Source organism: Rattus norvegicus, chromosome 19 (genome assembly GCF_036323735.1).
Source record: "Rattus norvegicus strain BN/NHsdMcwi chromosome 19, GRCr8, whole genome shotgun sequence".
Classification (NCBI taxonomy): domain Eukaryota; kingdom Metazoa; phylum Chordata; class Mammalia; order Rodentia; family Muridae; genus Rattus; species Rattus norvegicus.
Window position 1 is genome coordinate 66,393,678 of NC_086037.1, and position 72,089 is coordinate 66,465,766.

General features: G+C 49.9%; 2 long non-coding RNA genes across 3 annotated transcripts; one reads left to right on the top strand and one right to left on the bottom strand.

Moving 5' to 3' along the window:
• Positions 1 to 7,014: 7,014 nt before the first annotated feature.
• On the top strand, positions 7,015 to 15,555 carry LOC120098556 (uncharacterized). Of its 2 annotated transcripts, XR_005496872.2 has the most exons (3): positions 7,015 to 7,336; positions 10,880 to 14,307; positions 15,038 to 15,555. It is a non-coding gene; the product is annotated as an uncharacterized LOC120098556 (long non-coding RNA). The 2 variants fall into 2 exon arrangements; XR_010060502.1 differs by having other exon boundaries at positions 10,880 to 15,555.
• A 4,873-nt stretch (positions 15,556 to 20,428) lies between these two features.
• LOC108348955 (uncharacterized) lies at positions 20,429 to 56,390 on the bottom strand. The gene is made up of 8 exons (XR_005496890.2): positions 56,270 to 56,390; positions 45,105 to 45,186; positions 43,706 to 44,105; positions 35,391 to 37,414; positions 29,500 to 29,660; positions 25,904 to 26,055; positions 22,547 to 22,810; positions 20,429 to 22,056 (listed from the first exon to the last, which is right to left on the bottom strand). It is a non-coding gene; the product is annotated as an uncharacterized LOC108348955 (long non-coding RNA).
• Positions 56,391 to 72,089: the final 15,699 nt, after the last annotated feature.

A 72,089-nucleotide genomic window follows, 5' to 3' on the forward strand; every position in this document is an offset into this window, starting at 1 on the left:
TGGGGCCGCCAGTGGCTGGGAACTCAGAATAGATGGAAAACCACATCCGCAGTCAGGGTGCAGAAGCACCTCAGCAAACAGTGCCCGGGTATAGCTGGGCCCTTCCTAAAGCTGCACTGTCTGTCTGTCCGTCTCTCACCCCTCACCAGTCCCCACAGCAGCATAGCTCTACACACTTCAGGAAGATTTTCATCAGGAAAGGCCTTACCAATTTCAAAGCACAGTGGGGGAATGAAGAACTGAGGACAGACAGATCCCACCCTGTGAGATGCAAGCACACAACTGAACAAAGCCCACTAGGGGCCAGCAATGGCTCAGTGCCTAAAGGCCTTTGCTGTCAAGCCTGAGGACCTGAGTTCAATCCCTGGAACTCACTTACACGAGGAAGGACAGAAGTGATGCTGGTAAGCTTCCCTCTGACCTTCATAAGTGTATTTCATAAGTGTGTGTGGCACACACGCACACACACACGCATACACACATACACACATTCACACACATACATACACACGTACATGCACACACACATTCACACACGTACATGCACACGCATATACACACACATTCACACACATACATACACACACTTACACACACATTCACACACATACATACACACACTTACACACATGCATACACACATACATGTATGCATACACACACATACACACACATACACACGTACACACACACGCACACACACCCTAAATAAACAACATAAACCAATTGAACAATGGTTAGGAACAACAAGGCACATTAAAAATAAAAGCCAACAGGAGAAGCAGGCAGACAAATGAAATAAAAGTGCAAAAGACCAGCGGAGAAAGTGAGCCCACTCACCCACCAAACGACACAGTCATCCCGAATACATAGATAGCGTGCTCAGATCTGAAGAAAGTGCAGCGAATAACTTTCAAAGCACATCCGTCTGGGCAATCGAAGGGCGAGGTGCCACAGGGGCCTGCTGCTTCCCCCTCCAGCCTGGAGCAGACAGAGCTTGGCTTCCGCGTGTCGTGCAGCGTCTTCCGCTCACACAGCGGCTCCACAACATGTCTGCCTGCCTCCCGGCATGTCTCACAGGTGTCTGCCGGCTCTGTTTCCCTCTCCCAGCTGCCCTGTGGAAAGAACAACCAACCAGTGTCGCTCGTGAGCAGTTTTTACAACATTGAAACCCAGAAGCAGCTTACGGGGAGAGGGAGAGGGAAAGTGAAGGTTCCACGATAAATCTACACGGCCACATTCAAGCAGCTGCCCGGAATCCACATCCAAGCAGGACGGGGAAGCAGCCAGCGTTCATGCTGATGGGTGAAAATGCAGAAAAGCCCACAGGCTGAAGCCCTGGCCTTACACAGTGCTCAGGGCACAGAAACAGGGACCAGAAAAGCCGTGACCAAAACTGGGTCAGGACATGTGGTTCTAGTCCAGTTCCGTCCCCCGACCCTCCAAGCTTTCTCATTTTCCCATACTACCTGACTGCACTAATTTTATAATGTAAATTTTATCTTTGAGATACACAGGTATCTTGGGTTAGAGATTCTTTTAGGATAGAGGACAATAAACATGTATTGAATTATATCAGAAATGTATTTAAAAATAGCGTGTATGAAAACTACTGATAAATATTAACCAATCCTAGCCAAAATTATACATATAAACACTCCCTAACAGGGGCTCTTTTAAGAATTAACATACAAAAAGTATATTTTTTGCCTGCTATAAATACGATAATATGTATTTAAATTATGTCATAAATGCACTGGAGATGTGCTTTATAAATATTCCAACTAACAATACTTTTAGCATTAATTTTAACATTACTTGTGCCATATTTATTTGAAAATACTGACATTAATCAATGCTAACCACGATTGTATTAGTAAATATTCCACAATGGGAATTCTTCTGCAAATTAATTTTAAAAGTGATAAACTTATTTAAATATATTAAATTAGCTTATTAATTGTATTACAAGTACATATGTGTTTATGCATAAATCTTAATCACGACGGGAAAAAAAGCAAAGTACATAGAAATATCTGTTCTTTATTTATAGTAAGAATCTAAATGGGTAGTTCCTGAGCAGCCTGAGAGCGAGGAGAGGGAGGAAGAGGGGAAGGGAGTGGGAGGGGAGGGGGTCCCAGGATTGACTGAGTAAAGAACGGACTGTCTTCAGCAGGGCAGATCGCCTGTGCCCATGAAGGCAGCTTGTGCACTGTGGCAGACCCCGGCAGGACAATGCTAACGGAACAGAGTTGAGCATAATTCCATGAGCTAACGCAGAGCTTCGACAAAGGCAGACAACCAGCCCACTCTGGACCTAAGAGGGCCCTGTGCTTGATGAGGCCCCTTTAAGTCTTCTTCAGTCCACGATGTTTAACGACTTTGGCCATAGAGGAATTTAGGGAAGACAAATATAAACCAGAAGATGACTGCCGCGTCTCGGCTTCTCCATGTTGTTGATTTCCCACCATGGAGGAGACACGCGCGTAGCTTCCAGGGCTCTCCAGCATCCAGAAGGCCCCACACTCCTCTGTCCTCCATAGCGCCAGAAACCAGATGCCCCAAAGCCTGTGATTGGTTTAGCCTCAGCCAATCATTCATGACAGGGGTGTGGCTGTTGCATCTTGACACAGAGAACCAGGGATGCATCAGGCCCCTTGTGTATCATCCCCAGCGCTAAAGAACGATGTGGTTCTAGTGAACACCGGAAGCTAGAGTGGGGCCGGTGCCGGGCGGAAAACACAGGACTGTTCTTGTTACCGCTCTCCTCGAGTTGCTTGCACTATAATGAAAGACAGCAGCCAGCTCCAAGATGGAGGGGCTCACGCAGGTCAAGTCTTTCTGTCCTCGGTCAGGATCCCTAGTAGAGGCACAGCACAAAACTAACCACGACAAAGAAAAGCAACCCCACGCATAAAATCAATCAATCAATCATCAATGACGGCGTAAAAGGTAATTTTGTTTTGGGACGTGGTCTCACTCTCTAGATAGCACAGCCTGGCCTGGTACTCTCAGAAATCCTCCTGTCTCTGCCTCCTGAGTGATAGTACCACAGGAGAGAGCTGCTATATTCCACAGAAAGTTTACAAATGCAAGCTGTGGTTCAGGAAGTGACTCTGTCGCTGATGCAGATACCAATCCTAATTGCTGTGAACTAGAAACTTCTCACTCCGCCCAGGTGTGGATTTGACTTCTGAGATAACTAAGCCAAAAACCGCCAACCCTTTTGCCACCCTGTGCAAGAAAGGTCCAGGAGAAGCATTATGACCCCAGAAGGCTCTAAGTGGCCAGGAACACAATGCCAGGGCCAGCAGTGTTCGAAGAGCAAGGGGCCAACCGATGTGGCATTTACCTGAGCAGCCCTTTCTCCCCAACACTGCCATTCAGATTCATGTGATTGGCAGTTAGGGACCTTTCCAGGCTGTGCCCGGGGACCGTCTCTCCATAGGAGTGTGTCCTCCACCCTCTCTAGGATCTGGTCAGGTTGTTTGTTGCTGCCTCAGATTCTCTTGCTTGCTGAGCTCTGCTGGTCTGGCTTCCCCGTCTCCCACCTTCCGGAGCATGTCAACACAGCTGTAGACAATGCCTCGTCTTCAAGGCCATTTAACAGCAAGCCGCTCTGTGGCTTCAGCCAAGCCCCAGTGTGAGCTATGCCAGCACAAGATGTGGCAGAGTGTCTTGCAGACAGTAGTGACCACCCGTGCAATGTATGTGCCCAACTCGACGCTCCCCAGTGATGGGGAACAGAGTCCTTCTGGGTCACTGGAGCCTAGTAAACACCTCCTGCGACTGTATTCTGCCAGTACTTGCTGTTCTCGCATTACCTTCCTCTGAGTTGGATGTTGGAGTCAAATTTGCACTTTTTCAAAATGACTGGGGGGGATTCTATTCCTCATGAGCCTGTCACAAGGCATTGGGACCAGGAGCTTATCACTAGCAACATCCACACATACCAGCCGCTCTGAGCCTTATGTGTCACCCAACAGAGCCACCCAACTTCCTGCCAGTTTCAGTAGGAAACACCAGACCCCATCCTAAAGTGGCTTTAGCCCTGTTCTCCTGATGGCTGACACTGGGCTCCTGGCTGCCCTATGAGGCCTCCAACAAAGACTGGTTTGTCTGTGTACCCTTCATCTTGTTCCACAGGTCTCTGAGGCAGCCACACGGGTTTCCCTGAGCCTTCTATCTGCCACCAAATGAAGGAGCAAGTTGAACCTCAGGACACAGGTCACAGGGGGAAAGGGCCTATTGGTTAGGAAAGTGTGTTAGTTACAGCAGCTGACACCCTATAGTGGGGTCACATGGTGTCTTGGCATCAATGCTCTCAGGGTGCCTACTCTGGGACCTGTAATCTCAATCTCTCTCTCTCTCTCTCTCTCTCGCTCTCGCTCTCGCTCTCGCTCTCGCTCTCCCTCTCTTTTTCTTTTTTTTTTTTTTTTCGGAGCTGGGGACCGAACCCAGGGCCTTGCGCTTGCTAGGCAAGAGCTCTATCACTGAGCTAAATCCCCAACCCCCCTCGCTCTCTCTCTCTCTTAGCTGTAACTGTGAACAGCTGCTGGTATTGTCAACTGTGTCCCAGTTTACAGATGAGACCACTGAGTCACCGATGTCCACCGTGGCTTGGGGTCACAAGCAGACAAGTCGACAAGTTTACCCATCAGGTCCCAACCTCAGGTGTCATGACCCAGCATGGCTCAGAGCCTACAGTCTCACAAGACCTAGACTTCTGTGGCTGGCCGAGTGGCACTGCAGCCTCCTGGCCACCACAATGTGGCTGCGACATAAGAATGTACACACACATGCACGAGCAAGTGCACATACATACACATACATGCATATGTGTACATGCTGACACGTGCATGCATGCACACATACTCACATACACACAAACACTTATGTACATGCACACAGAACTAGATATGAAAGCCAAGTATACATTTGCAGAAGAAAAAATAAGCCACGTAATCAGCAATTCCAAAGCCAAATTTTCTCTCCCCAAGGCAAACGATCTAAAAAACATTGCATCTCACCCGACCTTCACAAAAAGTTCTGTGGGGCTCCAGAGATGGCTTAGTGGTTAAGAATACTCACTGCTCTCACCAAGGACCTCAGTCCATAACCACCTGTAATTCCACCGCCAGGAGACGCAGCGTCCCCTGCTGGCCCATCCAGGTACTGCGCTCACATACATAGACGCACATATATGCATTTTAAAAATAAAATTAGAAAATGTAAAAGTCCTGTGACCAGGTAGATTTGGGGAGTACGGCTTCTCTCAGCTGTCTCCTGGTGCCTCACAAGAGACACAGCTCCTATAGGATGCCTAAAGTCACTACAGCTGAGCTCATGGGGGCTGAGGATTCAGTTAGGAGAGCCACGGCGTTGGAATGACAGCTACAGGCCACGGCAAAGGCCCTGAAAGTATGCAGTTGAGCCCAAGATGTGTCCAGATTTATATGGATACCCAGTTTCTGGTGACAAACACTGTCACCAAGTGACAGATGTGGGTAAAGGATCGGGGGGAGGAGGATAGCAAAGGTGGATGCCAACGCCTCTGAGAGATCCCACTTCATAGGCGGCAGGCGCTGTCAGGTGACGCCTGGGCATCTGGACATGTGTTTGGTTCCTCTTAATGTGGGAGAAATGGTTGTGTTTACATGTCCTTCACAAAGCCAGTGGTTCCGCCGCGGGTGGCAGTCCACATCTTGATTTGATCGTGGTCTGGGTTTGAGTGTCGTGACAGAGTTACAGAGCAGGCTGTATTCTCACACTCATTCCCAATTCATCCCTGGAGGGACCCTGGCTCTCGTTGTGCTGTATATTTTACTCTTACACGTGGTGTAAACACCGCGCACATTGTAAACAGCTTTGCTTTAGGCTGTCACGTATTTTTCGAGAAGTTAAACATTAGAAAAACAAACCCTGGTTATCTCCATTTTTACCACGTTCAACACTTTCCTTTCCATTCTGTTCCGTGAGCCCAGGAGTCTGCCTCTCATTCCCTTCTCCCTTAAGAAGCACAATTTGTCTAGCAGGGCAAGCCCAGATGGCAGCAAATTTGAGAGGTTTCGCTTGCCAGGGGAAGTACATTTGTCTTTCTTTTTTGAAAGGTGTTTTTCACTGGGGATGGAGTTCTCGGCTGAAAGGATTTAATTCTCTCTGTCAACACCATGAAAAGAGCACTGCGGTGTGTCAGGGCTCAGATAGTTCCTGGAGAGAAGTCCTCTGCACTTCTGTCCTTGCCCCTTCAGGTACCGAATTCTTACCTGGCAGCCTTGAAGAATTTTATCTATTACTTTATTTTCTGTTTTCACATTAACTAGTTTGTATGCAGTATGCAATCTGTTTATTCTCCTTAGGATTAACTCATCTTAGAGGCTCTACTTCTTAGAGTTTTAATTTAATATCTTAGGGTGGTGTGGGGGGTGTATATGTATATATGTGTGTGTGTATGTCTGTATGTGTGTATATATGCGTGTGCATGTGTATGTATATATATGTGTGTGTGTATGTGGTGTGTGTGGGTGTGTGTGCTTATGTGTATGTGTGTGCATGTATATGTGTATGTACATGTATGTGTACATGTGGTGTGTGTGCTTGTATGTTTGTGTGTATATATGTGTGTGCATGTGTATGTATATATATGTGTGTGTATGTGGTGTGTGTATATGTATGTGGGTGTGTGTGCTTATGTGTATGTGTGTGCATGTATATGTGTGTGTGCATGTATGTGTACATGTGGTGTGTGTGCTTGTATGTTTGTGTGTATATATGTGTGTGCATGTGCATGCATGAGTATGTGATATGTGTGTGCTTATGTGTATATGTGTGTCTGTGCATATGTGTGTATGTGGTGTGTGTATGTATGTGGTGTGTATATGCATGTAAGCACGTGTATGTGAGGTGTGTATGTGTCTGTATGTGGTATGTGTAGATATGTGTGTAAATTTGTGTATATATGTGGTGTGCATTTGCATGTGTGTATGTGTATGTGGTGTTGCGTATTTGTGTGTATGTGTGTGTATGTGTGTGCATGTATATGTGTATGTGTGTATGTATGTGTGTTGTATATGTACGTGTATTCACACTGTGTGCATGTGCATATGTGCTTTCACACAGTGTGCATGTGCATGTGTGTGTTCACACTGTGTGCATGGTCATGTATGTGTGTTCACACTGTATGCATGTGCATATGTAGATGTCTTCTTTAGTCACTCTCCACTTCATATTTTGAAACAGGATCTGTCCCTGAACCCCTAATTTGACAACTTCAGTTGTCTGGCTTTTCTGCTTGTCCTGGGGAATCCGGTCTCTACCTCCCACACTGAGGCTACAGGTGAGCTGCCATGCCCATCCCACCCTTTGGTGGATTCCTGAGCTATGATCCTCACATTTACACACACGCATTTTAGCCATGAGCTGGAGTTTTCCCAGCTGCTCTCTCATCATATTTTTATGTCTTGGTCATTAGCTCATTAACTATTTTTCTGCCTCATCTATCTATCTATCTATCTATCTATCTATCTATCATCTATCTATCTGTCTGTCTGTCTGTCTATTTGTCTATCATCTATCATTCTATCAATCAATCTATCTTCTATCTATCCATATATTTATTTATCATGTATCTGTCTGTCTCTCTGTCATCTATCTATCATCTATCTATCCATCTTTCTCTGCTTCCTCCCTCTCTTCTGGGATCCCAGTGTCTCCAATGTTAGACTGTACTATCACCCCTTGGCGCGCTCTCTCTCTCTCTCTCTCTCTCTCTCTCTCTCTCTCCCTCTCCCTCTCTCTCTCTCTCTCTCTCTCTCTCTCTCTCTCTCTCTCTCTCTCTCTCATCCATTTGCTGTTGCCCTGATTGTTCCCTCCCTGGGGATTGGGGCGGGTGGATCTGTTCTCAACACGGATCTTGAAGGCAATCCTCATCCCTACTAACACTTGAGCATTCTCTCACATCTTCATTCGCCCTATGGTGGATGCTTCCCAGCATTTCTAACTGAGCCTTAACACCGGACTCCTTTAAACTCCCGTTCTGGTAATAGCAACACCTGGAAAGCCTGGCTCTGTGACTTTTCTTGTCCTCCACCCCCACCGCCAGTGACCTGTCATGTCTTTGACTGAAAGCAATGAACAACCATGTTCAGAAGATAAAGTAGGGCCCTCTGACCATGTCTGGGTGTAGGATGCTCTACTCTATGCAAAGTGTTCTTTGCTTCTTTTCCTCTCCATACCACAGTGGGTTTACAAGTCTGGTGTCCCTTCCCCTGAGCTTTTACTCCTTAGGAGAGAACATCCAAGCGGGGCCCTGTACTTTCTCTCGGCAGTGACTTCCCTTCGCCAGGACACCCTGCCGTGGTCCCCCTTCTGTGCTCCATTCTCATGAGTGCCCAACATAGGAAGGAGTTTGCATGAGTGTGAGAACCTTGAGCCCAGTCTCTAAGGAGTTCGTGGCAGCTGACTGCCATAGCAATGCCTGCGCCACACTCAGCTGTCCATGAATGTCCGCTAATGTGCCCTGCACACCCGTGGGGACCTTGCTTCTTCCCCGGGTGGTAGAAGTGACCCAGGGCTTTAAGGAATCCTCGAATCTTCATTGGAGGTGTTCTCTTTTTGGTTCTTTTTTTTTTTTTTTTTTTCGGAGCTGGGGACCGAACCCAGGGCCTTGTGCTTCCTAGGCAAGCGCTCTACCACTGAGCTAAATCCCCAGCCCCATTCTCTTTTTATAAAGTGGAGAAAGGTTGTCTGCCCTGTGGCCTCTGCTCAGATTCGGGAAGGTCATGTGACCTTTTGTCATTAGGATGCATCCGGATGCATCTGGATGCATTCGACTCTTTCCTACTGTCTTTGTCCTGAGTGGAGCCAATGGGGTTCCATGTCTAACAGGACAAGAGAGCTGTTGTCATGAGGGTGTGGAAAACAGGAGACACCATGGTTCCCAACAGCCACCAGGAGGTCACCGAAGGAGCTCTGGCACCGGGAGGTCGTGTCCCTGTTTCCATTTGCCCCTTTGCGGGGATGATCAGAATAATAAACCCTGTAGGTGAAACCTGTGGCACCAACAGACATTTATTTCTCGGTGAAGGGTCTGTGGCATGGCTCGGCATGGCTTGGCATGGCTTGGCGTGGCTCGGCAGGGTTGTTTTGGAATCTAGTCCTGTTGTCCTGGATGTCAGCTCTTCTCAATGTTGGGATGTTGGGGAGGCACAGTGACTCTGAGCCTCTTCCTGAAACTCTGCTGTCCCTTCTGCCTCTGTCCTTTACTCAGAGCAGAGCGGGAGACCGAGACCAGAGTTAATGGATGGTATGCAGGTGCCAGTTAAGGGACAGGGAGGTAGAGTATGAGCATATGTGGGACAATGATGCAGCCAGCTAGGATGTCATCAGGAACACAGGCTGAGGATATCAATCTGATGGCATCAATTCAGGAGCACAGGCTGGGGACATCCAATCTGATGGTATCAGCTCAGGAGTACAGGGTAGAAACATCCAATCTGATGGCATTAACTCAGGAGCACAGGCTAGAAACATCCAATCTGATGGCATTACCTCAGGAGCACAGGCTAGAAACATCCAATCTGAGGTATCAATTCAGGAGCACAGGTTGGGAACATCCAATCTGATGGCATCAAATCAGCTCTTATTTCAAAGGCGGGGAGGAAGCAGTCAGGTGTGTGTGTGTGTGTGTGTGTGTGTGTGTACATGGGTGTGTACATGGGTGTGTACATGGGTGTGTACATGGGTGTGTGTGTACATGTGTGTACATGTGTGGGTACATGGGTGTGTGTGTACATGGCTCTGTGCGTGGGTGTGAGTGTACATGGGTGTGTGTGTACATGGGTGTGTGTGTGTACATGGGTGTGTGCCATTAAAACACCATGACCAAAGAGCAGGCTGTGGAGGACAGGATTTATTTGGCTCACTTGTCCACACTGCTATTCATTGTTAAAGGAAGTCAGGACAGGAACTCAGACCCTGGAGGGTAAGACCCTGGAGGGTGCTGTTTACTGGCTTGCCTAGTCTGCTATCTTATGGAACCAAGGACTACCAGCCTAGGGAGGCACTGCCCACCATGGGCACCCCCCCACACTGACCACTAATTAAGGAACTGTCCTACAGCTGGATGCATTTCCTCATCTACGGCTCCTTCCTCTCTGATGGCCTAGCTTGTGTCAGGTTGACCCACAAACCAAGCCAGTTCAGTGTCTCACTGGGACCTGGTACTCGTCTGTTTGTCTATACTTGGTGACCCAGGCTCCTTACTCCCTTCCCCCAGCATAACAGGCTGGCACAACCACCCCTAACTCTTAACATGGGTGCTGGGGATTGAACTCAGGTCCCTAAGGCTTCACAGCAAGCCCTTTACTGACTGAGCCCTGTAGTCGGGCTTTAGGAATAGAGAGTGTGGAAACAGATTCCCCAGGGCTGGGCCGAGGCATGAGGGATCCTCCAGAGCTCCAGGAAGACACGGGGCTCCTGGCTCCAACCTGGATGCAAGTTGTGTGCTCTGTCCTTTCTGTGCACCTCACGCAGTCTCACTCTCTCTCTCCTTGGGTTTATTTCCATTAGCTCCCCTGGCCTCAGAAAGACAGCGAGGGTGAAATCATGTTTTCATAATTACCCACTGGCAACAGATGCCCTGCCAGTCACCAAAGGTGGCTTTTTTCCTGTGTTACAATGGGAGGTACTTGGCCACGGCACCGGGAGGGAGTGACAGCTAGAAATCCAGGTGGTAGGGACTTTGTCCAGAGCTGTGCCTGACAAGTCTATGTTCTGGTTTTGCTGGAACACTCCTTAAGGACATTTCAGGTTCCTTTCATTGTAGTCAAATGCACCCCAGTGTTTACTCTGTTTGACTCAGTTCTTGGGTCCATTGCAGCCAAAAGAAATCAAGGCTTGGTCCAAGCTCTCCTGCTTCTGGTGCCCACACACTGGCTTCTGGGCACTTGAAGATCTCACCCAGTCCTTCTCTGGACCCGGAGACAACACCAAGAGGATTCCAGATCCAAGCCACACTCCAACCAGCCGACTTGGCTAGAGCCCTAGAGCCCAGCTGGACCCTGCCAACAAGATTATGGCCCACTTTCAGAGCTGCCCCATACCATCAGTTCCAATTGCCCCAGGGCCAGTCCTGATCTAGGACGGAATCGAGGCCATTTCAGGGGTAGCGGAGGTCTGCGTAGTTCATCAATGGCCAATCTCACAGGCCCACCATGGCTATGCCAAGCCAGCCAGAAGCAGCCAAGTCCTGGCTCTGAAGTAAGAGTACATGTGCAAGGACCACTTCCCCACAGGCATCTGACCTTGGGCGTGGCCTTGCTCTGACCCTTATCGGCTGGCAGAACTCAGCTACAAGGAAGTCAGCACAGACCAGACACAGGATCCCCTGTCCATCACTGAATCCACAGACTCCCCTGGCCCTCTTTCCTGGGGTTGGGAAGGAAAAGAGTGGAGAGCTGGCCAGTCTCTCCACCCAACACCCCAGGCATTGTTAGAACCAGAAGTCAGCCAAGGCATCATCTCAAAATTCCCATCTCCACACATTTGTGAACAGATCATTGCTCATACTGCCCTGCTAGGGTGCTGAAGCCCCACCTAAGTAAAACTACAGGGGGGAGTCAGTTACAATGTATCACAACCTTAGGCCCGTGGATAACCCTGTTCTTAAGTATTTGTCAGGGTCTACACAGGCTACGGCACACTGAAGACCTTTGAGCTCCTATAAGGACAGGTAATTTGTAGCAGAACCATCAGAGGGTTGTTTGAGGGAAGAACCAAGAGCCTGTCAGCCAGTGGCCAGGAGGGGATGAGAGATAAGCTAAGGAAAGGCCCCTGAGGTCCCAGAGCAGGGACAGGAGGGCAGGCTGGGAGCTGGGGAGAGAGAGGGAGAAGGCACACCAGGGCCTGCTAAAAGAGACCATGGCTTGTGGGTAGGGATGAGATTCTATAGGGTATCTGGATTTCAGAGGGTCGGAGGCCTGGGTTCTAACCCCAGTTCCTACGGTCCACTTCCGATGACCAGGAGGAAATGGCCCAGTGTGTACTCTGGTCTGTGAGTGACCAGGATAACTACAAAGATGCTAGGGGGCTGGAATCCAAGGCCGTGTGGCTAGAAAACCAACCCATTAAGCAGACTTCAGACTACAGGAGTCTGGGGAAGGCCCCTCCACCCCACATAATATCAGCATTTAAAAATGAAAGAAATCCCAGAGACCCATCCCCTCTTTGTGACCTCCACACAGAGTCTGGGGAGAACATTATGATGATGCTGGTGGGGACTTGGCCCCAAATACACCCAAAGGAAGCAGCCTGGCAGCTCGCAAGCACCCCAGTGCAAAGCCATGGTGTGAGTCCCTCCCTCGTCCCATGCTGCAGGGTTACCCCACCAGTGAGGGCCTGGACAGTGGCTCCAGACATTTCCTTCCTCCCAGGCAGAGCCTGCCAGGCTGCTAGGTCCAACCTAAAGTCCCCTCCCCTTCACAGAGCTGCTTGTAGCCTCTGCTGGCCTGGCCACACCCACCCAAACAGCTGCATGTCTGGGTGACATGAAATCAGTCTCTCCCCTACAGGCTTCGGGGAAGCAAGAGCAGAAGGTATAATAGCATGTTTACCAAACATACATGAGACTCAGGTTCCATCCCCAGTACACACATACCACCACCACCACCATTATCACCATCATCACCACCACCACCACCACCACCATTATCACCACCACCACCACCACCACCATCATCACCACCACCACCATTATCACCACCACCACCACCACCTCCATTATCATCATCACCATCACCACCACCATCACCACCACCATTATCACCACCACCACCACCATTATCACCATCATCATCACCACCATCACCACCACCACCACTATCACTATCACCACCACCACCACCATCACCACCACCACCACTATCACTATCACCACCACCATCACCACCATCACCACCACCACCACCACACAACCACCACCACCATCATCACCATCATCATCATCACCACCACCACCACCATAACCACCATCACCATCACATCTTAAATAAAAACCCAAGCCTATCTGTACACCTGTAATTCCAGGGTTGGGGAGACAGAAGCAGGAGGATGCCTGGAGCTCACTGACCAGTCCATCTAGCAGACTCTATGAGCTCCAGGTTCAGGGAGAGATGCTGTCTCAAAGAGTAAGTTGGAGAGTGATGGAGGAAGAAGCATAACACACAGGTGTACAACCGCGCCCATAGGAACACACACATACTCATATACACTCATATATTCACATTCACACACATTCCCACACTCACACACACCCACACACTCACACACTCACGCATTCACACTTACACATATTCACACTCACACACATTTACACACTCACACTCTACATTCATATATACACACTCACACATATACACACTCAAACATACACACTCTATGCACACACAACATATTCACACTCACAAACACACTCATACACGCATTTACACACATATACATGCTTACACATACTCATACACACACTCACACATACACCTTCATATATACACAAACACACATTCAAACTCACACATACTCAGCACACATTCACACTCTCATATATACACTCACACATACACACATTTACACACTCACTCACACATTCATATATACACACACACAAACACACATATTCACACACTCATACACATTCACACATACACACACTTACACATATATTCACACACTACACACACACTGTTGGGAAGGAAAAAAAAGATAACCACAAGAAAAGAGCTTTCAAGAATAACTAACACGCAGTAAGACCTCGGGGAGTGACAACCAAGACAAACAGTGTCATAACTGGGGGCGGGGCCTCTGCTGTACAAGAACAGCTCTGCACTGTATAAACACAGTACATACAATTGCACAATTATGTCCGAAGTCTTACACAGTGTTTGCTGTGTTCAGATGAGCATTGGGTTACCGCAGCTCTGGCTGCCTCCAGACTCTCCCCTCAGCCAAGAACTGCATCTCACCCCCATTTCGTGGCTGAGGAAGTGGAGTGTCCCTGGCCGCCTTGCCAAGGCTGGTCTGTGTGCCCCTGGGGCCCTTTAGGCCAGAACGTTTCGATTCCATTCCTCCTAAAAGAACTAGCAAAAAAAAATCTCCTGGATTGAAGTCTCAAATGATTCATTCAACAAACTGTGACAGAAACAATTTGCTTCAAAGAAGCCATGCTCTCTGGAGAATCTGTGGCTCTGTGTCACCCTCGTGGACAAGTGGATTCAAGAACAAACCATCGTGAACGTGGGCAAAGAGGAGACATCAGTAAGTGTGGGGACTCTGGTCGATGTCAAGTCCTCCAATTGGGATAAGGACTAATTTGAAGAGGAATTACAATTTAGGTAAAATTATGGGGAAAAAAATCTTTAAAAACAAAGTCTTTGCTGACAGAGTAGAGTGTGACAGGCCAACTTGTGATTCCTGCAACCAAGGAAGGTGGGGGGTGGGGGACGTGGCCCAGTGGTGCACACCTCCAGGGCCCAACCCAGAATGAAAAAAAAGTCATTTCAAGTAAAGCATGCACATTGGGTAATTATGCCTTTCACTTCTTCTGCTTTGCTTTTAGCTTTGAACAAAACATAAATGGATAAAATCAAATCTTTGTCCCCTTCCTGAAACCTGGAGGAGGCCTTTGGTTGTGGTGCTAGGAGCTACTAGTGCCTAGGCATGCTAGGAGAATGCCCTCTGGTGCCTTTAGAAAGGTTTGTTTTCAGAACACACCCCTTTGTGCCCCCTAAAAGAGGGTCATACTCTGTAACCCAGGCTGGCACAGAACTCACCATAAAGTTCAAACTTGCCTCCAATTCACTGCAACCCTCCTGCCTCAGCCTCCAGAGTACTGGGATCTTGGGGATAGGGAAGGGCACACTGGCCCCTGAATCTCTAATTGTTCTTCTAAGGGATTTACACTTTGGGGGTGTTATTGTGGAATTTCCTTCTTAGTTTTGCGTATTAAACTGCAATTGATTTATTTCTTTATGTCCCTCGTGGTTAGTGTCGTCAACTGAACAGACTCTAGAATCACAGGGAGGCTGGAGAGATGATTTGGTGTTTCAGAATACCAGCTGTTCTTCCAGAGGACCAGGGTTCAATTCCCAGCACCCACTTGTGGCTCACAACCACTATACCTCCAGTTCCGGGGATCCAGCGCCCTCTTCTGACTTCCCTGGGAACTGCATGCACGCGGCACACAGACACGCAGACACAGCACCCGTACGCATTAAATAATTAACTCTAGATTCATCTGGGAGGCAAGCCTCTGAGCACACCTGGGAGGGAGTCTCCTGATTGCTTTAATTGACTAGGAAGATCCATTTTGATTGTGGACTTGGCACCCTGGGCTGTATACAACGGAGGAAGGGTAGCTGAACATTATTTACTCATTGTCCTCTGCTTGCTGACTGGGGACACCATGTGACCATCTGCCTCAAGCCCCTGCTGCCTTGGCCACCCCTCCTGACAAATCTTACACTTGAACTATAAACCAAATAAACTCTTTTCTCCCTTAGGCTAGTGGCTGTTGTTGTTACTGTTGCTTTGTTTTCAGAATATCTTATCAAGGCAGTGGGGGGGGGGAGGTGGGGGAGGGAGACTAAGACAAACCCTGTAACATTATATCTGAGCTCATGAGGAGGAGGGAGCCATGTTCCTGGGCCACCTGGGAAATGCCTGCCAATCATCCACTTTCTCATACCCGTGTGTGAACAGGCAATCAACTGGAGCACATCTAGTGCCATGCCTGCACCACGGTTCCTCCACCCAAAGCCCTCCTCTGTCTTCCTGGTGGCTTTCTTCTTAGGCCATTACACATCACGCCTTGGACTCCCATCTCTGCATTTCCATGATCACTAGGTCTTGCCTGACTTTCTCATCATCACTGTCCTATCGGAAGTGCACCCTCTGAGTTACTCATGGGACCTCTCTCTTCCCCAGCAGTGATGTCATCATCAGCCAATGGCCTGTTAGGAAATGGGGCAGGGGGTCAGTACATGTTGAAGGCGTGTGTAGATTCCATGGTCTGGAGTTCTCCATTTAGGTTATGCTGCCTGGCTAGTCCCCTGTGTCCCTGTCTGTCCCCCATTTCCCTCCATCCCCCTTCCACCCACCTACCCCTCCACCTCCTGCCCCCCTACTCCCACACCCCATCTCTGGTTCTTACACTTGTAAGCTTAGCACTTTACCCACTGAGCCATCTTGTCTCCCATGCCTATATAAAGTAGCAAAACAGACTCATACTCATACTCAGAGGGTGCCCCACCTTTGCTGGCTGTCAGTCAAGACTATGTCACCTGTAAATGCATTTTGAAGATGCACAAGGACATAAAAAGTAAAGTGTCTCCTTGAGTCTCTCCCCCTCTCTCCACTCCTGCCTCCTGTGCCACGTTTCCCAGGTTTATGGAAGTATTTCCTTGCAACAAGATATGCCTGAAAACTTGGGCCTGGATCAAGGGAAAACAGGGCATGCTAATTTCAAGGCAAATTAATTAAAATGCAACCCCAGCTCCCTGGAAATCACCGAGCAACAGGCATTCAATGCTTGGTAGCCAGCCAGCAGGAACTGTCCCCACCCTGCCCAGTCACCAATGACTTGTTTTTCTCTCCAACTTGTGATTTTTTTTGTCCCTCAAGAAGCTCAGCTCTGGGTGCCTCCAATACTGTCAATCCCAGCCTTCAGTGCAGAAGCTGCTGAATCAGAGTGTTTTCACTTAAAAAAAAAGCGAGAAGCAGACGATGCACATTCTAAAAGGGAACAAAAGCTGTGCGCAGCACTGAGCTGTGGTCCCAGCCCTCATCAAGAGTTTGAGGTTAGCCTGAGCTACATAGAGTACTGGGCCAGACAGGGCAACAGAGCAACATCCTCTTCCATGAAGAAAGAAAGCAGCAAACCATGCTGGAGGGAGAAGTGGCATGACAGGCTAAGAAACAGATCTATTCTGCCATTCACTGTCATGCCTGTTTTTCAGACCAGGTTGCTTGTTAAAATGGCGAGTGTCCTAATTTCATCTCTGTTGCAATTAAATGCCCTGAAAGAAATGCTACTTGGGAGAGGAGGGTTTGTTTTAATTCCCACTCAACATGCGGTTCGCCATTGTCATCCCATCCTGATGCGAAAAGTCCTCACAGGCTCACAATAAGAAATGCTTCGTCACCAGCAGGGGGCACTGTCTTGGAGGTGCGGAACCTTTAAGAGGCAGAGCTTTGCTAGAGCTAGAGGAACTGGGTTGCTGGGGGCAGGCCTTGAGGCATAGCCACGCCCACTTCCTGTCCTATTCTCGCTGGGGGGGTCTTTGAAGGTGGGAGGGGTCTCAGCCACCCACTGCCACCCCAGGACCAACTGGTCCTCTTAAAACTGTGAGCTATAGCGGGTACTTCCTTCCCTGGAGTATCTACCAAGGCCTTGAGTCATAGAGTCATAGAGAAGAAAACAGATTTTCAAGAAGAGGAAACTGAGGCTCAGGGTCCCAAGAAGGTACCCGAAAACGGGATAGGACAAGAACAAAAGGACAGCAAGAGAGATGAGGAGAGAGGGAGGAGGAGTGGAGCTTCCCTCTAGGGTTTGATCCGGATGTGCCTTTTTTTTGTTATTCTTTTCCTTTTTTCTCTTTCAAGATGAGGACAAGGTCACTGAAGAGCAAGTCTGTAGTCCCGAAAGGACCGCGTTGCCCCTCTGAGCTGCCTTCCTCTGTATTACAGAAATCACATCCTCCTGCTACAACCTAAAAAAGCAGTGGCCATGAAGCTAGGCACACCGGCCACCACCCCAGCACTCAGGAGGCCGAGGCAAGAGGATCATCAGTCTGAGGTCAGCTTGGGCTACAGACGAGACCCTGTCTCCAAAGGAAGAAATGAATGTTTTTCAAAGCTGCTGCGGGATCATCTTGGGAGGGCGGCCACCTAGGAACCGCCCCTGTTTTCCCAAGATAGTGGCTTTAAGTTTCCTCTTTCTACATAGTAATGAGACCCAAAGGGCGCTGCTTGCCCGTCCAGCCAGCGATCTATTAAAATTCATTCTCCCCTTCATCTTGGTACTGTTTATTTTATAAACAGAGACACTGTGTCTGAGAGTCCAGTAGCTCAAAGCCACGCTTCTCCGATGAAATCTAACCACTTTCCACTTCTATATCTAAAAAACGAAGCAAAGCTTTCAAAAGGTATTTCCACCCAAAAAGGTCCCATTTTCCAGGGGGCGGGGTGGGGGCAGGAGCAGGGGCGGGGGGCGGAGGGGGGAGGTGGAAACCTCACCCAGCCATCGGAGGCCCATAAACCCAGGCCTCTTCAAAAGACCCCCACAACGCAGGTTATCCTTTACGGAAGTCACAGTACTGAGGACCCGCGACTCAGTGACATATTTCAGCTATTTTACTCCTCCTATGTGCAATGGAGCGCCCCTCCACAAGACATGAAAATATTCATACCAGTACCTCAAGTTCATGTGTGCGTGAGAGCCTGGCCTCGATCCCCCCAAAAACTGCTGGGCATGGCGACACATGGTCTGGTCCCTGCACTGGGGAGTAAAGACAAGAGGGGTATCTGGAGCTCACTGCTCCAACTTGGTACAGTGACGGATGGGTCCAACCCAGAGAACTCACCACAGGCATGTTACAAGACAAAAGAAACATCTTTGCTGGCCAAAGACAGAGGCTCCAACAGTTACCCAGAGTCCACTGAGATAAACAGCCGAGACACTGAAGATCACAGGGTCGCACACAGCGTTGGAAGGCATGCGCTAGGGCTGGGAGAGCTAGGTTTACACAGCCTGCATCACGGGCACACCCCATGCCTCCTTGCCTAGGAGTCAAAGTGAAGACGGGTCCGTGGGTTCTGCACTATACCATCTTGTCCTCCACAGCAAGTTAACCCCTAACGTTCAGTGACCATTGCCGGTGCCTCCCTCAAACCCGACCAACTTCCCCTGAAGAACCCACCTTCAGCTCTTCCCAGTCCACCACGACACTCTCCCACCTTGAATGTGAACGACACCGTGTCAGAGGCTGGGGTTCTGAACTCATAAGAGTGCAAGCTAAACACCAGCTCTCGTCTTTCTCTCTCCTTCCTAGCTGTGGTGCAGTGGGGCCAGCTTGCCTCCAGCTCCCGCCACCATGGTGGACTTCACCCTCCAACTGTGAGCCAAAACAAAGCCTTCCTTCCTAAGCCGCCCTTTTCCATATTCTGTCACAGCAACGAGAGACATGAATATATAGTCAGTCCCCAGTGAAGAGCAGGGTGGGGCGGAGGACCATAGGAGCATCCAAAGCCCTGGATAGCACACAATTGTGCTACATGGTGGGCTGCTACTCATGGACCACCTGCTCACCCACACTCCATGAGGTCCTGGTCCCCTCTTCGATTTCCTTTCCTGCTCCTTCTTGACTTTCTCTGATGGCCCTGAAGACGACATCCTGTATCCATGCCCTTGGCTCAGCAGCTACCCCCATAGGACCCTTAAGAACCCACTGCGTACAGGATGGACTTTGCAGCAGGGACGCAGACTGAAATGTTACAGCGTGAGCCACGGGGCACCATCCAGGGCATTCTGTGCTCAGGAGGCACTCACTGGCGTTCCATCATTGATGCCAGGAAACCACACTGGCCATGGACACCCACAGGAGACCCCCTCTCAGAACACCGGGCATGATAACTCCCTCCTAGATGGGTGTTGGGGAGGTCCTCAGACGCTGAGGTGAGTAGACTCAGACGCCCCAGAAAAATCTCCCTAACATATGCCATCCCTTCCAACATGGGGGTTCAGTTCACTATCAGGCAGATGAGTCTGATCTGACTGTCTATACTGTCTTATAGGTTTGGTCCTTAATTTTCTTCTCTAATTCATCAATGTTTCTGCCTAAAAGTGTGGATTTCGGGTCATCACCCGTGGGCTGTTCTTGCTGAAACCAGTTCCGAGACGGAGGCCTTCCCCACTGTTGTGCTTCCAAACTTCTTTAGAAGAGGTAAGCTAACGACCACTGAAATGTTAGTTTTATGATTAGTATTGGATGTTCTATATAGAAACGAACACACGGGACTGGAAAGATGACCAAAAGTGTTTGCTGCCAAGCAGGAGGACCTGAGTTCAAATCCTGCACCCACATATTAGGGGAGGGGTGGGAATTCCTGGGGTCTGCTGACAGCCACCCTAACCCCTGGTTCAATGAGAGAGCCTGTCTCAAGGGAATAATGTAGAAAATGACAAAGTGGGGCAGTGGTGTCTTCCTCTGGCCTGTGCACAGGCACGGGTGCACACATACACACACACACACACACACACACACACACACACACATACACACACACACACACATTTCCATATACAGCACACGATTAAAAAATGTTAACTAAAAAGACATTGTAAATGGTTTATTTTATTTATATTTATGTTAGTGTGTGTGTGTGTATGTGTGTGCAAAAGCAATATATGCCCTTAAACCCCCAGCCGTCTTACCAGCCTCTCCCTCCCCCTTTCTTTTAAATATAAATTAATTTTTGAGACAGAATCTTAACTGTCTCCAAGGCCTAAACTGCCTCAAACTCACAGTGATCCCCCTGCCTCAGCTTCCTGGGTGCTGAGATGACAGGTGTCAGACACCATGCCCAAGCAACACATCATGCTATGATAAATGTAATGGTTACATTAAGTGGATTGTCACATAGAATACGTCAAAGTGTCTACTGGTAACAAAATGCATGTTTTGTACAAATACAATAAATGGGTAGAGATATTATTGATAAGGAGATTTGCTCTGAATGGAGAGTGAAGTTGTTCGGAGTAACTTTCTAATTACATATTGTTGCACATCCTCTGTAGTGTCTGGCAGAAGTGGCTCAGCCCCGGGGCACTTTAACAGTACACAGCGTAAGCTGTTTCTACCCAGATTTACTGCTCTCACGTCTGACAGGTTCCAAATTGTGAAACAGATCCGGCCCCAGGGCCTCAGATAAGGGACCTCAGTTGGACACCAGGAAACACCAAAGCTGACTGATACCCCTGGGACTCGGCTAGGGCTCTGCCTAGTCATCTCCGTCCTCCCGGGAGCTTGAGGGCCCTCAGACCTCTGGGTGGGTGGAGACGCTGTCTTGCCCTGGCCTGTGCTCGACTGTCAGTTGGCTCTGGTCAGCAGGCTGGCTGCCCCACAGCCCCGTGGACCTCCTGGCTTGGCATAGTGGGGTTCCTGATGTTCGCACACCCCACTCATGGCAGCAGTGAGCACCGTGTTAAACACTTAGAGCTGTCTCTTGTAGGTTTACAGATTTCTTGACAACCCCCAGAGACACCCTGCGTATCCATGGGGCACTGGCACGGCTGTCAGAGCTCCCAGTGGCCACGAGTGCACAACTGGAGCAGGAGACAGAGCAGGTGGCAAGTGTGGAAACCCTTCGCAAACAAGATGGATGCTGTCTGCCAAGAAAGAGAAGAAGAGAGACCCCTTTGCAGACAAACCTCTCATGTCTTACTACCCAGGGGCTTCTACATCTGCAGCTCCTGCCAGGACGGGCCACTTCCTGTTAGGCACCAAGCTCTTGGATCTGAGTCAGTAGCTTTGGTTTGAGCCCCAACCCTACTCCTAGCTCTGGGACTTAAGATGAGGTTTCTTAGCAGAACAGTTTGCGGGCCTCTAATTCCTCATGAAGTGGGAATGTTACAGCTATGGCCACCTTGGGGGGCCCATTCGCATACTGTGCAAAGAGCAAGGCAGCTGCACGCCGTGATCTAAGCAAGCTGCAGACGCTTCACGCCAAATTCAAATCATAAAACAATCCGGACATGCCTCAACAAGGGGGCAATGCATGCTGGCTGAGCTGTGTCCCCAGAAGGGAACTCACACAGCAACAAGAAAGAGCAGAATCCAATCTGTAAGTTCAGACACTGTGACAAGCAGAAGGCCCCCACAGCAGCCACGGCACTGGAGGATCAATGGGCACATCTTGCTGGTAGCACATCCATAAATAATGGTAGCTTGTAGGGTTCACAGCTGGATGAAACCGGTTTTATCCTCTAGTGACCTGCATCTTCTGGCACTGTGAAAACCAGCCATAGGAAAGAAGTTTCCAGATCAGTTCTGGCTTGATTTCTCTATGTCCATCAAAGTGTATGGCGTTTCTAGCAGTCAGATCTTAATGCTCCGTTCTGGTAGACAACCAAGGTCAGAGACGACACACGTTGTTTGGGGCTCTCTAATCAGCATGAGCTATGGCTTCTAGGAGCAACACTATCTACCTGTGTGGAATGCCTCCTTTCAAACTCTTAAATCATATTTTTTTAATTAGCTTACAGAATGATAAGTTTCCATAGAGCCTTTTCATACCTCTTTACCTTTGTGAACCCTTTTCCCACTCCCACCTGGACCTTTCAGGTCCTCTACTTGGACTTGAGGTCACTCTACAGGAGGATACAAGTACTTGGTCAGAAGCCCCAGGCTGGGACAGTCAGTGGGCCAAAGCTGAGATCTTTCTTAGTAGTGTTGTTACGCTAAATGGATCCATCATCAAACCGCCTGCAAACACTTACATTTCTACCCAGAGGTCAATGCTGCTCTCGGTCTTGGCCACGGGGACTTCTGTCTGTCCAGAGTAGACAAACCTGTCCACAGAACTGGTGAGAACATTGGCTATTCAGTGCTTGGCCCCCAATGGGACTCTCTGTTGACCCCTTCAAGACTTAGGGACTGTCACTGGAGAAGATGCAGAAAGAATGTAAGAGGGAGGGACATGAATGCTGTCTTCCGGATGTGACATGGCCTTGACCTTCACACGCTCAGGAGTTGGGCTTAACCTGTGTTGTGGTAAAAATAGAAAGACCTTTTAGCCTGCGCTAGTGCCAGCACCACAGGGCCATACGGCATCTGCGAGACATTTTCATCTCAGTCAGCAAAGCGTCTCACCTGATAAGCTCCGTCCCATCTCACACTGCCAATGGCTACTCTCTGAGCCTGGCAGCAATCTCTCTACTCATCTAGTTCCCAAGGCGGGTCGCTGCCATGCCAGTTTTCTACAGAGACCGCCTATCTTGCTGCTCTCTTACTGTGGACTCAGTTAAGTCGCCACATGAGAACACGCCGCACAATAACCTCTGATCCAACTGATAAGATATAATTTGCCCATCTAGACAGCACCAAATCCTGTACACACCCATCCCTTAAAAATACTCTTAACAACCTGTACCTATGTGCAGAGAATCTTAACATCTGCTGCCATGTTCTAGCTCCTCTCCTGGCTCCTGCTTCTCCCTCCCTACTAAAACCTCCGTTCCTGCCTCCCTTCTTTCTCGTCCAATGACAGGCCTCGTTTTATCTTGTCTGCCTTCATCTGCATAATGACATCAACCTGCATACCTGCATAAGACTGGACCTGCCAATCAACATTCCATCATAGATGAAGGAAGAACTTGTGAGGCCCCGCCCCTTCCTGGGAATCTCTAGGCAGTCAGTGGCTGCTGAAGGAGGGGGTGTGGCCACTGATAAGTTTCTCTTGCTCAAGTAAGCTCCACCCATTCATGCAGCACCCCCACACACACACACACACACACAAACCCCCTCAAATTAAATATGATGGCTATGAAAGAGAAAAAGAGACATGAAAGTGGGGGAGACCCTCCCAAGAGGAGGGGATAAGCAGATCATGGGATGATGTCATCCAAGTACCTTTTATAGACAGAAAGTTCTGAAAGGCTAAATAATTTTGCATTTTAAAATTAAACGAGGAAAGATGACTCAAAGAGACAGACAACAGGGGTGCTGGCTAATTCCGTCGACTTGACACAAGCTAGAGTCATCGGAGAGGAGGGAGCCTCAATTGGGAAAATGCCCCCATAACATCCGGCTGTGCACAAGCCTGTAGGGCATTTTCCTAATTAGTGATGGATGGGAGAAGGCCCCGCCCACTGTGGGTGGAGCCATCCCTGGGCTGGAGTTCTATAAGAAAGCAGGCTGAGCAAGCCATGGGGAGCAAGTCAGTAAGCAGCACCCCTCCATGGCCTCTGCATCAGCTCCTGCCTCCAGGTTCCAGCCCTGTGTGAGTTCCAATCCTGGCTCCCTTTGATGATAAACAGCAATGTTGGAAGCATAAGTCAAACAAACCCCTTTCTTCCCAACTTGCTTTTTGGTCATCGTGTTTTGTCACAATAGTCACCCTAACTAGGACAACAAGAGAGGACCACACGGTGACCCAAGGCACAGCTGCCTACTGTGGGAAAGGTCACTGAACAAGAGAGAGGTGAACGGAAGTCCCTGGGAGGCAGAGATCTCCAGCTTGACCTGGGTCACCACACAAGGAACCATATGTAAAAAAAATCAGTCAGCTTTACCTCCAATTAACCTGTAAGGGAAAAGGAAGATGATGCTGGTACCAGCTGTGTACTCGAGACACCGGAGGCAGGGACCCTAGGCTCAGACGGAGCCTGTTAGAACCGGCAAACAGAGCCACGTCCTCAGCCTCAATCAGCCATGACTTAGGCCTCTCTCTGATTAGGGATTTTTTTTTTTTTTGATTCCAAAAGAGAGAGGAAAGTTGGGAGTAGAGGGCAATGCGGAGAGTCAGAACTGGGCGCAGGCCAAAGTAACCAGCTGCCTTCCAAAACCAGGCTGACAGGAGAGCGCACTGGAATTCCCTCTGCATGCCCAGGGCCTCAGCTTCTCCACCAAGCCCCACATTCCTGCAGGGGACCAGGCCGCCTCCACTAGAGTGCAGCTCATGGTCAAGGTTAGGTCCCGGTGAGAGGCAGGGATGAGGCTAGGGGCCCGAGAGCTGTGGAACATCCCTCCCTCCCAGCCAGAACACCTCCCTGCCATACTCCAAACACTTCTGTGTTTGTCTAAGAACCCGAGCTATGGCTGTGCTGGGGCCATGAATTCAGTAAATCCACGTCTCCCCAACCCCAAAGGAGAGGCCGGAGCCCAGCGCTCTGGACTGACCACCTGAGCCAGTCAGTCTTCCATCAAGAGCCTAAGGCAGGCTCTCTCTCTCTCTCATCGCATCCCGCCTCTGTGTCCTGTGTGTGGCTTTTTCTAGACCATGCAAGGCCCTTCCTTTCAGGGATTCAGGAATTCATGGATTCCCAGTTGTAAGTGGCTTCTGACTGGCCCCAGAGTCTTTAGATTTGGAAGGGGTTCTTCGTGCTGTTTTGTACACGCATACTCCAAGGTGTGTGTGCGCACAGAGTGTGCACAGGACTTACTGAAGGATAATATCTTCCCAGAAAAGTGCAGGGTTCCTCATTGTCACAGCCTGAACCCAGCCAGGAAGCCAGCGTTGGGTGTGGGTGGAAGGAACTAGATCCTGGTAGCTGCCTTCAGCCCCGGTGCCAGATTCCAAGCCCAAGATAGTGACTTAGTTTCTTTTCTGTTATTGTGATTAAAATGTTCTAATCAAAGTGACTGAAAGAGAAGAGGGTGCTTTTTTTTTTTCCACTCAAGTCGTTCATGGTGAGGAGTCACGGTAGCAGGAGCCTGGGCCAGCTCAGTTAGTTGAGGTCATCAGAGTCCTCAATCCACACCAACCTTGCCCTGGCCATCTGTGCCCTACCAATATCCACCCCACAGAGGCCCTGCCCTCCTCAGGACTTGCTCCACCTGCTGGCCTAAGGTGTGAGGATCTGGGCACCAGGGACTCTGCACACAGACCTTGAAGTTTAGGAACAGAGAGCCCAGTTCACAGATGAAAAAACTAAGTCCAGTAAGGACCAGTACGATGTAGCAAGGTACAGGCTCTGTAGGAGGCTGTGCTCACCGGAACCACACAAAGCTGCCAGAGAAGGAAGCTGGATGACGATTCAGGCAGCACAGTGTCCGTTGACTGACTCTGGAAGAAAGACCCCACACCTCCAACTCCCTCTGCAACTGAATAGCCCGGGGGACTAGGTAGCAGGTACCTGCACATGGTACATGGACAATAGAAGATCCAGCCAGCCCAGGCTGAGGGAGCCTGGGAATCTAGTCTTTGCCTCCGATGTGATCTGGTGAGCAGTCAGGACTGGGAACTTCGTCATTAAAAGTCCTCTAGCTGGGCAAGAGTGATCCACCCCTGTAATACAGACAAGAGGATCCCAAGTTCAAGGCCATCCTGGGCTACGATGTAGCAAGATCTTAAAACAAACCAAAAGAGTGGGCATGGGTATAACCACCTGCAATGGCGATGCTCCGGAGGCTGAGGCAGGAGGACTACCACAAGTTTAATATGGCCTACATAGTGAGTTTCAGGCCAGCCAGAACTGCATAGCTAGACTTGTCTAAATAAATAGACAAATAAATAAACAAATAAATAAATAAAATATAGGAACAAGGAAGCTGACTCAAAGGATCTATCAGTCTTCACACACATGTGAGCTCAGTATTTTGGCTCCTCAGACCTACAGATAGGCCGGGCGGGCACCACAGCTCCCCATACTCAGAGGCAGTCACACTACACCAGCCAAACCACCACGCTCCAGGTTCAACAAGAGAACCTGCCTCAAACAAGTGGAGCATAATGGAGGAAGACGACTAACATCATGATGCCCAGGCCTCTACATATATGAAAACGCACAAACACACACACACACTCACACACACACTCACACACACACTCACACACACACTAACACACACACTCACACACACTCACACACATACTCACACACTCACACACACACTCACACACACACTCACACACACATACTCTCACACACACTCACACACTCACACACACTCACACACACATACTCACACTCACACACACTCACACACTCACATACTCACACACACACTCACACACACATACTCACACACACATACTCACACTCACACACACTCACACACACTCACTCACACACACTCACACATACACACTCACACTCACACACACATACACTCACACATACATATATACACTCAAACACACACTCACACACATACATACATACATACACTCACACACTCACATCCATACACACATACATATACTCAAACACACACACACTCACACACGTACATACACTCACTTACATACTCTCACATGCACAGATTCACACTCACACGCTCACACACACATACATACACTCAAACACACACAGTCACTCAAGCATACATTCACACACACACTCAACATATACATAAACTCACACACACATACATTCCCTGAAACACTCACACACACGAATATACACTCAAACACACACTCAGTCATGCAGACTTGCAGACATTCACACACACACATAAACATACATACACTCAGACACACACTCACACATGCATATATTCACACATAATTACATACTCACACAGACAGACATACACACACATACCACAAAGTCACCCACACGCACTCTAATGCATGTACACATACAAACATACACATTCTCACACACTTATTCACAGTCATAACACACACTCACATACGCACACTCTTATACGTGCTCGCACACAATTAAAAGACCTCTAAACATCCCAGTGCCAGCATTCTGACCCTTCCATCTCTCTAAGGGGATGGCTTCTCCCTCCCTCCCTTGCTTAAGACACACCTGATGTTTGCCTCCCAAGCATGTGAAGCTGAGACCAACGGGTGTCACAGTCACTGTCCCTTGGTGGGATCCTGACACAGCCCTTGCCTTCTCTTCACTGGCTTCACTGGGGTCTGACTACTGGGAGACCACACCCCTGCCCTGGTGGGTAGCAGCTTCTAGAAAGGAGTTGTCATGTTGGTGAGCTCCACAGCCCACCTTTGTGAGTCTAGCTTAACAAATCATCCTATTTTTGAGCCTCTCCCCTCTGTTCATACAGCTGGGGCCACCAGGTACCTTCTGAGTCACCCTTGGTGAAGGACTGACTCGTATATGGTACAGGCCAGAGAGGGCCCACCCTGGATATTCTGTCCCATTTAGCAATCTGTTTCTAATTCCCTGACCCGGGGAGCGACTAACCCACCTCCCTGGCCGCCCGCAGGCTCTGCATGCCTCGAAGATTACACGCTGAGCTGAGCGCTGAGCGAGTTCTGTCCACCCAGCAGAGAGCAAGGACAACGAGTTCTATTGTTCCGCCTTCCCAACGCCCCGGCTGGCAAGAGACTGTCTCAGAGAGATGGATGGAAGGAAAACAGTCCCAGCCAGATCTCCCATGGACCTGCCCACCACACCCACCCTTCAGGCTCCATGTGCCTGTGGCTAGCAGCTCTTCTCTTACCGAACAAAATGTCCTTCGCCCTCCTGAGTCTCTGTACCCAAGAAAATCAGCCTCAAATGTGGGGTGAACTCAACCAGACATCAAAGATAGAACTCACTGAGAGCACCACTTAATAAATACTATAAAGGTGTGTGGTGATATGTAGTGCATTGCCCTAAATATTCATGTGACTACCTCGACAAAGGAGATCACGATGTAAGATGTACCCACCACATGCCTTCTTCCCGCCACAGACCCTAACCACGGGACTTCTGGTCCCATTTTACAGAAGGGAAGCCTGAGACTGGGAGCCCAGAGCCCAGAGTTTGAACCTGGGTCCGTCGAACCCGAGCTCCCGAGCTATCAGCTACACTCAGAGCCTCTGAGAAAATAAAAGCTGGCCCATTCTCCAACCCAGAAGCCCGTGCAGTCCCACTGCCTCTGCCCGCTTTTCAGAATGAAGCTGACAGGAAATGAAGCCACCAAAGGGAGGCGAAGCAAACTTACTCAGTCAGGGAAAGGAGGAATTTGGTCCCGGCTAAGAGGAAGTGGTATCACTTAGTGATGTTGGCACCAAGATCTCCTGGGGGGGCTACTGTAAGCTGGGATCAGGGTGCCAAAAGTTATTCTCTTGAAGCCAGGGTTAAAGGCCCAAAACTCAGAAGCCCAGAGATCCAGAGACTCCTTCCTGTTTCTCCCAGCTCCACATCAATCAGGCCCTGGGCTGTAGCTTTTTGTCCCACCTCATCTCTGCTCAGGGCCGGTGAGGAACCTACCGGTTTAGACCTACCGCGGCCAGCATGAGTTCACCTTGTCACATCTGCAATGACTGTGTTTCCAAATAAAGGCCATATTCTCAGGTTTGAAGGGGGACTCTGTTGATAGCACACATCTGTCCCCCCATCCATCCCCCATACCCCATCCCTGCTCCACCTAGGCAGCCATCCCTGTGGCTCATGGTGCAGGGCCTCTCTGGATATCAGGCCACCGTAAGGTGCAAAGGGTGGCTAAAGTCCAAAGGGAAAAAAGTGTCCCCTGTGTCGAGACAGTCAGAGGTAGGCAGTTGCTTGTGACAGTGACCCCCCAAACAGCCTAGAGAAAGGGTGTGTTAACGAGAAAGGCAGGGGGGTCACCTCAAGTTGGGGCAGCCCGAGGGCTCTGTCAGCTTTGAGTCAGAGCTGCAACTGACAGTTTTAAAAGATCTGGGGGCTGGGGATTTAGCTCAGTGGTAGAGCGCTTACCTAGGAAGCGCAAGGCCCTGGGTTCGGTCCCCAGCTCCGAAAAAAAGAACCAAAATAAATAAATAAATAAAATAAAAGATCTGCCTCCTAACCTGAGAGTGTAGTGCCTTTGATCCCAGTACTCAAGAGGCTGAGGCAGGAGGATCGCCATGAGTTTGAGGCAAGCCTGGATTCCAAGATGAGACCGTTCTTGGGATCAGTTGTAGTTGATGACTCTTGTAACAGGCCAACCTGGGTGGTAGCAAGACCCTGTCTGGAAAGAGAAGAGAAAGTCCTCAGTCAGCGGAGTGACCTTGGCTGAAGGTGACCTGGGCCCCTCCTCAATGACCGAACACATTGCACTTGTCTGTGGATCATGAGGAATCCTTCCATCCAGGTCTAGAGTGAAGGACCCTTGACGAGGGCTGTGTGTGCCCCCAAGTCACTCACCAGCTTTAAGCTACCAGCCCCAGTCCATACTGGTCCCATCAACACACTACAAACAAGGGAGAGCTTCCTGACCCCTACCATGCTGTCCCAGACCTTGATGTCCGTCAGTCATTTGGTTTCCCATGATGAGGAAAAAACAGAACAAAACAACAGCAAAATCCTTGACACCTCAGTTCTGCCAGCCTGCTGTCCTCAGAGCCACCAAGTGTGAACTCCCCGGCCACTGAAGGGACCCAGAACACTCGGAGAGGGGGAGGAAGATTCTGGCAAACAAGGCCTCTATGCAAACAACATCCCTGGTTTTTCTAGAACTGAAGAGGGACTTGGTTTTGAGGATATGGGGGTGGGGAGAGCAGTTTGAGGCACAGGGAAGAAGACACCGCCCAGAAGCAAAAACGGCAGTTCTCACTGGACCTGCTGTCCTTGGAGTGGGGTACTTGATACTTAGTACCTTTTGAAGCAATTAATTGAGCGTCTACTTTGAGATCTTTACATGAGCACCTACTATGCTCACAGTCGTCCATAAGAAGGCTTGTACAGTTTATAGGCAAAGACAAACAATAACAGAGGCATCGAACTACTGATCCATGGTCGCACAGCCTTGTGGGTAAAGTACAGGGGCGGGCTTCAGAAGCAGGGCTCAGAGTCATCATTTCGCACGTGCACCTTCCCCATGTCTGCCGACCGCCGTGATAGAGGAAAATCAGCTGTCGATTCCTTTACCCCTGGAGGCACAGAGTCTACGTCTAGAACATTCCACCACGTTTAGGGATCCACACCCTCACAGACCACAAGTCCTAATGTTGCCCTACTTAGTGCTCTGGTCAAATTCACTCCAATACCGCAGGACAGAGGAAGGCGCTGATCTTAAAAACCTCCTGAAGGAAACCTTACCCGCCCTGCAGCTTGCTTCCTCCCGGAGCCTCTGACGCTGTCTGGAAGAAGACACCCAGTTCAGAATGAGAAGGGCAGGACCATAGTTTGGTCACTCTTGGGCTCTTCTAGAACATTCTGTGATGCGTGCGGCCACCAGGAACCAATGGGGGGCTGCTGTGGAGCTCACACGGGGCTGAGTCTGGACCTGATCTGAAACACAGTGCCCAAGGCTCAGGGCAGAGTGAGGAGCCATCCCCAGGAGAGCTGGGGTCAGGACAGGATTGAGGGGAGAGAAAAGATCTGAAATTTGCTCCCGTCAGACATTACTAATCGATCACAGAAAGCCTACTAGTTTAAAACACCAAAGCAAGATATAAAATTACTCTTTTCTCCCATTCCCAGCATCCAAAGTGCTGGTGAGCTGACTCCAACTGCTACTCCAGGAGATCCACTAGTCCTAGGGTAGAACCTCCTCTCAGGAATTTGAGTCCTTGCCTTTCACCCTTCCTTTTCTTTGCTCCCCTCAGACATTACTAATCGATCACAGAAAAACCTGCTATTAATGATATTTTCGAACCTTGTGTTGTTTTCCAGCACTAAGGTAATGTCAAACATGCTGTGACAACCATAATAAACAAACCACAAGTGTTTCCTGTGAGCATGACCTAGACAACTCATCTGCTTCTCATTATGGCCCTGTGTAATACTGTACTGTCCCCACTTTACAGATGGTAAAACTGAGTCACAGGCAGGTGACACGGATGCCCAGGTTCCACAGCTAGTGAGTGATGGAGCAAGAATCAGGAGACCAAGCTGATGCCCCCAGAGTAGCCACAGGCATCAGCTGAGGCGACAGGTGCGCATGCTCAGCTCAAGGTATAGAAGCCAAGGATGGTTTGATCCTGCCTAGAGATCAGCTACTTCCCTCTTCGGGAACGGACCCATCCTGGTGCTTGACCCTGGGCTGGGTATCCATGGGCAGTTTGAGAGGACTGACTGGCTTTGCCGTGCGTGGATAGTCAAGTTGACACAGAAAAGTCATAGTCGCAGAAGCCCTGGTTAGAACCTCCCAGCACACACCAGACCATGGCCTGAACATCATGAGGCCCTCCTGGGAAGACACAGCCTCCCTTCTCAGCCCACCAAAGGCACCATCAAGAACACTCCTGCTCGGGGCTGGGGATTTAGCTCAGTGGTAGAGCGCTTACCTAGGAAGCACAAGGCCCTGGGTTCGGTCCCCAGCTCCGAAAAAAAAACACTCCTGCTCAGCTAAGCCTGGGGACTCTCCTACCATCCCCCTAGTGGCTACAAAGAGGCAGCCATCTCTCCTCATTCCCTTCCCTGTCCCCACATTCAAGGGCAGGGCAGCATGTGGATCTCCTGACCCAGTCACCCCAGGAGGGCAGGCACAGGGCCATGAAACCCAGCTGTGGAGTCGGCTAACAAGAGGCAGATAGCCATGGAAAACAACCCCACCCGGCTCCCCCATGAATCCGGACAGCTCAGGGTCCTCCACCCACATCCTTGCACCCCGGGACCCTGGCACTGGGAACCAGAAAGAGCTTTGGGAAGAAGGTGGTAAGTGGGCTCTGCTGAGGACTCAGGAGTTCTCAAAACAAAAGACAAGTCATCGGTGACTGGGGGAACAAAAGCTCTCTCTCTCTCTCTCTCTCTCTCTCTCTCTCTCTCTCTCTGTGTGTGTGTGTGTGTGTGTGTGTGTGTGTGTGTGTGTGTGTGTGTGTTTAACTCTCTCTGGGACCTTGGCTCCTTTGGAAGCTGTGAGAAGCCCAAGGATCCTCCCTCGAATGTCTTGACATGCATAAAACTCGTGGGGTGTAGGAGAGATGGCTCAGAAGAGCCATCAAAATGACCTGAAGTGGGACAACAGACACACTGCTGGGAACAGGATCTGACAGCTTCCTGACCTCGGACACCCAGATCTCAGACATAGTCTCAAAAGGCTGACACTTCTGTGCTGGGAGGAGAAAACAGCTACAACCAGCTGGTGACAAAGTGACAGACTTTGTTGACAGCACTGGCTCTCGGCCTATGTCTGTAATGGGGGGAAAGGCTAGGCTCCAGTTTGAGCTGAGGAAGAGCAGAGAAGTGGAGTTCCCATCTGGCGTCACTGACTCCTGAGTTCCACCCACAGATACTGACGTCACGGCCACCAGGGTCAGTCCTAGGACCCCAATCCCCTCTTCAGACCTCATCGGAGGTCTGCACATCGTGCCCTCGGGTCCTTTCAGGGCAGTGCACAAAGTAAAGAATACTAAATGCTTGTTTCAGGGCTGGGGAGAGTGCACCTCGCACCTACTCTGTGTGTGTGTGTGTGTGTATGTGTGTGTGTGTGTGTGTGTGTGTGTGTGTGTTGTGCCTTAACCATGTGACCTAGGAGACAGACAGGAGGATCTTGGAGATGACTGGCCTCCAGCTGAGCTCGGGGCTCAGTGAGAGACCCTGTCTTAAAAGAACAAGGTGGAGAGTGAGAGAGTAGAGTGACTGATGTCCTCTCATGACCTGCACGTGTAAGCGCAAGAGTATGCATACACACATACACACACAGCATACACATACATAAACAACTCTCACACTCACACATACACATATATACAATACACACAGACACATACCATACACATACATAGACAGCACACACACTCACACATACACACACATACATGCACATACACACAGACACAGAGACATACACACATACACACACATACATGCACATAAACACAGACACAGAGACATACACACATACACACACATACGTGCACATACACACAGACACATACCATACACATACATAGACAGCACACACACCCACACATACACACACATACACACACACATACATATACATGCACACTCACACATATACACACACATACATACACAGCACACATACACACACACACACACACACATGCGCGCGCGCACACACACACACATTTTTAGTACACTCCATGACAGAGGAAGTGTTTACTTGGGCTCTAAGGAAGAGCCTGAGCCCACAGTCCACTGTCGATCAAGCAGGCTCCATCATACCCCAGGGAGGCCAGAGTCTACAGCGTCCAAAAACAAGGCCTTTCCATGCCTGCTGTGGCCCAGCATGAAGGTTGGGCTGAGTCTCCACGCATATGTTCCCCTCGGCTTGCCAAGGGCTGGGCCCAGGGTGTGCACAGGAGCCCCATAGGCCAGGTCAGGGCGTGTGTGTGTGTGTGTGTGTGTGTGTGTGTGTGTGTGTGTGTGTGCACTCGTGCATGTGCACATGAGAAGCAGCTCCCTCTGGCTGGCCCCTGGATGTTCCCCACAGCCTTTGGGCCTTACCCTGCCCCCTACCATTATATGCTTGTTCTGCCAACAGTTCTCAGGGTGTGACCTGGAAAACTGCACAGTCATGAACCCTGGTGCAAGCCAGAAAGGACAAATGCTCCAGGGTGGTCACTGGCAGGTGACCAGGCATGGTGCAGACCATCCTGTGTAGAATGGAGATTAAACCATGCACTGGTTTGCAGCCCTGTTCCCAACCAGTCGGCAGAGCTATTGCCGTGTGGCAGTTAAGACTGCCTCCATTCCTACGCCTGGGTCTCTCCTTCGGCATGGAAGGAACAGGGGTGCTGGGTACTCAGTTCCACTCCCCGCAGTGTACACTGATCCCCAGAAATAAGGTGCTGTTAGGAATGACCACAGCCAAGTCAGCAGTCACCAGAGTGGCATGAGGCTGGGGGATGACTTCTGGGTCTACCGTAATGTAACACTCCAAATACCACCACACATGTAAGAGGGCTTCTCTTTGTTCTAAATCAACACCTTCCAGAAGCCTACTGCCCCTGCTCTCTAGCCAGCTCCCCTCATCCCTGAAGCTGGCTGGCTGCTCTCTGAACTCCATTTTGCTAAAGAAGCTGGGAGGACCACATGCCCCTCACCTCTGGTGGGGAGGGAGGAGAGACAGCTGGAAGCAAACCGGTCTGACCCCTGAAAGACTTCCCAAAGGTCCTCCAGTGGAGGATGGGCCTTTTTGGAGAGAGCCGCAGGCTCAGCCTTCTCAGACACACTGTCTTGGGGACAGACCCCAGTGATGGCCACTGGCCCAACCTGCAATTTAGGCTCAGACCAGAGACGAGGGTGGCTCCAACTGAGGGTCATACTTCAGGGCAGCCTCAGTAATGAGAGGACAGGAAGTCAACGTGTCACCATGAGAGCTCTTCTGTTTGGAAATCTCCAGGCAGCATTAAGTCTCTGTAGCTCTTTGGGGAAAACTGAGGCACCAGACCTCTGTGACAGGACTGAAGGTAGGAGTTCAGCTTCTGAGCTCTGCCGTGGAAGGCCCCACGGAAGCTGGGTGGAGCAGACTAAGGGGACAATACCCACACAGCCTTTGTGCCTGTGGGCAGCTCAGCCTGGAGCAAAAGGTCCAAACTGCTTCGCCACATCCCTTGGGAACTGAGGTTCCTAGAAGTTAGCCACCAATGTCCCCTGGGTAGCTTTGGGCTCCACCCAAAATTTTGTTCCAGAAGCCTGTGGTAAGCTAGAATTAATGATCTGTGTCATCTTGGTGGTCCCACGTTGCTGGATCTTGCAATGTGTGTTCAACAGCAGGGGCAACCAGGCAACAATTTCTAGAAGATTCTATCCCACTCATGGAAGCATTTTGAGAAAGTTTCTTTACCTTCATGAAGGTGCTGTTCCCAGCAACTGGCCAGAGGCAGGTCCATGATGCTCTGCGATGTTCGCCACCTGTGAAGAGGAAGGGTGTCCTGCCAGGCACTGCTACAGAAGAAGCCTCCAACGCGGCCCTTGGTACCTGACCAGGCACAAAAGCCACACATGTTATTCCCTTTCTGAGAAGTGTCCAGGACGGGCAAACCCATGGAGTCTTGGACATCACATTTGCCTAGGAGAGATGGATGAGAACTCTTTAGTTCAAGTTTTCCAGAAACACTCTAGGGCTGTGAAGGCTTCGCAATTTTGAGGACAGAGAACCCAGAATCCCACATGTCAAGCGAGAGACTGCCACAGTATGTGAATGTATATGTATGTGTATGTTTATGTGAATGTATATGATGTATATGTATGTGTGTATGTGTATGTGATGATGCATATGTATAATGTGTATGTAATGTATATGTAATATATATGTAATGTAGATGTATGTGTGTGTATGTATATGATGTATATGTGTGTATGTGTATGTGATGATGCATATGTATAATGTGTATGTATATGTAATGTAAATGTAATATACATGAATGTATATGTATATATGTATATGATGTATATGTATACGTATGTGTATGTGATAAAGCATATGTATAATGTGTATGTATATGTATATGTAATGTATGTGTAATATATGTGTAATATATATGTATATATGTATATGATGTATATATGTGTGTATGGATGATGCATATGTATAATGTGTGTTATGTATATGAAATGTATATGTAATGTATATATATGATGTATTTATATTGTATGTGATGATGCATATGTATAATGTGTATGTATATGTATTGTAATGCATATGTAATGTATATGTATATGATGTGTGTATGTGTATGTGATGATGCATATGTATAATGTGTATGTATATGTAATGTATATGTAATATATGTAATGTAGATGTATATGATGTATATGTATGTATATGTGTATGTGTATGTGATGATGCATATGTATAATGTGTATGTATATGAGTATGATGTATATGATGTATATGTATATTTATATCACTCTTTTTTTTTTTTCAGAAAAAAATAAGCAAGTGGCTGAAACAATGGTTCAGCAGTTAGGAGCCCTGGCTGCTCTTCTAGAGGACCTGGATTTGATCCCCAGCACCTGCATGGCAGCTCACAACCGGCTGTAACTCCAGTTCTAGGGAATCCCACTCCCTCTTCTGGCCTTTCTGGGCACCAGGCATGCACAAGATACACGGACATTCATGCAGGCAAGACATCTATACATATAAAATGACACAGTAAGAGAGAGAGAGAGAGAGAGAGAGAGAGAGAGAGAGAGAGGCAGAGAACACAGAGTTGCCGTTTCCTAAGTGTGACTGACCTCTGCACCTTAGGTTTTTATTGTTGTGTTTGTTTGTTTGTTTGTTTGTTTGTTTGTTTGTTTTATTCCTGCAGGAAAAGGACGGTCACAGCCCATAGTCTTACTAACTTTGTGTCATTAAGACCAATCAGGTGCTTGGGCATGGGATCAGCAAGGAGTCCTCAGCCCCTAGACAACCATGCTCCCATCCACCCCAGGTAATGCGGTGGTCAGCATAAAGCTGGGCTTAGGAGATGGAGCCCTTTGAGGGCTCTGGTTACACTCTGGCCAGCATGGCTTCCAAACACTCTTCTCTATGGCAGGACAGAGGCTGCTGCTGCTCAACTCAAGACTTGCAAGGACTTCGGGCCAGGATAAGACAGGTTTCCCAGGGAATGCAAGCCAACCCAACTGTTTGTGACAAAGAGAGGCGCCACCCCCAGCGGGCGTGAGGTGCCCAGTGGCTTCTGTTGACGCATCAACATGATCCTGCATTTCTATGCTGTAGCCACTGCTGTCGCACTGCGTGGGGTCAGGCCAGGCTTCTGTCTTCTTCCAGAGTCTGTTTCCCAGGCTTTTTTTTTTCTGGTGGGCATGTATTTTTATGATCTTTTTAAAGAATGCCGCTTTCTGGATGTTGAAGCTCAAAGTCTGCAAAAAAATAAAAAGAAAATCTATTTAGGGAAAAGTTTCTTTAAAGGGAGACTAACTGGAAGGAAGAAAGGAGCCAGAAGAGCAGGCAGGGGCACGGGAAGAGCTGTGTGTGTGTGTGTGTGTGTATGTGTGTGTGTGTGTGTATGCACGTGTGTATGTGTTTATGTGTTTATGTGTGTGAGTATGTGTATATGTATGTGTGAGTGTGTATATGTGTATATGTATGTGTGTATGTGTGTGTATGTGTGTGTATATGTGTATGTGTGTATGTGCATTTATGTTTGTATGTATGTATATGTGTGTATGTGTGTGTGAATGTGTATGTGAGTGTGTGTATGTGAATGTGTGTTAGTATGTATATGTGTGTATGAGTAGTATGTGTGTATGTGTGCATGTGAGTGTGTATGTGTGTGTGAATGTAGGTGCATGCGTGTGTTTGTGTGTATATACATGCATACATGTATGTGTATATACATGCATGCATGTATGTGTGAGTGTGTGTGTAAGTGTGTGTGTGTGTGTGTGTGTGTGTGTGTGTGTGTGTGTGTGTAGAGGCCATGAAGTAGCCACCAACAGCTTACCATGCTTGGACAGCATGATGGAGGTGAGACTCAGAATTCAGTTATTACAAGGAGGAAAGGGATAGTCTTACGCATGCCAGATGACTTGGGTCTTCAGGAGGACGACCTATGTTCTCACACTGCTGTGATTTAGGTAAGGTGACACCCTGTGACACAGTAGGACCTTTAGGAGCGCATGCTCAGGGTCAGAATTGAAGGAGACTCGGCACCCATCCTATCATGATGGTAGCTGGAAGGTGGGGAACACATTTCCCAGAATCCTCTGCCATCTGGAGCATTCTAGATTAGACTCCATCATGAGAGTCCTTCATGCAGATCTAGAAAGGCCAATGGCATTGCCTCCCCCAGCCCTAGGCAACAGAGCTGTTGACTCCAGCATGGGCCCAAGTGCCTCAGCGCTCCAGGCTGGTGCTACCAGCAGCACAATTCCCAAAGTTTCTATTCCATCAAATTGAACATGAGAAGCCGTGCCCTCCAGCTTTCCCACAGTTTGGAAACATCCAATACCCCTTGTCTTAGTCAGGGTTTCTATTCCTGCACAAAAATCACGACCAAGAAGCAAGTTGGGGAGGAAAGGGTTTATTCAGCTTACACTTCCACATTGCTGTTCATCACCAAAGGGAGTCAGGACAGGAACTCAAGCAGGTCAGGAAGCAGGAGCTGATGCAGAGGCCATGGAGGGATGTTACTTACTGGCTTGCTTCCCCTGGCTTGCTCGGCTTGCTCTCTTATAGAACCCAGGACCACCAGCCCACGGATGGCACCACCCACAATGGGCTGGGCCCTCCCTGCTTTGATCACTAGTTGAGAAAATGCCTTACAGCTGGGTCTCATGGAGGCATTTCCTCAACCGAGGCTCCTTTTCTGTAATAACTCCAGCTTGTGTCAAGTTGACACACAAAACCAGCCAGTACACCCCTGTGTTACATCTCTTCTGGGCGTGTGGAACATTTCCCTTGGTGTCCTGAGAACAGATTTTTTTTACTACAGATCAAATGCCTTGAGCTTCCAGGACAATGCCACAGGCCACCAAACCGCAGGTCACTGTGATTCTCATCTGACAGCACAGCCATCTCCAAGTTCACCAAGAGCACAGTGGGCACAACTGAGACAAGGCCAGGCCTACCATTCTCCCCTGCCGGCCACCTCCACCTGCTCTTTTACAGGCAGACAGGGACAGACTCAAAAGAGTCATTTGTGGCTCGGGGTTATTATTTCGTATGTGGTGGAATATATGTATATATTTATCTTGGGTCCGTCTAGGCTTTGAAACCCTAATGTCTAAATTGCCAGTATCGTATAAATTCCCTTTCAAAATCGCTGTCATGGTTTGGATCCGTCTACCCGCTGTGTAAGACAACGCCGCCAACTGCTCCCCGACGCCTTTCTTCTCGGGCCACGCTGACGGATGCACCATTCAGAGGTGCAGGCCTGGAGAGGAGTGGGGAAGTCCTGTCATCCATCCCTGTGGACCTGGCATCTCTGCAGCCTGTGAGTCACAGCTCGAGGCCAGCTCAGGACACCCCGAGCATGGAAATGGCTGGGGATGCTGGGACCGCACAATGTTTCCCTTTGGTTAAAGAGAATTTTTTTTAAAAATATAATAATAAACTGTGGTAGAGAAAGTTGGGGGTGCCAAGCAGGTTGTTTCGAGGAGGGAGGAGCACTTGTGTCCCAGGGCTGGTGGCGGGGGGGGGGGGTGCTGAGTGGCCCTTGTTTTCTCCAACGTGGGAACTTGGCAGAATAAATTCCTGGAAGAGGTCGAAGATGGTTGGATGAATCAAACCAAACATCCACACATGACGGACGGCCCGGGGCTGTGGAAGGCCTCGGCTGTGTCACAGGCCAAGAGTCAGGTAAGTCCTGACTTACCTGTCTTCTAACTGCACCCCAAGTCCGAGTTCCCGCTTGCTTCTTTTACGCTTGCTTCTTTGGAGAGTTCCACTCGAGGACGGACGCTATTGAGACGAAGGCCTCGAACTTGCGCCTTCACCGCGCATGCGCCTAGGTGTGCGGAGGGCAGAGGTCAACCTTCAGTGCGTGCGTTTCCTCCGACGGCCGCTCTGGTTTTGTCTCTAAGGATTTCGTTTTGAAGGAATTCGTTTCGTGTGTGTGTGTGTGTGTGTGTGTGTGTGTGTGTGTGTGTGTGTGTGTGTGTCTGTGGGTTGACACGCGGGAGTGCAGTGCCCTTGGAGCCCCAAAGAGGGCATCGGATTCCCCTTAGATCTGGAGTTACAGGCAATTGGGAGCTGCCCAAACATGGGTGCTGGGTAGTGGACTTAGGTCCTCTGCAAGAGAAGCAAGCGCCTTAACCTCTGAGGCACGGCTGAGGCACCTCCAGCTCTGTCCTGTGTTTTGAGACAGGGACTCCACAGACCTGGCCACAAGCCCCAGGAATACGGCTATGACCACTTCCGGAGCTCCAGAATTACTAGAATCTGAAACAGCATAGGACCGTTTTCAGAGCTGGGGACCGGACCCTCGAGGATCTACTCTACGGCAGATCTACCTCCCCGCGCAAGCTGGACAGCCTGTCCTGATGACGAGGGAGGGAGTCTTCACATGCACCTGCCAGGAGGGCGGGAACTCACGCCTGCTCTGACCCCCTCCTAACTGAGCAAGGCAGGATGTGAGAGCAACATGCTGGCACAGTGGCCAAGGGTCACGTGAGTGAGCTGCTCCAGTCTGCAAGCATGCAAACGGCTCTGTGGGCCACATCTCCCTCCACCCTGTGGCATCGTGCCCTGACTCCAGTAGACACCTCCCCCCGCCCCCATCTCCAGTGCCTTCCTGTGCCCACGCCCAGCCGGGTTGAGAAAAGCAGGAGCTCAGCTCCTATTCCTCCTCCCCTGAGGGATGCTTCAGCCGCCCTGCTTGGGCTGCCTGGGCTTCAGGGAGGCCACCGGCCTGACCTGTGGGTCTAGTACAGCCTGCCCAGACTAAACATCCTTGATTAAGCTCCACAAAGGTTAAATGGGCAATTAGGCAGGTTGCACAAAGCTGGGGTGGCCCTTTGCCCCATAGAACCATGCCTGGACGCCAACCCCAGAAAAGGGACCCCTCCCACTCCCACTTACACATAATGCCTGACTCCACACAGCAGGCCTGACCACAGCCCGCCCGCAGTGGGCAGTATTAACCACAGGAACCTATGCTAACCTGGGGGCTGCAGTATTGAACTTCTTCAGCTGACCTGAGGCCACAGACCTAGCCTCCCTTCTCTTCACCCCTCGACCCAACCCTTCCAAGTCCTGTCAGCACTTGCTTAAGAGCACACCCCCAACTCAGACATCTTAGTCACTCCACTGCTACCCTGGACCAACTTTTTACTGTCAACACCATAGCCCTGTCACAGTTAGGAAAGGGATCTGCCTCAGTGTCCCATTATCATAAGGCCTCTCCCCAATGCAAGGGAAATTCACATGCTGGCCGGTTCCTTGGACATAAGCCCAAAAGGCCTCAAGTTCTGACTGTTCCTCCCAACTCTCTAGGATGTTGGCTGGCCCTGCCACTTCTGTCTGTCTCTGACCTTCGACGTCACTTCCTGGAGTGGGATGTCTTTCTCTGGCTTTTGTGCTCATATGAATGTCCCACACGCAGCACTAAGACTCACAAGAGGCAGTGTGCGCTGCTTGGAGCCCAATGCTTCTCACGCAGGTGGGGAAACTGAGGCTTCAGACTGTTGATGTCACGCCCAGGAGGACGCAGCAAACTATGCAGTGGGGCATAAGCCCGGACCTTGCTGGATTCCAAACCCCAGCTCTTGCCCTGTGGAGCTGGAATGGAACCCAGAACCTCATTGATAGTATGAGCTAAACTACTCCCCAGCCCTGGCTCTTCTCTTCTAACATTTTCTATTTTCTATTTAGTGTGATTACAAAATCGAAGCTGGGAAATAGTGTTTAAATAAAAAAAATTCACACATGTTACATTTTAAAAAAAAAAAACAGTAAAGTTCTCGATCTTTACTCTATGAATATAATTCTAGGGCCAGCTTTCAAGTGAGGTAGCCAAAGCCAGCCTGGACTCTGCTGCCTTGGGCTCCTCTCAGAACACCCCTGGGATGAGGAAGGGGAGGAAGAAGAAGGGGAGGAGGAGGAGGAGGAGGAAGAGGAGAAGAAGAAAGAAGAGGAAGAGGAGGAGAAGGAGGAAGGGAAGGAGGAAGAGGAGGAAGAGGAGGAAGAGGAAGAGGAGGAAGAGGAGGAGGAGGAGGAAGAGGAGGAAGAGGAGGAGGAGGAGGAAGAGAAGGAGGAAGAGGAGGAAGAGGAGGAGGAAGAGGAAGAGAAGGAGGAGGAGGGGAAGGAGGAAGAGAAGGAGGAAGAGGAAGAAGAGGAGGAGGAAGAGGAAGAGAAGGAGGAAGAGGAGGAGGAAGAGAAGGAGGAAGAGGAAGAAGAGGAGGAGGAAGAGGAAGAGAAGGAGGAAGAGGAGGAAGAGGAGGAGGAAGAGGAAGAGAAGGAGGAAGAGGAGGAGGAGGAGGAAGAGGAGGAAGAGGAGGAGGAGGAAGAGGAAGAAGAGGAGGAGGAAGAGGAAGAGAAGGAGGAAGAGGAGGAAGAGGAGGAGGAAGAGGAAGAGAAGGAGGAAGAGGAGGAGGAGGAGGAAGAGGAGGAAGAGGAGGAGGAGGAAGAGGAAGAGGAGGAGGAAGAGGAGGAAGAGGAGGAGGAAGAGGAGGAGGAAGAGGAGGAAGAGGAGGAGGAGGGGAAGGAGGAAGAGGAGGAAGAGGACGAGGAGGGGAAGGAGGAAGAGGAGAAGGAGGAGGAAAAGGAGGAGGAGGCTCAAGAGGCAGGTAACTCTGGGGAGCCCCCATGGGGAGACTAGAGGCAGGGAGAACAAACAAACCAACAAGAATGTGGGGTCACGGACACCACAAGAAGACCTACAGAGTCAGCTAACCTGAACCAATGAGGCTCACAGGGACCGAACCACCAACCAGCATGCAGGGGCTGGTCCTCGGCCCCCACACATTCGTAGCAGATGTGCAGCTATGTCTTCATGTGGCTCTCCTAACAGTTGGAACAGGGGCTGCTCCTGACTCGTTGCCTGCCATTGGATCCCTTTCCCCTACCTGGACTGCCTGGTTGGGCCTCGGTGGGAGAGGATGTGCCTAGTCCTGCTACGATGTACCAGGGTGGATGAAACCCAAGGGGGGTTTCCCCTTTTCTGAGGAGAAGTGGAAGGGAAATTGGATCTGTAAGGGTGGAACTGGGAGGAGACGAGAAGGGGGCTTCAATTGGGATGTCAAGTGAATGAAGAATCAAATTATTGAAAAATAAGAATATGCAAAGGTGGGGAAGTGACGCAAAGCTCTTTATTACTTGCATAGACACAGGTAGGCACATTTAAAAGCAAAACCATTTTCCAGACAGCTGACGATTTACAAACACAGGAACTTTTAAGGACCGTCAGAGAGCTTCATTTTCTATCCCTGACAATAGCAGAAGGTCTCAGACTTGGGGCTAACGAGATGGCCCAGCAGGAAAAGCGGCTTGCTACACATGCACAGCAACAGGAGTTCAATCTCCAGAACCCACAGAAAGGTGGAAGGAGAAAACCAACTCCACAGAACTTGTCCTCTGACCTCCACAAGTGCACTGTGGGCACATGTGACACGCACGCATACATGCACATCACACACACACACACACACACACACATACACACACGAGCAATACATTTAAATAAATTTGAATAAATTTAAATAAGGCCTCACCTTCAAATTCGATTTCGTTTTTCTGTATCAGGTCTAAAAACTACAGATATGGTCTCCTCCAGAAATGCCATCTGGAGTCTTCTCAGGTGATCTCGTGCCCATCCGGCTCCTCTCACGCTGCAGAGTTTTCAAGATTCCTCTTGATCTTTATTAACTGTTAGTATGTATGTGTGTGATGCACGCGTGTACCGTGGCACATGTGCAGAAGTCAGAGGACCGCTTTGTGGAGTCAGCCTTCGTCATCCACATTTCTGTGGGTTCTGGGCACCAGGCTCAGTCCCCTGGGCTGGTTGCACTGACCGTCTCGCTATCCCCCTGCGTGGCAGGCTTTGAGCCTGCAGCGTGTACTGTGTGTAGGTGATTACTCTTCCTCACGGCTGAGTTCAGTTCTGATGCAGATCTGGAGTGGGAGACAGCGGTATACAAATCACTACAGCAGACTTGGAAAGTCAAAACAGAGGGAGCTCTCAATTGCAGTAGGCTGGCACCCCGCAGAAGGGTCTGGGAGACAGACCTCTGTCCAGATGTCCCCGCATCTGAAGCAGAACCTGCAGGTGTCCCTACACTGATCAGGTAACACCTGCCTTCAGGTCTTTCCTGCACTGGGTAGGTGACCCACTGAGAGGCTCTGCTGGCTGTCCTGGCCCTGCCATGCACTATGGCACAAGATTTGGTTCCTCCAGCCTGTTGGAAGCCAGATACCTACCTCCAGGTAGCCTTCAAGTCCCTCTGGGTCAGCCTTTTCAACCCCGCTCCAGCCTCTGCCACCCCCACCCCCGTCTCATTGTTTGCTCCAATCTTCTTGGCATGTCTGACTCCCATAATTGCACCAAGAATGGCCGTGCCACGGGGCCTTTGCACATGCCGCCCCCTCCCAGACGACATCCCTGTCTCTTTGACCCCTCTCATTGCACCAGTCAAACCATGAAGACCCAGTGCTTAAGCATTCCTGCTAGAACAGACAGGGTCACCACACCACATCCTGTCACTTGAATGGCGATCTGTCCCCTGCTGGACCCCCTCCATGAAGGGCCGAAAGCAGGCCCAATTTCTCCCCAGTCCTCAGCCCATGCCCCGTGAGCCCTGACAGTAAGACTAGGGGATGAACCCAGTGAGTAGAGCTGGAGACACATCCTCACAAGCCTGCCCCCTTATTCCAAGGGCCAAATATGACAATTTGTGTGAGGGTTGCTGTCATGGTGCCAGGACGAAAAGTGAGTCTGTAACACTGCCCCAGTGCCACCCACTGAGCTGCTCTAACCCAAAGCCCAGGAGGTGAAGCTCTGTGGGAATTCAACACTACCTTCTTCAAATGATGGTTCTGATGCTGAGCCCAGGTCTGATGGTTCACAGCCCAGTTACAGACTCACATGACCAAGGAGGAACGGCCCATGTTTACCTGCTGTCACCGTGAAGCCGGGGCGTTGCCGCCCTGAGCAGGAAAGCAGAGACACCAGGAGCACACATGCTGAGTCCAAACACTGGTGAGGGAAGGAAGGAATTACTCAGATTTCCCACAGCAGTAGTGGCCCTCAAAATCCATAGGGACCCAAGGACCCCATGTGGGGAACACCCAATGAGATGCCCTCAAAGACCCCAGGCCCTCCTCCAGCAGCTGGTGACCTTTCACCCCGCTGACCAGAGAGAAGACCACCAGGGAAGCAGGGTCAGCGCTGTGGGGTCAGTCAGGGAGGGCAATGGCGTTTCTAGGAGGGCCACTTCTGGGGGGTCTTTGGGGGAGGAGCAGGAAGGGCTGAAAGGCCGGAGGGAGCAAAGGTGAGGGGTGAGGGCGCGGGCCGCAGGCTGAGAGGTCACGGGAAGGAGGCACCCAATAGCCCATCGCTGTCCGTGCGGCCCTGCAGGCCCTCCATCCTCCCACTGATCTGTTTGGAGGCAAAATAAGAAATAAGAAGCAAAGAAGACAGAGAGGAAGGAGAGAGGAGATGGAGAGGCAGACGGCTGGCAAGAGTGCCTGGCACTAAGGAAGGACAGACGTACAGACTGATGTAGACAGACAGTTCTGGCTCCGGGCTGAACAGAACAGAGTGCCTGGGACAGAGCTGGAGAACCCAGAGAGGAGGTGGGTCCTGAGGCCGGGAGCCTGAGGGTGAGGAGTCAGAGGGGGAGCACCTGAGTCTTCCCTGACTCTTCCTGGGGAACCTCAACAACTCTGGAAAAGACCAGAACAAGTGGGAGTCCAAGTAAAGCAGTGAACCTCCTTCAGGAGCACCAGGATCAAGCTGGACCGAAAGGCCCAGTCTCTGTCTCTCTCTGTCTCTTGTCTCTGTGTCTCTGTCTCTCCGTCTCTCCCTCCTTCCCTCTCTTTCCCTTTCCATCTTTGTCTGTCTCTCGCTCTTCTCCCTCCTCTCTCTCCATTGCTCTTCTCTTTCCTTTCGTTCTCCTTCCTCTCTCCTCTGTTCTTTCCCCTCATCTCTCTTTCTCCATCTCCCTCTTCTTTCTATCTTCCTCTGTGTGTGTCTGTCCATCTGTTTCTGTCTGTTTTGCTCCCCAGCCCCACCCACTGCGTTTGTGTGTCTGTCCATCCCTGCCTTCTTTCTCCCTCTACCCTGATCTCTTCAGGTGACGTGCAGGGAGGGCTCCTGGGCGCACCAACAGTGCTCAGGAGCGATCCACCCAGTGTGGCTGAAGGCCAGGAGACCTTGCTGGTGGTGACGAGGGGCGGCTCTCATCAAGCTCATGCAGCCCAGCCCAGCACTAATTACAGCGCAGTGTGTCGTGCTATTTTGATTCATATTTCCTGTCTGGAAAACAGGCTGCAGTGCTGGGCACTGGGCCAGGACAGAGGCCAGGAGGGCAGGGGCAGGAACCTGCCCGTCACTGACCAGAGTCTGCTTCAGGAAACAGGAACTTTCCAGGGAGGAGAGCTGCTGTACTCCCACCTCTTACGCACTGCCCATACTCATGGAGAGCGGAATGTGCTCCCCTGGCTATTCTGGAACCCAGGCTTGGAGTCAGACAGTGCTGAGTTCAAATCCTCCCCAGTCTCTTCCTGGTGTCAGCATCAGCCCAGGGCTTGTCTGTAACCTGGCAGCATCTTGTAACTGTGATTGGACACACATGCCAAACCCTCGTCACAGACTGGATTTCCTTTGGTGTCACCCTCATCCCTAGGACATGGGAGCAGGGAAATGCCGTGGGCAGGAGACCTCTCTCTAAAGAAAGCAGAGTTGCACAGGAGGGCGAGCTCTCCGGGTGTTAAGTTTGAGGTCTATGAGGTCTCTCCTTCCTCACCCATAAAACAGATTTGCACTATCCCTGCCTTCCTGGCAGCCTGAGTGGGCCAGCATGTGTGCTCAGCTCAGTACAGAACTCCTTTGCTCACCCTGGAGGAGGACCACAAGGAGTCCGTCATGTGACACAGGCCAGGTGCATCTCTAGGTCTGCGACTGTCCATGCACCCATGTGTACCTCTGTGAAGCATGTGCACCATGACACCTGGGTATATGTAAGAATGTGTGTACCGTGTCCACAGAGTGTGGGTGGGTATATTCATGTCCATACCTGTGCTCGTGTGCATGTGCGTGTGTATGTCTCCCTGTATCAGCACATGTGAGTGTATAAATGCTAATCTTGCCATGCAGGGCAGGGAGAGCGTGAAGAAGTTGTTTTTCTGAAACACAAGCGTCCTTCAGCAGATGCTGGATCAACAGATGTGGCCTTTCCAGGAAGCACAACGTCTTTCACTCACAAAGCTGAGCATGCGCAAACGCTGGAAGCTCAGTGCTGAGCGGGCAACCCGCATGGCAGAATCTCATCCCTGTGAAACGTTAAGAACAGGCAGGCGTGGGGCGAAAACGCACTGGGAGCTGGGGCCAGAGGCTCGACACAATGGCCCAGGGAGGCTTACGGGGTGAAAACGCCCTAGAACTGATCCAGGGTGGCCAGCACTAGCTGGCAAAGTTGTTGATGGGTGGGCCTTTTCCTGAGTAAGATAAAACATAATGATGAGGTTTGAAGGGGCCCAGCTTCCTTTAGTGTGTGTGTGTGTGTGTGTGTGTGTGTGTGTGTGTGTGTGTGCCTACATGTGCATGTGTGTATGTGTATATATGTGTATGTGTATCTACATGTGCATGTGTGTGTCTACATGTGCCTATGTGTATGTGTATGTGTATGTGTGTGTCTACATGTGCCTGTGTATATGTGTATGTGTGTGTCTACATGTGCATGTGTGTGTGCCTACATGTGCCTGTGTGTATGTGTATGTGCGTGTGTGCCTGCATGTGCCTGTGTATATGTGTATGTGTGTGTGTATGTGTGTGTCTACATGTGCCTGTGTATATGTGTATGTGTGTGTCTACATGTGCATGTGTGTGTGCCTGCATGTGCCTGTGTATATGTATATGTGTGTGTCTACACATGCCTGTGTATATGTGTGTGTGTGTCTACATGTGCATGTGTGTATGTGTATATATGTGTATGTGTATCTACATGTGCATGTGTGTGTGTCTACATGTGCCTATGTGTATGTGTATGTGTATGTGTGTGTCTACATGTGCCTGTGTATATGTGTATGTGTGTGTGTGTCTACATGTGCATGTGTGTGTGCCTACATGTGCCTGTGTGTATGTGTATGTGCGTGTGTGCCTGCATGTGCATGCCTGTGTTCTGGGCTGGAATGTTCACACTGCCGTATCATGGGATACAGGGTGGGACAGATGGACTGAAGGATTATCTCAGCCTGCCTTGAGACCCACAGACACATTTGTCCATTCCCACCGGCTGGCAGAACATAAAATGAAGTGGTATCCCTTGGGGGAGTCACACCCAAAACCTTACTGTCCCCAGGCTCCAGGGCAGAGTGGTCATCCGAGGGCCATCCAGGAGTGGGCTCAGCCTCCTGTCCCCAGCTCTAAGTCCTGTCTGGTTGACGGTTGACGGAAGGAAACAAAACCAATGGGCTTCTTTCCTCTGCTTGGGGAAGGAACCGTCTGCTGCCCTGACAGCGCCCCCCCCGTGGAGCCCAGGTAAGCGAGCTTACTGTGTCCTCATCCTGTACCATCCCACCCTCACTCACATTAAAAGAAGAGAACCTGAGGCAAGAGAAGCTGTGAGTGGCTTCACCCCAACCCAAAGCCTAGCGACTGGCCAGCTCATCCACCCTCCCAGTTGTCTGGAAGGAAGCTCAAGATGTTCTGGGTGGACCTGCAGACACACAAGGTTCCAGACAACTCTTGGCTCAGACCCCACCCCAAGCTCTGTCCCAGACACAGCAGGAGAAGCACCCAGCCCCATCCTGGGTACATTACCCCTCATGAGCAAACATCAAGTCCCAGCAGCCAGAGGGCACGTGGGCCTCCATTGCCCCCATAAAGAAGCCTTTCCTCATTTGGGATCCCCCTCGTGAACAGTACTTGGGAGATTCAAGCAAGCTTAGGCTCAGGTCAGAGGTCACAGATCCAAAAGCTGTGGTAATCTGCCAGTAACTGGTGCTTCAGATTCTCCCAAGTGCCCCAGGGGTGAGCAAGAGGCTAGAGACACTGTTGAGAGGAGAGAGGGGAGTTGTGGTGGAGTGGATGGGGGTCTGGGGCCTCCATAGCAAAAGCTAATGATTCCTTCTGAAGAACTTGTCTCTCTTAGCATCCAGAACTTTATTCCAAATGCCTTTCCATGCTGACGATGTCTCCTAAGGCATGGCTTCCAACAGAATACTACATAGGACATGATGCAGGCTTGAAGTTGGGACCTAGCATGACTGTTGAGGTGATCCTCCCGTGCACAACAAGCCTAGCACAGTGGATTCTGGGTCCCCACACCTCCCCAGAACAGCTCAACTGGAAAGTCTCATCTTTGTGTGGTGAGGGTGGGGGCACAAGACCCTCAGAGGTAAATGGGTTCGAAGTCCTCGTCTGCCCACGACCAAACATCAAACCAAAGCCCTTTTTTCTATAGAACTAATAGAACTTAATCTAACATAAGCTCACAAAATTATAGAATGGACCCAGAATAAGCTTAAAGATAGAATGGCTGGGCGTTTTTCACAACATTTCTTTTCAAACACATTATTTGTATCTGGTGGTTCCTACCTCTGTTGCCTAGGGCTGACATGGCAGAGGGATGTGGGCACCTCCCAGGAGACCAGCAGGGAAACCAAGCTCACCAGCACCCACAACAAACCTTCTCACGACCTCTGGCACTCTGCCTCCACGAGCCAGTCTGCTAGGGAAAATCAAGACCAAAACCAACTGAAGAAGAAAAACCAACTTCTCTTAGCACCTGGTGGGGCCACCCAGGATGGTCCCCTCACCTTGAGACCACCTGGCTAAGACCAACCCATGCAACTGACAGTCAGTGATTCTCTCTCTCTCTGTCTCTCTCTGTCTCTCTGTCTCTCTCTGTCTCTCTCTGTCTCTCTCTCTCTCTCTGCCTCTCTGTCTCTCTCTGTGTGTCTCTCTCTGTGTGTCTCTCTCTGTGTGTCTCTCTCTGTCTCTGTCTGTCTCTGTCTCTGTCTCTGTCTCTCTCTCTCACACACACACACACACACACACACACACACATACACACACCTCACAGCCTCTTCTACTTAAAATGTCCTGAGGTTCTCCAATAAATGCCTAGGAAGCTCCCCACCTCCCACAGGCCTGGCCCGAGTCAGCAAGGCCTCTACTGCTTTATGAGCCTTACACTCACCCCTCCCTTGACACTGGTGCAAAGATCTTTATTTAAGCTATAAATTGAATTAAGAAATTCACATTTATATATTCAGTTATGGTGTGGTTAGGGCTTTTATGGGCAGCCTCTGCCCTTCCTATTTGCTTACAATGTTGCCCCTCATGTTGCCAAACCCCGGCTGCTCGCACTGCCAGGAGGATGCCAAGTTATTAACAATTATTACCTTTTACAGTCATTTTTGGCCCCAGCCTGCTTTTTCGGTGGTCTCATAATTTCAAAACAGGGACCTTTGAAATCTTACCCCAAGACCAAATGGGCCTGCAGACCACACTTCCTCACTCCCACTGAGCAGGCCTAGTTCCCATTATGAAAGGTTGCCCGCCTTTGGCTCCCAGTGGGAGCTCCAGGCCAATCCTGAAAACCGGGGAACAGGATCCCCCAGAGAGGGATAGGACAAGTCGCCCCGTTTGCCAGGGATGTGTGCCAGGAGTGACGTAGAGGCCTGCGTTGTGTCACAAACTGGGACCATGCTGCCATTCCACCCTGTTCTACCACCCTCAGGGCTTGCCTTAGCCATACCGATTATCTGGAACCGTGACCTTCCTTATTACGCCCCTCCCCCCGGTGTGTGTGATCTGGGTAAACCGAGCACGTATGTGTGAGGTCAGAAGGAGATATCAGCTGTCTTCCTCACTCTCTGCCTTGTATTTATGATTTGACTGTTTATTGTATGTATATAAGTGTTTTGTCTGTATATATGTATGTGTCCCATATACATGCCTACTATCCAAGGATGCCAGAGAGGAAATCAGATCGCCTGGGTGGTTGGGAGTCACCAAGTGGGTGTTAAGAATTGAACCCGGGTCCTCTGCAAGAGCAGCCAGTGTCCTTAACTGCTGATCTCTGTCTCTCTCTTCATTTTATTTTCTGCCGGGGTCTCTCTCTCTGAACCTGGAGCTTGATTCAGCTGAAGTGACTGATCAACAAGCAGCCAGAACACTCTACCTCTCTAGTGTTAGGAGTGAAGACACGAGTTGCCACACCTAGCTTAAGAGGGTGCGAGGAATTGAACTCGGGTCCTTAAGTTTATCCAGCAAGAGGTTTATAAACAGCAACATCCCCCCCCATGCCCTCCCCCGCCCCTAAGCTGCTCTGACAAATGCTCCATTTGGCAGGCTCCATTTACACAGATGGAAAGACGTAGCTATGAATTTATATCTGAAGAGTATGAGTATCATGCAGTTACTGTTGTGTATTTAAAGCAGGGTATATAATATTACATTAAATGATAATTCAGAGTGCACTGCATACGTAAAAATATAGATTGTAATGCATTTTGTAAATATATATTATAAATTGTATCATGTAAATTAAAAATGTAAAGTTGGGGACTGTCCTAGTTAGGGTTCCTATTCCTTCACAAACATCATGACCAAGAAGCAAGTTGGGGAGGAAAGGGTTTATTCAGCTTACACTTCCACATGGCTGTTCATCACCAAAGGGAGTCAGGACAGGAACTCAAGCAGGTCAGGAAGCAGGAGCTGATGCAGAGGCCATGGAGGGATGTTACTTACTGGCTTGCTCCCCCCTGGCTTACTCAGCTTGCTCTCTTATAGAACCCAGGACCGCCAGCCTAGGGATGGCCCCACCCACAATGGGCTGGGGGCCCTCCCCTCTTGATCACTAATTGAGAAAATGCCTTACAGCTGGGATTCATGGAGGCATTTCCTCAAGGGAGGTTCCTTCCTCTGTGATATCTCCAGCTTGTGTCAGGTGAACACACAAAACCAGCCAGTACAGGGACTGAAGAGACACCTCAGGGGTTAAGAGCACTTACTGCTCTTGTAGAGGACATGGGTTTCCCAGAACCCACTTGGCAGCTCACAACCACTGTTCCAGGAGATCTGATGTCCTCTTCTGTCCTGTGTACCTACTCATATGCATGTACATGCACGTGTACATATGCACACACGTGACGAACGTGTACACACACACACACACACACACACACACTCATAATAAAACAAATCCTTTTAAAAACAGTGACTTTCAAAACTGATGTTCACCTCAGCATCTCCAACTCATCCTGAGTCCCCTGCTCCTGAGGTCTGTGCCCTGCTAAGTAACCATCACCACCTCTACGGCCACATCTGGTCCCCCAAAGACTCATGAGGATGCAGCCTCTGTAAGGAGCCTGGCTATGTCTCATTATTCAGAGACCCTAGGGAAACAGCCTTTACTGGGACTTGGTCCCTATGCCGGCTGTAACTCCTTAATGGGCATCAGAATGGCTGAGCCAGCAACTATGTAAAGACAAAGGAGAGGGTGCTGCTCCTGGTCATGGGGACATTGCTCTGCTCCATTGACTTGGGTCCTTGACACAGTCAGAGTGTGGTAGGAGATTGTCAGTCGAAAGACCTCCATCCCTGCTTTCCTCCTTGCTACCCCTGTATCCCCCAGCAAAGGACTGAGAAGACTGCAAGAGAGTATTGAACACCACATGCTCCAGTCAGCAGGTGCAGGCAGGAGGATCAGAAGTTCAAGGTCACCCTCTTTTGTTGCACAGTGACCTTCGAGGCCAGCCTGGGTGCCATGGTTATATAGACATCAGTTTGACAGGATCTAAAAGCCCAGGTTTTGAGCGTGTTTGTGAGGAGGTTTCTAGATTAGAGAAGCAAGATAGGAAACCCGCCAGAATTTGGGTGGCACCCATCATCCATTCATTCATTCATTCACTCATTCATTCCATGAATGAGGTTCAGAACTGAACAAAAGGGAGAAGACAAGCTAAGAACCAGTATCTATCTCTCTCTGCCTCCTGACTGCAAGTGCAGTGTGACCTGGCACTCTTGTCTCCCTGCCTTCACCTCTATGAGGGACCGTATCTCCAAACTGTGAGCTACAATGAGCCTTTCCTTTCTTAGGCTGTTTTCGTTAGCTGTTTTTTCACAGCAACAGAAAAGAAATGGAGTCACCATCTTCCACTACGGTAGCTCCTGGAGGACCAGCCTCCCTCCAAGGTGTACAGCGGGTCTCAGTCCTCCAAGGACTGGGAAAGGCATCCTTCCTCACCCTCCCAGCAAATCAAGAGGTACTGTTCCACACTTGCCCACATTAAAGACAGAAAAGCAAGCGTGTGGCCAGTTTGGGCACTAAGCAGCAAGGCCATTTCTGGAAAGACTCGGGACAGCAATGGAGGGTTTTTTCTTCAGCCCCTGAATAAAAAGTGTCCTTTGGCAGGCGATAATTACATTCAGGAAGGCAATTAAAGTTTTAATAATTTAATTACCTTCCTGCAAACCCATCAAGAGAAAATACAGAGTGAGAACATTTTTGAGGGCGGGCAGGCACAAGGAAGGGGATCAAACGTCTGAGATAGTTGGGCTCCCAGGGAGTTGACACATTAATTTTTACGGGCTGGCCGCCGTTATTAATAGGCAAGGCTGGATGGAAGTATTTTTCCACCGCGGGGGACCACACCATCATTTGATCCCGGACGCTACAGCAAACACAGCCTTAGTTTCTTTCTGGACGGAAACCTTGTTTTCCTGGACCCGTCCTCACTTGAGAGGAGTCCAGTTGTTTGAGGCTGAGCGTCACAGAGTGAGCTCTACTGCATTCAGGACAGCCCTTGGGGACATCAGTAAGAAACCCAGAGAGAAGATCAAAGCCAGCTGGTTAGAAACCTTGGGGCAGGGCCGACGTGGCTGGGCACCATGGGCAGGAGCCTCCTGCAGCTGGCCCGCCCATCAGAGTTGGTCTGGGCCTCCAGTCTTTACCCCACCATTAGAGCCACACCTATGACTGTCACCTGGAGAGGTATTTAGTCCACAGCTTTATAGGAAAAACAGCTTGGTGAGGAGATAGCTACTGAGCAGGTGAGAGCTACCACAGCTTTACATACTGGGTCTGTGAGGACCTTGCTCACCAGACGGTAGGCAGGGGTGGCTGCCAACACCATCAGGTCCTCCTACCCTCCTAGGTATAGCTTCAGGAACAGTCTAGGCAGGAAAGATGGACCTGAGAGTTCCTGAGAAGGGGTGCAGTGGGGGTATCCAGAAATGGTACACCCATTTCAAAAGTGGAAGTAGTAAAGTATCCCTGGGGTCTAGATAAGGCAGTTATTCACATCAGGGTACAAGTGCCTGCCTTGTCTACTACAAGACTATATAATATCCCATTGTAGGATGGATTCAGTATTCCTTTAAGATATTTCCCAGCAATAGGTCTTTATGGTGGCTTCTTCCCTTTTGCGCTTGGCTCCTTGGCTAACTACAAATGATACTAAAGGAGACAACATAGTAACTGCACAGATACAATGTTTCTGTTTGTGACACCTTTGTAACTGCATGGATACAATGTTTCTGTTTGTGACTCCTTTGTAACTGCACGGATACAATGTTTCTGTCTGTGACACCTTTGTAACTGCACAGATACAATGTTTCTGTTTGTGACACCTTTGTAACTGCACAGATACAATGTTTCTGTCTGTGACACCTTTGTAACTGCATGGAAACAATGTTTCTGCTTGTGACACCACTGCAACTGCACCAATACAATGTTTCTGTTTGCAACATCTTTCTAACTGCCCCAATACACCTTTTCTCTTGTTTGTTTTTAACCTTTCAAAATTAGCTATGATGCTCAGTCTGGCCTTCAATTTACAGCAATCCTCCTGCCTCAGCCTTCCAAGTGCTGGAATTATAGGATTACAACATCTTTGAAGCTTTTTCGCTCTGGGAAGATGTGGATATATATCTATTCATTTCACATCATTCCACCCAAATCTAACCTGGCAAACCAATGAGCTGAGCTGGGGTCACAGGAAGATGGAGAACTTATGATCAGACTACCAAAGAGCTCTCTCCTCTGGCTGGAGTTAAGTTATCACCTTGAAGGGACAGAACCTTCACTTGCACAACAGAGTGTTACTGTTAGTGATTTGATATTATGAGGTGACCCACAGGTGACCACAGCTGTGTTGATTCCAACATGGCAGTGGCCAGAGGGTGGAATTCCACCAGTCACAGTAAGTAGGCTCTATCAAAACTGGAATGTCTGGATCAAAGGCTCCAAGTTTATATTCGCAAAGTGCCTTCTTGCCTCCGTTTACCCTTCCATCAATGGTATGGAAAACACATTTCTACAGCTCCACAAACCTTCCACCATCTGTCTGCTCAAGCAGCTTCCAAGATGAGGCCACATGCAGTTAGGGCAGGAGAACATTCATCTGGCTGGGCGCTGGAGGGAGTGACCCAGGTTGGGTCTACTGACTCTCTGAAGCCTATCCTTCTAAGTGAGTATGTCAATAGCCAACAGACCCAGTCTTAAGAGCCTTTTGCAAGTAGTCAAAGCTGCTCTGATGGGGATAGCAGACATATGCTTAGAGATAACATTCTACAACACTGGGGATACATATCACAGCCCCTATTTGGAAAATGACTGAGAGAACTAAAGTAACTTACCCAAGGTTACAAATCTAATAAGTTAATAGAGCGTATACCTATTTTCCTCTTGAATTTTTGACACGCGGTCTCACGTAGCCTGGAGCAAACATAACCCAGGGCTTTGTATATGCCAGGCAGTACTGTACCAACTGATCTATATCCCAGCCCCTTCTTTCTATAAGTACCCAGTCATGAGCATTTTGTGACAGCAACAGAAAGCAGACTGAGAAGCAGCCAAGAGTCTTTGTCATCCTCCAGATTTCAAGGGTCTGCCTAAAGACCTACTATGTGGTGAGTGAGGTGACCACAGCTGATTTACCACAGGGCTTCTAAGGCATTTCTACAGGGGATGTCTTGGGAGAAGGGTTAGATGCAGAAAGGACAGAAATCAGGATCCCTTCCTTTTACCACAGGGCACACCCCATTGACCTCCCAGTGCCCCATCTGGTCCTAAGTTCTGTGAAGCCTTCTATTCTGACAACCATACCAGGTCCTGAGCCTTGATCCCACCATGGCCTCTAGATGCTGAGCTGAACACCTCCCATGTTCTGGTATGAGGCTGGGCTTTACACACCAGGCAGGGGGCTAGAAGTCTGCCGGCCTTCCCTTGACAGCTCTACAGGCTAATGGGTGTTCCCACTGTTCTGAGGTCTGTCTGACTCACAATGAAGGGCAGGGGCTGAACCTAGCAGCCTCCTGGGCCCAGTAGGTGAAGGGCGTAGGCAGCAGCAAGGACTCTGGGTATCCTGGCTCTGGAGTCAAGCCTGGCCAACCCCTCCTCCAGCTGAAAAAACCCAGCTGGGTTTTAGGGCTTTTCTCTGATCTCCTGTCATCTGCCCTGCCACTCAGCTACACTTTGCCTCTCATCTGTGAGGAATGAGCAGAGGAGAGAGAGGAGGAGCCCTTCTCCCTTCCAGGCCTTCCCACAAGACAGTGTCCAAAAGAACCACCCACAGGAGCTGGAGAGAGGGCCCAGCGGCTCAGAGTTCCTCCTGTGCAATCTTCAGGAGTGGAGTCCATAGCCCAGCACCCACTGAGCAAGCCAGGTACCATGTACATCTGAAACCCCAGCTTTGGTGAGGGTGGAGACAGGAGGATCTCTGTGACTAGCTAGCCTCTAGCCTATCTGAAAATGTCAGTCCTGGGTTCAGGAAGAGTGAAGAATAATAGGGAAGGTCAGTGCCCTCTTCTGACCTCCACGAGAGGACACAACTTGTGCGCCTACACACACACTTATGCACTCTTCTGAGTTCCACAAGGGGACACAGACTTATGCACCTACACACACACACACTTATGCACTGACTGACACATACACATATAAAATAAATGCTTTTCAAAATTAAAAAAAATGCTTATTGAACATGGACCATTAGCTGAGCAACACTCTAAATGTGGGCGTCCTTCTCAGACACACCCCTTTGTGCTATTCAAGCCACAACCTTCCGATCTAGCTTTGATTGTCACCTAGAAGGAGTCTTGAGTCAACTGAAAAGAGAAACCCTGGTTGAGAACTAGTCTAGGCCAGACTAGCCTGTAGCATACCTGTTGGGGGTAGTACCTTGTCCTGTCATCCTCTGTCAGTGTCTAATCCTACTCCACTGTGACCTGAAGGACAGACATGACACCTAGACTGACCCAACACAGTCCTCACCATTTTTCCCAGCGGGAAGCAGGCAGTGGCCTCATAGCCCTCTGAAGGCAGTGCTTGGCTAGAGAACCTAGACTATCCCCACCTTAGTGCCCTTCCTGGGGAAGGTCCAAATCAATGGAGTCACAAGTGACTACTCAGAAAGAGTTGGAGACTGGACAGAGAGAAACAAGAAGCCCCAGCACACACACACACACACACACACACACACACACACACACACACACACCCCTGCCATTTGAGATGCAGAAATGTCAGGAGCAGGGGGAGACCCCAAGAACCCTCATTCATTTTATCTTCGGTTCTTCTGGACCCAGAGTAGCAGAAATCTCCTCTTTGCTCAGGACGTTGGGATGAACCCAGGTACACAGTGTGACTCCATTCTAAGCCCCCCCACCCACCCCTGTACAGGTGCTATGTTACACGTTAGCAGCAAGATGGGATAACCAAGTCCTACTTTTGAATGAAGACCCAAAGGGAAGCCCCAGGAAAGCAAATGTAGGTGACACACACGAACACTGTTTAAAACAGTTTACGAACAGCAGCAGGGTCACAACAGCTGCATGACCCTGGCACAGGCCCAGGAAGGGTTATGAGAACTCGATTACAGAAACAGCACCAGCCACGCACAATACATCCTGATCAGCACTGCTCCAGTGTGCACAGCTAGGCAGCCACACGAATTGCAGCTCGAGGAGAAGCAGAGCAGAGATTGTCTGAGCACCAAAGGAACACGATCAAACAGTGTAGGCAAGCGGGTGTGCTGGTGACAATTGGTAACCCCAGCCACCACAGAACACAGGCAGAGGACTGTGAGATCCTGGCCAGCCTGTTCTACATGATCATACCTCATATTAACAAAACAAACGTAGCCTCCGTCCTCCATGTAGCAACATAAACCTGGACTCCTAGTCTTACAAAGAAACAGTCAACATTCCAGGTATATATCAAAATCACATTCTAACAACTACTCAGAAAAAAATCACGAATGCTCACAATAACCTTCTGGGTCCCAAAGGCATTTTGCTGAAGGGAGGGTACTACTCTGACAGTTACCTGCTCCATGTTCTATGAGGAGCCTTAAAGAATAGAATTGCTTGGATGACTCTAATTCACTATGGTGCTTAAAGTCTTAGCCAAAGCACTGAGGTGAGAAAGACTACACGTTCCCTACTTGCAAACAATCCCTCCAGCATTCTACTTAGCTCCTACACTAAGAAGAGTCTAGAGCAGTGGTTCTCAACCTTCCTAATGGGGCATCCCTTTAATACAGTTCCTCATGCCTTGCTGACCCCTAGCCCTACAATTATTTCATTGTTACTTTGTAACTATAATTTTGCTACTGTTATGTATTATAATGTAGCTATCTGCTGTGCAGAATATCAGACATGCAACCCCTATGTAAGGGTCATTGGACTCACACACACACACACACACACACACCCTAAGGGGTTACGAGCCACAGGTTGAGAACCAGTGATCTAAGGACTCTGCCAGAGTTGTAGATAAACACTTTCGGCAACGCGGCAATCCTCTCCAAAATTCCAATGATATCCTTCATGAAAATGGACAAAGCTAATCTTGGCTTTCACATAGACACACAGAAGAACCAGCCTGGCCATAGCACTTGCAAGTTCTACCAGGACCGGGAGATCTGAGCCCACCCAAGGGCCAGAAGTTGCTTTCTAGACAGTGACAGTTGCCCTGCAGCGGTGTCTGGGCCCCCACCTCTGCAGCAGACATTTGCTGCGGAGAGAAGAGATGAAAGCCCCACAACTTGCCGCCCACTGAGGCACCTCTGCCATCAAGGAGTGTGTGGCTCCTGGCTGCAGAGAGTCGCCAATTCATAGCAGTGCAGTTTGCATTCCGGAACTCTGGCCCCAAATGTGACAGCTCCTCCCAATCCTGTGCCAGCCAAGCTATTCCTGGGCATTTCCAACAACCCTTAAAGCCAGGGGGATAGTGACAGTGACAACAGTGGCGTGTAGTGTAGATATGGTGGTGGTAGTTGTGACAGCTGTGCTGATGGTGATGTCGACGGTGGTTGACTTAGGGTTTCCATGGCTGTGAAGAGACACCATGACCATGGCAGCTCTTATAAAGGACAACATTTCCTTAGGACTGGCTTACAGGTTCAGAGGTTTAGTCCATTATTGTCATGGCCAAAAGGATAGTGGTTCTCAGGCAGACATGGTGCTGGAGTGGAGCTAAGTGTTCTACATCCCGATGGGCAGGCAGCAGGGAGACACTGGACCTGGCTTGAGCATCTGAGACCTCAAAGCCCGCCTCTAATGACGCACTTCCTCCAACAAGGCCACACTTCCTAATAGTGTCACTCCCTATGAGCCTATGGGGGCCATTTTCATTCAAACCTCCATAGTGATGAACATAATGATAATAAGAATACTGACGGTGGTGGTGGTGGTGGTGGTGGTGGTGGTGGTGGTGGTGGTGGTGGTGACAGTGTTGGTGGTGATGGTGTTAGTGGTAATGGTGTTGGTGGTGACAGTGATGGTGTTGGTGGTGATGGTGACAGTGTTGGTGGTGATGATGATGATGGTGACAGTGTTGATGGTGATGCTGACAGTGGGTGGTGACAGTGTTGGTCGTGACTGTGTTGGTGGTGATGGTGATGGTGTTGGTGGTCATGGTGATGGTGATGGTGGTGATGGTGACGGTGATAATGGTGATGGTGTTGGTAGTAATAGTGATGGTGTTGGTGGTGACAGTGACAGCGTTGGTGGTGATGGTGACAATGTTGGTGATGACAGTGTGGTAGTGATGATGACAGTATTGGTGATAATGGTGACAGTAATAATGGGAATTGTGACCGTAGCAGTGATGCTTGTAGTGACCATAGAGATGACAAAGGTGACACCATGTTGTTAATGATTTATTCAAGAAAACTACCTAAAAGCCTTGATACGGTTCGTGGCTCACACCACTGCTTTCTCACGATAAAGCTCTGGTTTGAAATCTGGTGCTAAGCAATTCTGAGTGGTTTGTGTCTCATCACAGAGGCTGGACGAATTACAATTCTTCAAGGTTACAGATAGCAGAGGCTCTTTGTATGTTGCCCTCACCACTCAGGGGAGTGAACAGCTTCTCGTAGCCACAATACCATGCTTCAGTTAGGGTCTGATGAGAACCTCCAACAGCGTGCCCACGGCTTGATCTCTCTGACCACAAATGCTCCCCACTGGGCCAGCTGCATTACAGTCAGACTGCCCCATAGGGAGGTGGCAGAAACTTCCAGTAACCTCACGCCTAAACCTCATGGCCCAGCAACGCCTGGACACAGAGAGCCTCTCTTTCTCAGAATGCCAGCAAAAGACCTTTCTCAATGGCTCTGCACAGACTGCTGGGCTGTATGACATCACCAGGCTGTCGCTGTGGCCAGAAGCCGGGAGAACAGGAACGGGGCTCTCTGAAGAGGAATTCAGATGTTGCTTCTAGAGGAAGCTGGGTGCTGAGCAAGCAAACACAACTAATGATCATGGCATACCTACAGCAGGCTAGCCCTGGCCAAGCCTGCTAGTCTCTTCATGTCCCTTCACTGAGGGCCTACAGTATAAGACCTGACTGCATCCCACAAACCCAGGTAGAGCTGAAGAGACTGGGCTTCCGACCCAGGCTGCAGGGAAAGAGAGCTTCACAGGCTAAGATCAGAGAAGACGCCCCAGTCCTGCGCATGGTAGGCCTGCTTTCCAGGAAAGGGTTAACACTGAAGGGGAGGCCCCATAGCATGGTACCCAATGGGAGGAAGCCCACCCACTGTGCATGCTTAACCAGGCTTCCTGTGGAGGGCAGGAAAGACTGGGTGGCCTAGCAAGGTATGCTGGGGTGAATCTGGTTCCTCAAAAAGGCCCAGAGTCAGTGAGCCTTGGGTCAACGCGTGTCCCCTGGGCCCTTGGGTTGAGTTCATTCTTCTCAGCTGATATCATGAGGCATCGCGGAGGAGAAAGGAAATGACTCTCCTGGAATGTTCCATCTAGAGGCTTTTACTGGGATCCGGGAGGTCACGGGAACAGGAAAATGGAAAGAAAGTATGAGCATGTGAGTATGTTTGTGTGTGAGAGTGCATGGATGTGAGCATGCATGTGTGTGAGCATGCATTGTGTGGGTGTGCATGTGGGTGAGCATGTATGTGTATGAGCATGTGTGAGTGCATGTTTGTGAACATGCATTTGTGTGAGTGTGTGTGTGTGTGTGTGTGTATATGCACATATGTGAGAGTGCATGGATGTGAGCATGCATGTGTGTGACCATGCATTGTGTGAGAGTGCATGTGGGTGAGCATGCATGTGTGTGAGTGAATGTGGGTGAGCATACATGTGTGTGAGTGCATGTGAGTGAACATGCATGTGTGTGAGTGCATATGTGTGAGCATGCTTTTGTGTGCCTATTAGCATGGGTGTGTGTGTGTGCATGTGCACATGTTCTTGTGAACAAGCTGGTACTTGAGCATGAATGTGTATATATGCGAGCATGTATGTTCATGTATACATGTGTGTAAACATATGCTTTATGCTTTATGTACACCTGTATCCATGTGTGTTTGCATATATTCTTTTGTGTGGGCATGTTTGTGTGTGTACATGTGTGTGCCCTTCTCCAACAGAACAAAAAGCAAAGTCTAGAAACAGAGGGGAAGACCACAGCTGCTCTTTTGCCTCCAGCAAGGAGCCACCAGTCCTGCCAAAGGCAACTTTGTTAGACTATTCTCTCAACGGGAAGAGAAAATCAACCTGGAAGCCTTGTTCCTAGGACACGTCATCAGGGTGCGCAGACACATACTGGGGGTTTGGAGGGAACCCAGCCCCCCACTTTGAACTTGAGGCTCATCTCTTTCCATTCAAGCTTTCTGAACATCGGCAGAGCTGCCATGACCCCTCACTGAGAGTCCAGACTATAGGAAAGGCCTTAGGCTCAGCGCACACCCTGAAGCAAAAATCCAAAGACGGCCAATGAGAAGGAACGGTCAGATGTCCACAGTAGACACAGCCACTGTCGCTCAGACAGGAGTGGCCTGCAGACCAGGGCATGAAGGTGGGTGTGGTCTGTGAACAGGCAAAGGCCCACCTAAGAGGTGAGGGGTATCTTACTGGCCCTCAACAACGTAAATTAGAGTTTGATAAGTGTCCCATAAACACTCAGGACTCTAGCGCCATGTCCCCTGCAGTTTCTCAGTAGGGCCTTTAGGCCCAGAAAACTGACCATGCTGCAGGGTTACAGAATATGCACATGCACAGAAAACTGACCACTCTGGAGGGGTACAGGGCATGCGCATGCGCACATAGGCACCACTGAATGCCCCCCCCCCCATGCACTAGGTGAGTGGGATGGACAGGAGATGACACTCGTGTTCGAGGGTTGCTGCTCCTAAAACACAGTGGGGGAAGGTCAGAAGCTGTGTGGAGGTCCCGGGGGCTGATTAGAACCATTTGTGGGGTCAGCACGAGGCAGGCCGGTGAGCTGAGAGTGAGGACAATGTCGGCTCTGTTCTGCTCCAGCGCAGATGCCAATGTTGCCTCTGACTTTACAGCTTTTTCTTGGCTGTGCGGGTGAAAGAGCTGATTAAAAACGGGCCGCTGGATACTCAACAGCCTCCCGGAATGTGGTACAGGACGCGCCGGGCCTGGGCCATAATCCTCGCTGGCTCCAGCTCCCACGGAAAATGTGCAAGCTGCGCGTCCAGCCTCGAAGGCCAGAGGCTCAGGAGCTGCCCACACTCTGGGCTTCCTGCCAGCTCGGACCCAGGGCCCAGACCTTGTCAACACTGAGCAGTGAGGGCACCTCCAGCCTTCCTGGGCCTAAGGAACCCTCAGCACGGCATGGACCATCCCCTCCAGGTCCACGCGCTGAGCTGCGGCAGCCTGGTGTAGGTAAAACCCAGTAAGCCTGGGGCGTTGGGTTTCAGAGACAAGTCACTGTGTGGTCTGTGCCGAGTGCCAAGACTTTCCAACCATACATTTGGACAGCGGTTACTCAAGTTTGGGTAAGAAAACACTTACCCAATTTCCGAGCAGACTGTGGAGTAAGGGGCCTGTACCAGACACAGGCACTACAGCGGCTTCCCAGCAGCGTGGCCCTGGCCACGTATGTCCACAGGGTTCATGGGTCAGTGGCCATGCCTGGCCCCGTGCCCCATCCACAAGATGGCAAACTCCCTGGAGCCGTGCCGGGACGTCCACAGCACCGGTTCACTGCCAGAAGGTCGAAGCTCCCGAGAGGGAAGCTGGAACGCTGACTGGAAAATGAAAACTCGCCGTTAACGAGGAGCCAGTGGAGGCTGGAAATGCCAAACATGGAAGGAGCTTTGTTGAGGGGCGAGCTCGGGTCTCCAGGCCTCTGAGGCCTTGTCCAGAAAATGAGGGGGTGAGGTGAGGGAGGCAAGCCCAGGCCACCCAAGGTGTTAGTGGCTCGGCTGGCCTCAGACCCCTGACCCCATGAGGGCCACCTTCCGCATGGCAGGCTTCACCTAAGACACAGCCTAGGGAGCTGCCTTCGGGAGTATGAGCCCATCTGCTCCTGACAGGGAGAGACCAGCTCCACACAGGGCCACAACCCCACCTTTTCTTCACAAGGTACCAGAGATGGGGCTGACGCCTGAACTCCACTGACTAAGGCTCCTGTGCTCAGAACACATAAATCTTGCTGCATCTCAGAATGTCTTTTGCTGTTAAGAAGAAAGAGGGGAAGGAGGGAGGGAGGGAGAGAGAGAGAGGGAGGGGGAGAGAGGGAGGGTAGGAGAGAAGGGAAGGGAGGGAGGGGCAGCTGTAGTAGCTATGTGACATACGTATGTATGTATGTATGTATGTATGTATGTATGTATGTATGTATGACGTTTACTGAGGCTCTGCCCCACCCCATCCCCAGTCACCAACATGCCACCTGTGCCAGTCACTGGGGATATGACACCTGGGTGTAACCTCTTTTGAAGTTTCCAGTCAGGTGTGGAAGGCACCTGATGGCTGTAAGGAGCTGGATAATTCTCCTCCCTCTCCACACAACCCACAGGGCATGTGATTACTTCCCCAAAGCCCAGCAGACTGACAGGAAGCCCAAGTGGGTAGCTGCTGGTGACTAACAGCTTGGTTGGTCATCAGACTAATCGCTGCTTATTTGTTCCTGGTTAGGAGAGCTATAGTTTGCAGGTTGGTTGTGGGTTGTTAGCAGGTGGGCAGATGCTTGGCTAGTTGATCTGCTGGTTTGCTGGTTAGTTGGGTTGGTTAGTTGATTGGTTGGTTAATATTGGTTGGTTAGTTGGTTGGTTAGTTGATTAGTTGGTTAGTTGATTGGTTGGTTGATTAGTTGGTTAGTTGGTTGGTTGGTTGATTAGTTGGTTAGTTGATTGGTTGGTTGATTGGTTGGTTAGTTGATTGGTTGGTTGATTAGTTGGTTAGTTGGTTGGTTAGTTGAGTAGTTGGGTGGTTAGGTGGATGCTTAGGTGAAAGCAAAACCCAGGTCTAATCAATATAGTATTCTAACTAGGAGATGGACTTGGGTTGAAAGCCAAAGAAGTCACTACCATTTCTGCCACTTCTACATTCTGTGGCCATGAGAACGTCCCTTCCACAACTGGAAAGAGGGCTCAGGAGACAAAGGTGTTCACTGCATAAACCTGGTGATCCAGGATTGATCCCTGGAGCCCAAGGAAAGGTGAAAGGAGAAAATACACTCCACAAAGTTGTTCCCTGACCTCCACACACATCACACACACGTGGACACACACAATAGTAAATATAATAATAATAACAATAACATCTTTAAAGAAGAAAGTCCATTTTGAGAGACTAGTCGAGGAGAGTTCTTCCAAGTGAGAAAGGACAAGAGAAGGCAGTGGGCGGGCCAATGATCAAGTGTCACAATAAAACTTATGACGTATAATCAATATATAATAATCAAATGAAGAAATGCATCTCTTTAGTCAGGCCTCATAGTTCATACCAGTAATCCCAGAAACCAGGAGGCTAAAGCAGGAGGCTCACCATGAGATCAACGCCAACCTGAGCTACAAAAAAAGGCTCTCTCAAGTACAGAAACCAAAATCAGAAGTCCCTTCACATCGGCCCCCTCCGATCCACACTCCTCATTGTACAGCAGGTTTATGTCAAATACTCAGTGAGCAGCACATAGAAGGGACAAGAGTGCACTGTGTAAGTGGCAGGCATTGTTATCTGCTCAGCGTGGTTGAAGGACTCCATCTATAGTCTGTAGATGCTTGCCTCAACCCCACCAGGCACCACTTGGAGATTCTGCACACGGCCACCATGTAAGTCTAACAGCCCCCATGAAGAAGAAGTACGGGTCGTGCCAGCTATCCCATGACAAGAACCAACCTGAAACTCTCAAGGTGTAAAGAAAACATTTGAACGGGTTTTAAATTCTCTGGCATTTGCGGTAGGAGCCGGCCTCCTGGGAGGAAGACCTGGTCCAAATGCCAGCTCTTAAGGAGGGAAGACTTCCAGGGGCAGTTTCTACTTGGTAAAATGCCTCCTTATCCAGAGCAAGGACGATCACCAGGAGAACCAGGAGTTTGAGGTCATCCTTGTCATCCAGACTGAATACATAAAACCGTGTCTCAGAACAACAGAAAAATGTACATCTTGGGCACGCGAAGGCCATTTCCAAATGAGGAGACAGACTCAGGTTCTAACAAATGCCAGGTTACTGTGTGTTGAGAGCCCTCTGCCTCTCCAGTACCTCGGTGCACTTCCAGAGTTCTGAGGTAAAAAACATGTGCTGAGCACAAACCCCATGTCCCAGAACATCTCTGAAACGTCTGTTCAAGCGCATACGTATCCTGAGCCATTGCTTTTCTTAAAATTCTAATTTAAAAATCCCAAAGAGCTATAAATGAAAAAAATAAACCTTTGCATGCATCATACAACCCTGGAAAGTATCGGGCAGCGCTGTCTTTGGCTCTCCTGAGATGGGCTCAGTGCTCACATACCTGGGGAGCAGAAAACAGCTCAACCTCACTGCTCCAGGATGCTGGGACATAGGCGTGGCTTCCTTCTGCTTCCTGGTCATGCCTGACTCCAAGTTCTGTTTCGCAGTGAAATTGCTCCACCTGCTCACCACACTACCGCCCCACATGTGCCCTCCTTGGTCAGTAGGTAGATTAGCCGCAGCAAAGGAGAAACTTGCTGAATTAGAAGACTGAGCTAAAGGAAGAAAACACGCAGGGGAGTTAGCGACATTAAGGTGAAATACATAGTTCTGGCATGCCCCGCAAACACAGTAAAACAGATTGAGACAGATATGTATGGTTAATGATTAAGTCCTAGAATGTTTACAAAATCAAATAAGATCATGACTATTCAGACTAAAGGAGCTTCACTGATTCAAAAGGAGCTTGGGATGGATGGATGGATGAATGGATGGATGGATGGATGGATGGATGATAGATGAGTGGATGGATGGATGGATGGATGATGGGTGGATGGGTAGGTAGATTGTGGATAGATGGTAGAAAATGAATGGCTTACTCATGAAAAGACTTTCTAAGGATGGAGAGATAATTTGGTGGTTAAAACTACTGACTGCTCTTCCAGAGGACCCAAATATGATTCTCAGCACCCACGTTGAGATCTGATGCCCTCTTATAATACCAGGCACACATGTAGTATACAGACATACATGCAAACAATGCATACCTGTGCACATTAAATAGACGATAGATGATAGACAATGATAGACAGACAGATGATGGATGGATGGATGGATGGATGGATGGATGGATGGATGGATGGGTGGATGGGAGAGTGGGTGGATAGGTAGGTAGGTGGGTAGATGGATGGGTGGGTGGGTGGATGGGTGGAAGGATGGGTGGATGGATGTTTTTAAATAGAAAAGACTCTCTAGTCTTAAGGGTTCTTAAATGAGAGAGAGACATACAAATCATAAGAACTGATGAGTGGGGGGTTGGGGATTTAGCTCAGTGGTAGAGCGCTTGCCTAGGAAGCGCAGGGTCCTGGGCTCGGTCCCCAGCTCCGAAAAAAAGAACCAAAAAAAAAAAAAAAAAGAATTGATGAGTGGAAGGATGCTAAAGAGGAGACAAGGCTGTCTCCATGGTGACTTTCCAGTGGTAGGTCAACGTAAGTATGAGAGTGACCGAGTTCCTTCAAAATGCCCTAGGGAAAAAAAAAAACAGTCATCCCATAGTCTCCAAAGAATTAAGGAATTTTTATCATTGTCACCAATATCACCCACAGCACCATCTGCATCATCATCATCATCATCATCGTCGTCGTCGTCGTCATCGTCATTGTCTTGTCTAGAAATCACTGCTGTGGACTTAATTTTACCCATTTTCCACTTCATCCCCATGAGACCCTCGGGCCGTAGGCAGAATCACTGTTATTATTTTGCAGATGAAAAGCTGAAAGACCGCAAAACCTGGTGCCTTTCCCACGGCTGAAAACCCCTTGCTCGATGGATGCCACTGGAACCATGCGTGTATTCCCTGTCCTGCCCCCTGTCCCGCCTCCCGTCTCCGGCCGGGTTCATGCTGTCAGCTCCCTGTACCTGGAGCCAAGCACATTCCTCAACACGTTCTTTGCAGGGGCTGATGGAGACCCAGTAAGGTCCCAGGGCTTGGCCAAGGCCCACAAGACCCTGAGTTAGATCTTGCGCGGCTCATTTCGACACGCGCTGATGGGAAACGCCAGGGAAAACATTTTATACGTTTAAAAACACAAACAAGCACATTAAAAGCTTTTCAAGGTGTCCATTATAAGGAGTGCGGGTGTGAGCCTGGTGGAAAGGGAAGGCCCCTCCCCCGCCCTCCTCCTCGGCTCCCTGGAAAACTGTTTTCACAGGTGGAAAGTGACTGCCTTTCGATGGGGATCAAATCCCAGCAGCCCTGGCAGCCCTCATACGCGCCCACGCGGAGCGGACCCTAGTTTGGCTAACTTCCCACCCTAGAGCTGAATTCTGCAGGTCTTTGGATAAGGGGGGGGGGGCAGACAGAGACAGAGACAAACAGAGACAAGAGACAGAGACAGAGAGAGGGAGGGAAGGGGAGGAGAGAGAGAGAGAGAGAAACTCAGCTGGAACTCAAATGCACAGGCTCAGCCTAACCCAGGGGAGGGCGTTTCACCCCTTACCCTGCATTTCTCCTTAGCACTGTCTTTAAATACTTAATAATCATGATGCCACATGTAAAATCCTAGTGAAGCCCCATCCACAGAACCATCCCAACCTCCCCAACCCACCCCATTCCAGACCAAGCATGCAGTGCTCAGAGAGCTGTGCAGGGTTTCTGTCCTCTTAAACCTTGAGGGAATCTGCTCCTCCGGGCAGTTGCTGCCCCAGCTTTTCCCAGCTGGCCCTCTGAAACCTGCCCTCCCTGTGAAAATGGCCTTACATTAGGAAGCACTGCTGCAGGCCAGGTAAGCCAGGATCCTGCTCTAAGCACTTTGCGTATTTGTAGCTCAAGGGCCAGCACCCTCAGGAGAACAGAGAATCACACACTGCACAGAGAGGTTAAGCAAGTCGCCCAGAGATACACAGCCAATAGATAGATAAAGGGGCTGAATCTGAACCCCCCTGGGGGGCAACCAACAGAGAGCCTGGGGGAGGTAGATGAGGTGAAAATCTTGTTCCACGCCCCAAGCCAGCCTTGAACTCTCTTCCTGCCTCAACCTCTCCAGTCTAGGATTACAAGTGTGTGCCTGCACACACCAGCTAGCTCTCAGTTCTTCACCGTCATGCCCCTGCCTGAGTGGGAGCCTCTGCTGTCCAAGGTCGTACTTGGTTGAAAGTTCCCCCGCTAGACTATGGCCCCGTCTGAAGTGCATGGCCCAGACGAGACCTCTAGGGTGAGCTCATGCTGAAATAAGAGTTTGTTCCTATTACTCCGTGATGCAAATGGAGCCATTGGGGCTGTAGTGTACAACTATACACGGGAGCCCTACCACCCATCCTCAGCCAGTCAGTGCGCCGCAGCAGGAGGCTAGGAGTGCACTCCCTGAAGTCGTACCTTGTGATGTCACTGTTACGGGAGATGCCAGGAATGCTTGCAGAAACTGCTTACAACTCCACCCACCTCTCTGGGTTTTCAACCTCCAATGCCCCACCATCTTCCTCCCTGCTACTTCTCCAGCCAAGTGGTTTTCACCGGGAGCCTCCCGACCCGGTGTCCTCATCATGGGCTTGAACGTCATTCAGACACCCTAGCCTTGTCCCCTCATGAAATCGCCAGGTAGAGGCCCCGACTCCTTGTCATCCTATGAACAGGCAGCTACTCACAAAGAGCCACCTGGTCCTCAGGCAGTGCCCTGCACACAGTAGCGCCTGCCAGTAATCCCAGAGGCACTCGGGAGCCAGACTCAGGAAGAGAGCCTCAAGTTCAAAACCAACCTGAGCTACTTAGTGAGTATATCTCAAGAAACAGGGCTGTGAGGATGTGGACCGTATAGCAGGATGCTGGCCTAGTATGTATGTATGAAGGTTCCAGCCCCAGCACAGCACAAACCAGACAGGCATGCCTAAATTCCAAGCATGCAGGAGGTGAAGGCAGAAAGGTCAGGAGCTCAAGGTTATCCTTGGCAGCATAAAGGATGAGGCTAGCATGGGCTACATGAGAAACAAATGCAGCAGTCAGCCCAAAGCTGAATGCCCCCCAGCAGATGCCCATTTGAACTGGGGTCTTGTCCCAATGTCATTTGGATGCTGGGACTTGGGGGAATGCATCCCCAGGCCTCAAAGCTGCTTCACGGCTAATGAGGGCTCCCCGGTGGCTCAAGCCTGAGCGGTGCCCGGAAGCTTCTGCCACTGCTGAGCGTCTGTCTCTACAAAGCCTGTGGCTCTAATGTGTGGCTCGCTGCCGCTCTGGGTAGGGAGGGGAGGCAGCTATGCTTCTGCTGAGCTCAAGGGACCTCAGACTCAGGTCTCTTCTCCCTCAGAGGCTGGGAGGAACCCAGAGCCTGGAGTACACCCTCTTCCCTCTGTCTTAGGAGCTGTGGAGCCATCACGCTGATAGCGTTGTTGTAGTTGTTGTTTTATGGGGTTTTTGTTTGTTTGCTTGTTTCTTGGAGTTTTTGTTTTGGTTTATTTTTGAGGGTTTTTTTTGTTTGTTTGTTTGTTTTGTATGTCCCTACCTCCCTTTTCCCAAACGTCATATGAGAAGACCATTGTTGGAGCCTGGAGAGGGGCAGTCGACCTAAGCGTCGGTCCTGTCATACTCTGAAGTCAACGGAGCCAGACGCCAAGGGCTGAAAGCAAGGTCCGTCCTGATGAGAACCTGGGGAGCCAAGGTTCCTGCCAATCGCCAGTGACACGCAGACCATGACTAAAACCAATGAAACGACAATGACATTGTTTCCAGGAAAGTAGATGCTTCAAGGAGGTCTCTGAGGAGGGAGAAGAGGGCCAGCAGGAAAGGAGCTTGTGACGGGGATGGGAGGGAAACCAACAAGTGACAGTAAGGAATATCTCGAAACAACAGAATCTTGGATGTCACCAAGGGGAGGGAAGAGAGGGTAAGGAGGAAGGTGCTCGAAGTGTGTCAACCGCACCTGAACGTGGCCTTACATACCCTGTGTAGTGAAAACAATCATTTTTTTTTGGGGGGGGGAGCATACACACAGGCACATGGGCATATACACACATCATACACCAAAAAGGAAAGTGGAAAAATGTATTGTGCCTTGCTTTAAAAAGCGTCTTTAATGCTTTACTTAAGCTAGCCGTTCATTCTCTCACCAATATCCTTAAACTATTACTAATGCACCAAAACGCTGTTCTCTTTGTATAGCTGAAGAGGACCAGCATGAGGCCCACATCAGCGTCAAAGCCAGGAGCTGGAAGATGAGAGACCCAGGTTCTCATCCCGGAGCGGCTCAGAACTGAGGGGGCAGGACATTCCCCCACAGGCTTGACAGGAGTTCTGCCCTACACATCACCATGCATCCTGTTATACTCAGGCAAACAGCAGAGGGGAGAAGGAAAGGGGGAGGTTGACCCTACTCAGTGTGAGGACAGTGGTAGCAGAGAGGCAGGGTCATTAAAAGGGTGTCCAGAACATCTAAATGATTGACATAGAGTTTCACCTCCGCGTCCATCCTTCCAACGCTCGGAGGCGTCTTTCTGTGCCCGTGGAAGGTGAGTACTTCCCTAACATACAGCCCTTGGCCTCCTCAGAACCCTTCTCTAAACAGGTTGAATTCTTGTAAACTCTCCAAGAAAGTTCCAAATTCCATCCTTGTAACCCCAGACCCAGGACCCTAATGGGACAGGCGGTTTCCTTTTTCCTCTGCCGGCTACTTTTCCAAACAGGCAGGAAGATGAGTAGTCTTCAAAGAATTCTTCGTGTTCGTCCGAAAACGCAGATTCCCATCTGTCTGGAGGTTGCTTTTGGGCCAAAGCCACAGGGATCATGGAGTGCCTTTGGATGCTCTGATGAGCTCCCCGCAGTCCAGTTTCACCCCAGCAAGGAGGAGGCCCAGCCTCTGCTCCCTACACCCTGGAGCTCACTGGAGCCCCCGACCTGCAGCCTCTGGCAGGCCTCCCACTCGCGGGGCTGGCGGGCCTGAAAGGCCCACATCTGCTGCCCTGGCCACAGTGATCTATGTTCCCACCGCCAAGGCCTGCGGTGCCAGCCCCACGTCGAGAGCTGGATTGTGGTGGTCTGTCTGTGTTTGTTGAA